Source organism: Salmo trutta, chromosome 4 (assembly GCF_901001165.1).
Source record: "Salmo trutta chromosome 4, fSalTru1.1, whole genome shotgun sequence".
NCBI lineage: Eukaryota > Metazoa > Chordata > Actinopteri > Salmoniformes > Salmonidae > Salmo > Salmo trutta.
The window spans coordinates 17,919,650-17,990,818 of record NC_042960.1 but is presented as its reverse complement, the minus strand read 5'-3'; the positions used below and the strand labels follow the sequence as shown (position 1 = coordinate 17,990,818).

General features: G+C 42.3%; 5 protein-coding genes and 2 long non-coding RNA genes across 9 annotated transcripts in view; 3 read left to right on the top strand and 4 right to left on the bottom strand.

Annotated features, from left to right (window-relative positions):
- LOC115191967 (hepatocyte cell adhesion molecule-like) overlaps positions 1-3,229 on the top strand; it is an 8,279-nt gene extending 5,050 nt beyond the window's left edge. Inside the window, exons 2-5 of the mRNA XM_029750033.1 lie at positions 339-674; positions 2,142-2,441; positions 2,746-2,844; positions 2,974-3,229. Coding sequence (XP_029605893.1) covers positions 339-674; positions 2,142-2,441; positions 2,746-2,844; positions 2,974-3,026 — 788 coding nt within the window. The 3' untranslated portion in view covers positions 3,027-3,229. The remainder of the gene's footprint in view (positions 1-338; positions 675-2,141; positions 2,442-2,745; positions 2,845-2,973) is intronic.
- Positions 3,230-20,019: 16,790 nt separating this feature from the next.
- Positions 20,020-22,662, bottom strand: LOC115191969 (uncharacterized). Its single transcript, XR_003877815.1, has 2 exons — positions 21,706-22,662; positions 20,020-21,530 (listed from the first exon to the last, which is right to left on the bottom strand). It is a non-coding gene; the product is annotated as an uncharacterized LOC115191969 (long non-coding RNA).
- Positions 22,663-24,057: 1,395 nt separating this feature from the next.
- LOC115191965 (SLAM family member 8-like) lies at positions 24,058-35,732 on the top strand. Of its 2 annotated transcripts, none has more exons than XM_029750032.1 (5): positions 24,058-24,113; positions 32,811-33,146; positions 34,617-34,916; positions 35,221-35,319; positions 35,449-35,732. In XM_029750032.1, the coding sequence occupies exons 1-5, from the start codon at positions 24,068-24,070 to the stop codon at positions 35,499-35,501; spliced, it is 834 nt and encodes a 277-aa protein (XP_029605892.1). In that variant the 5' UTR covers positions 24,058-24,067; the 3' UTR covers positions 35,502-35,732. The 2 variants fall into 2 exon arrangements, with proteins under 2 accessions (XP_029605892.1, XP_029605891.1); XM_029750031.1 differs by lacking the exon at positions 24,058-24,113 and adding an exon at positions 28,052-28,711.
- Positions 35,733-52,622: 16,890 nt separating this feature from the next.
- On the bottom strand, positions 52,623-55,055 carry LOC115191968 (SLAM family member 5-like). Its single transcript, XM_029750034.1, has 4 exons — positions 54,870-55,055; positions 54,067-54,390; positions 53,581-53,877; positions 52,623-53,493 (listed from the first exon to the last, which is right to left on the bottom strand). Exons 1-4 carry the CDS (start codon positions 54,913-54,915, stop codon positions 53,366-53,368), a joined length of 795 nt encoding a protein of 264 aa, XP_029605894.1. The 5' UTR covers positions 54,916-55,055; the 3' UTR covers positions 52,623-53,365.
- Positions 55,056-57,668: 2,613 nt separating this feature from the next.
- On the bottom strand, positions 57,669-60,066 carry LOC115191512 (uncharacterized). Its single transcript, XR_003877713.1, has 4 exons — positions 59,802-60,066; positions 58,529-58,885; positions 58,159-58,437; positions 57,669-58,035 (listed from the first exon to the last, which is right to left on the bottom strand). It is a non-coding gene; the product is annotated as an uncharacterized LOC115191512 (long non-coding RNA).
- Positions 60,067-61,050: 984 nt separating this feature from the next.
- LOC115191964 (uncharacterized) lies at positions 61,051-63,791 on the top strand. The gene is made up of 2 exons (XM_029750030.1): positions 61,051-61,217; positions 62,671-63,791. The coding sequence occupies exon 2, from the start codon at positions 62,676-62,678 to the stop codon at positions 63,618-63,620; it is 945 nt and encodes a 314-aa protein (XP_029605890.1). The 5' UTR covers positions 61,051-61,217; positions 62,671-62,675; the 3' UTR covers positions 63,621-63,791.
- An 813-nt stretch (positions 63,792-64,604) lies between these two features.
- LOC115191963 (ribosomal protein S6 kinase beta-2) overlaps positions 64,605-71,169 on the bottom strand; it is a 14,957-nt gene continuing 8,392 nt past the window's right edge. The window contains exons 10-16 of one of the 2 annotated variants that reach the window (XM_029750028.1): positions 71,117-71,169; positions 70,822-70,929; positions 70,545-70,607; positions 70,197-70,274; positions 69,258-69,365; positions 68,629-68,741; positions 64,605-66,910 (exon numbers count right to left, since the gene is read on the bottom strand). The exon at positions 71,117-71,169 is cut by the window's right edge and continues 38 nt beyond it. In XM_029750028.1, the coding sequence (XP_029605888.1) occupies positions 66,727-66,910; positions 68,629-68,741; positions 69,258-69,365; positions 70,197-70,274; positions 70,545-70,607; positions 70,822-70,929; positions 71,117-71,169 (707 nt within the window). In that variant the 3' untranslated portion in view covers positions 64,605-66,726. The remainder of the gene's footprint in view (positions 66,911-68,628; positions 68,742-69,257; positions 69,366-70,196; positions 70,275-70,544; positions 70,608-70,821; positions 70,930-71,116) is intronic. The other variant, XM_029750029.1, reaches the window with a different exon arrangement.

Sequence of the window (71,169 nt, the reverse complement as noted above, 5' to 3'; positions counted from 1 at the left end):
AACAACTACATCACGTCATGATTTTCCCAGTTGTCCTGAACGTACCATTACCGCCACACAGCTGCATGAAAGTGACATTCCCCAAAACACAAACAGATAAGCCTCCTAACCTCCCACAAATAGGCAACGTTCTGTCCCTAACACTTAAACAATTAAAACAAAAAATACATGTTTTTATAAAACTTAAACTAAATACAAACTAGTAAAGTGGATCTGAAAACAAACTTAAGCTAAACTTAAAACAAACCATAATAACCTTGACATAATAACAGTATGATTTGTGCCCTTTGTCTTTGCTACTGAACAACACATTCATATTTAATCTTTTTTTATTCCAGATCTGTTGGGAGCTGTGAATGCTGAAGTGAATATATTGACACAGAGAGAGGGGCAGTCTGTCACTCTACACACTGGACTAACTGGACTACATGTTGATGATAAGATATTTTGGTTCTTTGGTCCAGACATTCCAAACACCTCAATAGTTGAGAGTCAGGTCATCAGAGGAGAGATTATCACAGAATTCAAAGGAAGATTCCCAGACAGACTGCAGCTGGACAGAGAAACTGGATCTCTCACCATCAGAAATCTCACCCTCAACAACTCTGGAGTTTATCAGCTAGACATTTTCAATACACACAAAACATCTCAGAGATTCTATCTAACTGTCTATGGTGAGTGTTGGTTTTATATACAACAGTGTTTTAAGTGGGACCTAATGCCCTTACCTTACAGTCATAGGTGTGACTCAAAACATTACACAGTGCCTATAATATTCACCCTCAGTGGACTTTTTTCACATGTTGTTGTGTTACAAAGTGGGATTGACATGGATTTAGACCAATATAATTGTTTTGTCATTAATCTACACAAAATACTGCATAATGTCAAAGTGAAAAGAAAACTCTATAAAATGTTCACCCCCTTTGTTAGGAGAAGCCTAAAATAGTTCAGGATTAAGATTGGCCTAACAGATCACGTACTCTGTGTGAAATAATATAATAATATGATATTGGAGGTCAAAAGGTCTTTCAATCCTGAGTCATTCATGAAAAATCTTTTTTTCTTCAGAAAATAACATGAACATTTAATTTAGTCACCAATATTGTATATCAGAGAATGATACAGGCTCACCATTTAGTAATTTTAATGTAACATTTAACCTAATTGCACAGAATACATGATACAATTTTCTAAACAGATATTTTTGAAGTGCTGAATAGAATAAAATAGAGGATAAATAACATTTTCATTACAGTTTATCAAACTTTGGAGCATGTTGAGATTTTTTGTTTTAATTTACAGAAACCGTTTCTTTATACAGTTCATACGTAGAAGAAATCGTCAGATATAGGAGTATTGTGGCATGTATTGTAAAACAGAATCCTACAGTAAAAAGTGTTGATGTAGCGTACTGTATGCCGTTTCTGCCCCAAGCAACATTACACAATATCAACTTTTCTGTGACGTGTTACTGTAACTGCTACAGTATCATCAGCTTAAATCATCAGCTTAAATCATCAGCTTAAAGTGTATCAATTCAATTCTGATATTTACAACACCATTGTAGCGATTGTTATTATGTCCTAAGACACCTAATCTAAAGCCGTATTATGAATAGGCCTAACCAGACATTGAGAATGGAAAGTGTTTATGCGAATCACATGTATGTTCTTGTAATAATGTGGGGTTAGTCATGTTATCCGATGTCTTGTTTTTTGATCACCTGTCAAATAAAATAAACCATGTTTAGAGTTTGTGGTTGAACGCAGACAATTGGATTACTGTAAAATCCTTCCACTGTGTCAACGTCACACCAAGTATTGCATTGTGACGCGCAAATACTTTGAATATGAATGCAAATTGAAAGGGTGATTTTGTGCAGTTAACAAGTGACTGTTTGTTGCACTCAGTCAATTGAGAATGTGCTTAGTTTTGAATTGAGCAGTTTTGATCTGTTTAGATTTGTGCTTAAAGTTGTGAAAATGTACCACATACTTGTGAAAATTGCACCAAAGGGATAAAAAAACTGATGTGCTCACCACAATTTTGTTACTAGTGAGAGTTGTCCTCCTACCCAGAGGACCAATATTAATGACATTAATCTGTGTTAAATCATTGTTTGAATTTTAATATCCCAGCTCCAGGACCACGTACTCAAGTCAGAAAAATCCCTCAAGGTGATGTTCTGGACAGTTCATCAGAGAAGGGGAGCTGTTCAGTGGTGTGTTCTGTGGAGAACCAGATAGATAGGACCCTGTCCTGGTACAGAGGAGAGAAGAGACTCAACCAGACCAGTAGCCCTGACCTCTCCACCAACCTGTCTCTCCCTCTGGAGATAAAGCTACAGGACAAAGATATCTACAGCTGTGTGGCTGCCAACCCAGTCAGTAACCAGACAACCAAACTCAACATTGAAACGCTCTGCCTTCAGGTTGTAGGTATGTCATTAATGGTAATGTGCAACATTTTTTTTTTATTGGACTGGTTAATTAGTTTACTTGGATCCCCATTCACTGCTATTCTTCCAGCGCTGGGGGTTAGACACCATATAAAACAATAATATTTATCAACAGGAACAGCCCACAGACAGAATTCAGTTACCTTCTTTTTTTGTTGATTAAATTAAGCCAAAAAGTAGAACAATTTAGCAACACTATCAAATTAGATTATGAGAAGAAACAGGGTAAAGTGTAAATATTGTTTTGGGACTCACCAGTTTGTTTCCTGTTTTTATTTTGACAGAGTCTGGTCCTAATCGAATTACAATCATTACGATAGTCCTTGTAATAGAAGCATTATTTTTCGGAATATGCTGCATCTGGAAAAAGAAAGATATTAAAGGTAAGTGACAAACTTCTTGAGTAGCCTAAAGACAAAGTACTCCTGCCCAAGTTGATACTGTATGGTATGTCTGTATGTGTGGTATGAGCAGTGTTGAAATACGCAATTGTTTTTGTGCTCACTGTACAGAGTGCTGTGTATCCACCTCAGGGAGTCCAGAAGAGGAGGACTCTGTGGTGTAGCCTACTCTGTCAGACCCTGCATTTCACCTTCTTCCCCACTGAAGAAAGATAACTCATTAGACTGCATCCCTGCCACTGTAAAAACAGGATGCACATTTTGACATGAACAAAGGATGTGTTTTATGCAGCAAATAATCACTCCTCTACTCTGTACCAACTTCTGTTTACAATTGTATTACTAAAGGAGTATTTTAATACATAAACAGAGTCTGTGTTTCCTTTCCATTACTAATGTATGTTTGATAATTATATAGACCTGATCATTTGTTGAAGAAATTGACCAACAGTTGAGTAAATTGTTACATTTGTTTGTAAGATAGCCTTAAAGGGCAATTCCGCCACTTTTCAACCTCATATTCATTATTTCCAGTACCAAACCAGTGTCTACAGCGCGTTTCTATGATCTGTGGTTAAAAAATGCTTCTGTGACATCACGGTGCTCCTCACTTCACTGCGATTCTCATGTTTGAAAATCACAGATTTCTAAATGTTTTAACTTTAAAAAAATATATATATATACGTATGTAATTTTTTTTACCCCATTTTTCTCCCCAATTTTGTGGTATCCAATTGGTAGTTAGTCTTGTCTCATGGCTTCAACTCCCTTACAGACTCGAGAGAGGCGAAGGTCGAGAAGCCGTGAGTCCTCAGAAACACAACCCAACCAAGCTGCACTGCTTGTTGAAACAATGCCCACTAAACCCAGAAGCCAGCCACACTACTGTGTCAGAGGAAACACCATGCACCTGGTGATGGTGTCAGTGTGCACTGCACCTGTCCCGCTACAGGAGTGATTCGCTAGAGCGCGATGGGACAAGGACATCCCTGCTGGCCAAACACTCCCCTAACCCGAACAACGCTGGGCCAATTGTTCACCGCCCCATGGGATTCCTTGTCGTGGCCGGCTGCGATAGAGCCTGGACTCAAACCCAGAATCTTTAGTGCCACAGCTGGTACTGCGATGCAGTGCCTTAGACCACCGCCCCACTCAGGAGGCCCTAAATGTTTTAACCTTTGATGATGCCATCACATTAATAAATGTATAAATTCTTTCAACAAAACGTATAGATGCACCATTTTCACATATGTAGAGACTGGAATTGTGATGGAGAAAAGGAGGTTGAAAAGTGGTGGAATTGCCCTTAAGCTTTGGACTATTTACTGTATTACAAAAGTCATATTGAACTGTGTTTGGTTGACAACACATCAAATATCAACATTTAAAAGATACTGTATGTATCTAATGATTGGATAGTTTCATCTGAGCCACTGGCTCAATCCTATTATTTAACTTCCATTTTTGGTTTAGTTGGAGACGTAAATCCAACATATCACTTGTTAACTTGTCGACAAGTTAAAATACTATTTTCTGTATTACAAAAGTGATATTGAGTTGTGTTTGGTTGCCAATGCAACCAAATATCGACATTTCAAGGAGATGCATTTTTTGTGCCACTGATTTACTCTGGCTTTAATTCCATTTCGTCTTCAAATTAATAATTGATATTATCCCAAGTGGTGCAGTGGTCAAAGACAGTGCAAGAGGGGTCACTGCAGTACCTGGTTAAAATCCAGGCTGCCTCACATCTGGCAGTGATTGGGAGTCCCATAGTGCGGCACACAGTTGGCTCAGCGTCGTCGGGGTAGGCCGTCATTGTAAATAAGAATTTGTTCTTAACTGACTTCCCTAGTTAAATAAAGGTCATGTTTAAAAAATATGTCAGATTCACATCTCCATCTCAACCAAAAATCGAAGTTAAAGAATAGCATTAAATTAAACTTTAATTGAAGTGCATTTCATTTTTGATTGGTTTTGAGTAGTCCTATTCCTTAATTTATGTGAATCCAACAAATACATGATTAATTTGAAGACAAACTGGAATTAAAGCCAGACTAAGTCAGTGGCACAGATGAAACTATCCAAGCAGAAGATACATCTCCTTCAAATAATATTTGGTTGCGTTGACAACCAAACGTAATTCAATATTCAGTTTGTTTACAAAATATACAAATGATATGTTGGATTCATGTCTCCATGTCAACCACAAAATGTATTTCAAGTTTGATTTGATTTGGTCCTATTCTTTCTAGAAATCAACCAAAGCTAAAAACCGTAGGCCTATATGTATTGTCTATATTTAGTTGAACACTTGGTTGAACTTCAAACAATAGCTGTTGGTGACTTTGCAAATGCTATAACGGCCTAAATAGTATAATTGATGACATATGACCTAAAGTATGGTTACGTTTCATTTGCTTTGTTAAACATGTCCATTGGAATGACTTTGATAGCAACAGTGAATCTATTTAGTTTTAAGAGATCTCTCAGTAATCATTCTCACGATAGCACATTGGTAATCGTCAGTGACAAATATCAAAGCTGGGCTTGGTTAAGACCCTAGATGGGAGACCAAATGGGTAGCTGTAGAAAGATTAACTCTCCAGTAGGAGTTGCTGCCCAGCCTATTGTTTTTCTTCTGATAGTGGATATAACATTGAAGATCTGATGTTGTTTCAAATGCACAAAATCAAGATATGTTACATAAGGTTTGTCTATGTTGAAAATTGGTTACCATGATGACACACTGTACACTGAGTGTACAAAATATTAGGAACACCTGCTCTTTCCATGACAGACTGACCAGGTGAATCCAGGTGGAAGCTATGATTCCTTATTGACGTCACCTGTTAAATCCACTTCAATCAGTGTAGATGAAGGGGAGGAGACAGGTAAAATAAGGATTTTTTGAAGCCTTGAGACATGGATTGTGTATGTGTGCCATTCAGAAGGTGAATTGGTGAGACAAAAGATTTAAGTGCCTTTGAACGGGGTATTGTAGGTGCCAGGCGCACCAGATTGAGTGTCTCAAAAACTGCAACGGTGCTGTGTTTTTCACTCTCAACAGCTTCCCATGTGTATGAAGAATGGTCCACCACCCAAAGGACATTCAGTCAACTTGACACAACTGTGGGAAGCATTGGAGTCAACATGGGCCAGCATCGCTGTGGATTGCTTTCGACATCTTGTTGTGTCCATGTCCTGACAAATTGAGGCTGGTCTGAGGGCAGAGGGGGGTGAAAATCAATAATAGGAAGGTGTCCCTAATGTTTTGTAAACTCAGTGTACTCCGGTGGTTGAAATGTTCCCCTCAAAACAACGTTGATGACTTTTTCCAAATCCAATGTAATTTTCACGTCACAATACGTTGACAAATTACGTTGAAACAATGTTGATTCAAGTAGTTTGTGTCCGATGGGATTTTATGGTTATTGTGACACCAACTGTGGGTTTGCTAGTATAGTAGCATAAAGGGTTATAGGTAACATAGCATAAGTTGAACTCTAATTAGGACAGTGTATTCATTAGTCGGACACTGTTGCAAAACGTTTAGCAATGGAAACCGTTTCCTCGAAACTGAACTTTTTGCAACAAAAATGAGAGTTTCTATTAGACAAATTCAGGTGGGTCCCTTGCTGTTTCATTCCATTTGCTTCCGTAGAAGGTGCCATGTGGAGCAACAGTTTTCAACCATTTTATATCAAATGTTGTCACGACTTCCGCCAAAGTTGGTGCCTGTCTTTGTTCGGGCGGCGTTTGGCGGTCAACGTCACCTGCTTTCTAGCTGCCACCGATCTACGTTTCTTTCTCCACTTGTTTTGTCTTGATTGTACACACTTGGTTCCCATTACGTTATAATTTATTCCCTATTTAACGCTCTGGTTCCCACATGGTTTTGTGCGTGTTTGTTCTTTGTTTAGTGTTCAAGACTTCTGTGAGCTGGTGTGTTTTTCCCTGAGTGGAAACTAGTGTTGTTTCTTTTCGAGTAAAGTACGTCTTTTACTCAGTTCTGTGTTCTGCGCCTGACTCCGTCCTACTGCTGCACACTGACACCTGACAGAAACACGCACCCGTTTATGGAGTCAGCAGGTGCACCCAGTCCTCTGTTACCAGTGGAGGAGAGCGTCCAGCAGCACTCGACGATGCTCCAAAATCTTGGTACAGCCATGGATAACGTGCTGCACACCATGGAGCGATGGGAGAGAGGGGGTTTTCCCACACCCCCATCAACTTCACCCCAACCCACACTGCTGTCCACCCCTCCTTCACCTGGACCCAGTGGGATTCGGCTCTCGCTCCCGAGGGCATATGATGGGACGGCTGCCGGGTGCCAGGGGTTCCTGCTCCAGTTGGAGCTCTACCAGGCGACCATCCACACGGCTCCCTCGGGACACGAGAGTGTGTCCGCCCTCATCTCCTATTTGTCGGGGAAAGTGCTTGAGTGGGCCAACGCCGATAAGGAGGAATAAACGCAGCGTTGGTCCGCTCACCCGCCGCCTCCGGGCGGTCTTCGATCATCCACCTGAGGGGAGTGCGGCGGGGGAACACTAGTTCCATCTCAGACAGGGGATGAGGAGCGCACAGGACTTTGCACTGGACTTCAGGACCCTGGCTGCCAGCGCGGGATGGAATGAGAGGGCCCTGATTCGACCATTACCGGTGTAGTCTACGTGAGGACGTTCGTCGGGAGCTGGCACGCAGGGACACCACCCTTACCCTCGACCAGCTGGTGGATTTATCCATCTGGCTGGATAACCTGTTGGCCACCCGCGTATGTCCGGATCGGGGTCCGTCCATTCCATCCCCCAGCACCTTCGATCCTACACCTATGGAGCTCGGAGGTGCTACTCGAAGGGTGACCGGCGGGGGGGCCGTTTCCTGCACCCCCTGTGGTCGCAGAGTGCACACTGCTGGTCGGTGCTGGGGAGGTTCCCAGGTGAGTAGGCACCAGACTCACCCAGAGCTCCCAGTTGCGCACATGTGTGTGTGTATGTATAGAATTTCCTGAGTTTTCCCCGCATTCCCAGCATAAGGCGCTAGTAGATTCAGGCGCAGCTGGGAACTTTATTGACCGTTCATTTGCACTTAGATTAGGGATCCTTATTGTTCCTGTTGATGTGCCCTTCCCTGTACATGCCTTAGATGGTCGGGCCTGATTAGGGAGGTCACAGCTCCACTATGTATGATAACGCAGGAGGGTCATGAGGAGAGAATTAGTCTATTCCTGATCGATTCTCCTGCGTTTCCTGTGGTGCTGGGGCTTCCCTGCTTGGCCTATCATGACCCCACTATTTCGTGGCAACAGAGGGCTCTCAAGGGATGGTCACGTCAGTGCTCAGGGAGGTGTGTAGGTGTTTCCATAGGTGCAACTAAGGTGTAGAGTCCAAACCATGTCTCCACCATGCACATTCCCCCTGAATATGCCGATTTGGCTCTCGCCTTCTGTAAAAAGAAGGCGACTCAACTACCACCCCATCGACGGGGGGATTGTGCGATAAATCTCCTGGTAGACGCAGCACTTCCCAGGAGCCACGTGTATCCTCTGTCACAGGAGGAGACGGCGGCTATGGAAACATATGTCTCCGAATCTCTGGGACAGGGATACATTCGGCCTTCCACTTCACCTGCCTCGTCGAGTTTCTTTTTTTGTGAAGAAGAAGGATGGAGGTTTACGCCCGTGCATTGACTATCGAGGCATAAATCAGATCACGGTGAAGTACAGTTACCCGATGCCTCTCATAGCCAGTGTGACAGAGACATTGCATGGGGCGCGCTTCTTCACCAAATTGGATCTCAGGAGCGCTTACAACCTGGTGCGTATCCGGGAGGGGGATGAGTGGAAGACGGCATTTAGTACCACCTCTGGGCACTATGAGTACCTCGTCATGCCGTACGGGTTGATGAATGCTCAATCAGTCTTCCAATCCTTTGTAGATGAGATTTTCAGGGACCTGCACGGGCAGGGTGTAGTGGTGTATATAGATGACATTCTAATATACTCCGCTACATGTGCCGAGCATGTGTCCCTGGTGCGCAAGGTGCTTGGTCTACTGTTGGAGCATGACCTGTACTTACTGGCTGAGAAATGTCTGTTCTTCCAAAAGTCTGTCTCCTTCCTAGGGTACCGCCTGTCCACATCAGGGGTGGAGAAGGTGAATGACTGCATTTCAGTCGTGCGTAACTGGCCGACTCCAACCACAGTAAAGGATGAGCAGTGGTTCTTTGGGTTTGCCAACTACTACCGGAGGTTTATCTGGGGCTTTGGTCAGGTAGAGGCTCCCATTACCTCCTTGCTGAAGGGGGGACTGGTGCGACTGCAGTGGTCAGCTGGGGCGGACAGGGCTTTTGGTCACCTGAAGGCTCTGTTTACTTCAGCTCCCGTGCTGGCTCATCCTGATCCCTCCTTGGCATTCATAGTAGAGGTGGACGCGCCCGAGGCTGGGATAGGAGGTGTGCTGTCTCAGCGCTCGGGTACGCCACCAAAGCTCTGCCCCTGTGCTTTCTTTTCGAAGAAGCTCAGCCAGGCGGAGCGAAACTATGACGTGGGGGACCGGGAGCTGTTGGCTGTTGTCAAGGCTCTGAAGGCGTGGAGGCATTGGCTTGAGGCGGCGAGGAGACTGAACCCTCGCCAGGCAAGGTGGGCCATGTTTTTCACCCGTTTTGTTTTCACCCTATCCTACAGACCAGGTTCCCAGAACGCTAAGGCAGACGCACTGTCCCGGATGTATGACACAGAGGAGCGGTCCACGGATCCCACTCCCATACTTCCGGCTTCTTGCCTGGTGGCACCGGTGGTATGGGAGGTTGACGCGGACATCGAGCGGGCGTTACGTACGGAGCCCACTCCCACCCCTTGTCCAGTTGGGCGTCTGTACATTCCGTCTGTCCGCGATCAATTGATCTGTTGGGCCCACACGTCACCCTCCTCTGGTCATCCTGGCATCGGTCGGACAGTGCGCTGTCTTAGTGGGAAGTACTTGTGGCCCACTTTAGCTCAGGACTTGAGGGTTTATGTTTCCTCCTGCTCGGTGTGCGCCCAGTGCAAGGCACCTAGACACCTGCCCAGAGGGAAATTACAACCCCTACCCGTTCCACAACGGCCGTGGTCACACCTATCTGTGGATTTCGTGACGGACCTTCCTCCGTCACAAGGAAACACCACGATCCTGGTTGTTGTGGATCGGTTTTCTAAGTCCTGCCGTCGCCTTCCTTTGCCCGGTCTCCCTACGGCCCTACAGACTGCGGAGGCCCTGTTTACACACGTCTTCCGGCACTACGGGGTGCCTGAGGATATCGTATCTGATCGGGGTCCCCAGTTCACATCGAGGGTCTGGAGGGTGTTCATGGAACGTCTGGGGGTCTCGGTCAGCCTGACCTCAGGGTTTCACCCCAAGAGTAATGGGCAGGTGGAGAGAGTTAACCAGGATGTGGGTAGGTTTCTGCGGTTCTACTGCCAGGACCGGCCGGTGGAGTGGGCGGCTTTCATCCCCTGGGCAGAGATGGCCCAAAACTCCCTCCACCACTCCTCCACTAACCTGTCTCCGTTTCAGTGTATACTAGGTTATTAGCCGGTCCTGGCACCGTGGCATCAGAGCCAGATCGAGGCACCTGCGGTGGATGAATGGTTTCGGTGCTCAGAGGAGACATGGGACGCTGCCCATGTGCGCCTGCAACGGGCCATCAGGTGACAGAAGGCGAGCGCCGACCGCCACCGCAGTGAGGCCCCGGTGCATACCGGGTCTGGCTCTCGACCCGAAACCTGACCTGCCGGAAGCTGGGTCCGCGGTTTGTGGGGCCATTTAAAGTCCTGAGGAGACAGAACGAGGTATGTTATAGGTTACGGCTCCCCCTGATTACCGTATTAACCCCTCGTTCCATGTGTCTCTCCTCAGGCCGGTGGTGGCTGGTCCGCTCCAGCAGTCTGAGGTGCGGGAGGTTCCTCCGCCCCCTCTGGACATAGAGGGGCCCCCGGCGTATGATGTGCGAGCCATCATGGACTCAAGGCGGGGGGGGGGTACTGTCACGACTTCTGCCGAAGTTGGTGCCTCTCCTTGTTCGGGTGGCGTTCGGCGGTCGACGTCACCGGCTTTCTAGCTGCCGCCAATCTACGTTTCTTTTTCCACTTGTTTTGTCTAGATTGTACACACCTGGTTCCCATTACGTTATAATTTATTCCCTGTTTAACTCTCTGGTTCCCACATGGTTTTTTGCGTGTTTGTTCTTTGTTTAGTGTTCAAGACTTCTGTGAGCTGGTGTGTTTTCCCTGCGTGGAAACTAGTGTTTCTTTTCGAGTAAAGTATGTCTTTTACTCAGTTGTGTCCTGCGCCTGACTCCGTCCTTCCGCTGCACACTGACACCTGACAAACGTTTATATATTGCTTTATTTGGATTGAATTTACCTTCCACTTGTATCATTGTTTGGCATCAATATCGCTTGGATATTGAGGCCTCTTGCATTCTCACACCGCTGAGGTGTGGGGTTATTCCCTTACAAGGCACAGTCTGTTGCGTGTTAATGTTCACTTAACTTCAACAGCAACCTCTCATCTCATCTATGGAAATACATGTGGAACCAAAACCTGTAGGCAACTTAGCATCTATAAAAGTGTTTTTGTTAGTTTTATCTGTGCTGAGGAGCAGGGAAACTTTAATCAGCCCAACTGGGTGCTAGGGGTGAGGGGCCAGATAGAAAATAGCCTTTTGGGTTCCAGTTAGAACCCTTTTGGGTTTCATGTAGAACTCTCTGTGGAAAGGGTTCTACATGGAACCCAAAAGGGTTCTACCTGGATGGAATGGAAACAAAAAGGGTTCTTCAAAGTGTTTGCTTACGAGGCCAGTCGAATAACCCTTTTAGATTCTAGATAGCATTTTTCTCTTCTAAGAGTGTAGGCATTAAACAGTATTTTACACTCATACCAATCTCCAGATTGCACAACAAAAAGATCCTGGTTGTCATCGCAACAACAGAAAAGCACTATTGCTGCACAGCTCCAGGAGCTCTGCTCAGTGAGCTAACATTGTGCCAAAATACAAATGCTGAGAGAATGTTTTTATTTTAATAATTTATATGTAATAGTATTTTTAACATTTGAATATACAACAAACTGTTGATTCAATGTCCTTGTTAGTACCTGACAAGATGAATTCCTGCTGAAAAAATATAGTTATTCTAAGTGTTAACAGGCCCCTGTTAAAGTGCTGTTATGTGTCTGACGTGATCTCCATGAGTGAAAGCACCAATGACGCTGTGATAGCATTATGACAAGGAGAGCAAGGTCCACTTTCTTAAAACAAAACAAAAAAGTCCAACAAACACTGACACTTTTCATGGTTATGACAAAATTATGTAGTCTTGACAAGTATCCTTATGCTTTTGCTATAGCAATTGACATTCGTGGGCAAGTGGAAACAACTTGTTAAGTTATAAAACTGTTTCCAATGCATAGTTACTTTTCCATATACGTTTGAGTAATTTCGCAGACGCTCTTATCCAGAATGACTTACAGTTGGTGCGTTTATCTTAAGGTAGCTAAGAGAAACATATATCACAGTCATATAAATAAATAAAAAATCCTCATGTAGCTATCAGTAAAGTCAGTACTAGTAAGACAAGTACAAGTGTTAGTTCAAGAAAGGGAAGGGTGTTTGTTTTTTCTTCTCATTATGTCATGACATTTGTTATGTCATGTAAATGACAATATTATGACACTGTTCAAGTCCATGCAAAACCATGGACAGTTTTTTAAATAGTGATACCCCAGAGAGTCAGGTCTGAGTCTAAGGGTTTCTTCTGTGCCAGAAGTGATGAACCAGCAGAGCGATCGTAGCCACAGCCACCAGGGCAGACAGGACTGATCGCACCACCAACTCAGTCATGGTGATGCACCGGACACAGTCACTGGAGTCTGAGTGAGAGAGACACACAGACAATGAGAGTCACATTACGCATATCAACTGATACAATATCAGTATGCTGTGGATTGTTGACATACCTGCATGTTGCAGACAGTGCTCCTCAATGCTGAGTTTGGTTGTCTGGTTACTGACAGGGTTGGTTGCTACACAGCTGTAGGTGTCACTGTTTTTTCCTTTAATTTCCAGAGGGAGAGACAGGTCGGCCTGATGGGGACTACTTGTATTGTTTAGTTTCTCCTCTCCTCTGTACCAGGACAAGGTTACCTCTTTCCCGTTCGCCACAGAACACAACAGGGAATTTGTGGATTTACCATGAACAACTTAACTCTAAATACAGATATTGTTCGATGTTGATTGAAAACTGGTCTCTTGCTTTGATATAAAACACACTCACCGTAGACTGTGAAAATGAAATTGTGGTAGGTGACCTGTTGACGGATGACTTGAAGCTGATAAAGTCCAGCGTCGTTGATGGTGAGGTTTCTGATGGTGAGAGATCCAGTCTCTCTGTCCAGCTGTAGTCTGCCTTGGAATCTCCCTTTGTACTCAGTTATAATTAGTTTGGCAAGTCCAGTGTGTAGAGTGACAGTCTGCCCTTCTCTCCCTCTCAGTGGCTTCACTTCCGCCTTCAGATCTGAAACACACATTCGATAAGTCACCCACCTAGTCTAAGAAGAGTTCACATCAGGGACCTGAGTCCAGACCACACAGGAAGAGCCAAGCTTACTCTTTGTGAACAAACAGGAAATTCTAACAGCTTTTGACTACTACAATCGCCATTGCTCTGTCTAAAAAAGAAAAATGAATGTGAACATTTTCTTGATTCATCAATATAACACCATATTTTAAGTACACAATAAGAAAATCAATCAAAAAAAATTTTTCAATCACAAAAGCTCTGACAAAGGCCGCGAGGCCGATACGTAAAGCTTATTAAAAAGCAGTGATACTATCAAAAGCAGTGCGCGGTTTCCCTTTTCCTTCATCAAGTACACAATAGGAGAAATGCCACATCAATTAAAGTTGTATTCAGGTATTATTGTAGAAAAAGCCCATGGAGTTGGTGGAATAATCCTTTAATTCATTGCCACTTACTCAGCTGGGCCAGGGGCGCTTTAATTAGGTCAGGTGGAAATGTCCGACAGATCTCCACTCCATAAAAGGAGGAAATCACCATCGCCTGATTGCGCTGCTTTCTCTTCCTTCACTCTGTCAAATCCAGAAGTTCTGTGCGTCCATGAATCCACGTAAGTCCACCGACTCTGTTAACCTTTCATCTGAACTATCTGTTGTGATCGGGAGTGTGGGCCATCAGTTGTTGTTGGAGTTATTATTGTGGAGCGTGGCTTGGAGCGCACGCTTCAAACATTTTGTGTAATGTGAATGGTCAATGATAGGCCAATTATGTAATTGGTATGGTTAATATGTAATGAAATTCCGTGTACACATGAAGACACTTGAAAGGGTGAAATAAGAAAGTAATTGTTTGTTGAACTGATCGGCTCTGTTATCCAACTAATGGTGTTTATAGATTGAATAACCGATCACTGTTTGTATTATTCTTTCATGATTTATGATAAATAGTTACGAGCCTAAATTACTCACCGATGATTCCTATTGACTTATTAATTAACTGGATTGTTGAATTCCCTAAATGATGTTAACAATGAATGATTGTTATGATTAGATCTTTGTGATGATGGATTTGATTGGATACACGTTATTCTGTTTCCTTTGTTATGCAGCACAGACTACTCAGTAAATATACCACTTTATGGTTAAAGGAATTCCTGCCTCAGTCTCATCCATTTCTCTGTCACCTGACCCGTGACCACCTGTTCACCCTCACTGTCAGTCATCCTACCTGTCCAGCTACCCACACAGATTTCACTAATCTTTCAATTATATTATGTGCATCAGTAAAATAGGAACACAAAGGACATATTAGATGATACAGGCTTATTCCCTCTTATTGCTACCTTTAGTATTGTATTTAACTGATATCTTTCAACCACTAATAAGCATAGTTTAAATACTTTGATTTAAATCAAATATCCACATGAGAACAAAATAACAGAACATAGCTGTAAAAACCTGTTTAAAAATGGTTTATTCTACCTGCCACAACGAAAAGCAAGAGAGTAGGTATTAAATAGCGTACCATCTTCTTAGTCAGTCCAACATCTATCTGGTCGTAACTAAACTGATAAGACTTATTTCCAGTGGTCTTTGACTTCCTGTCTGTCCCCACAGGGGAGGTGGAGTCACCTCATCTACAACCTTAATCTCTCAGTTCATATATGACTACTATATTAGTTTCCACTGGGTGGCATAGATGATATACAATAGGGGTGGCAGGTAGCCTAGTGGTTTGAGCGTTGGACTAGTAACCGAAAGGTTGCAAAATCGAATCCCCGAGCTGACGAGCTACAAATCTGTCATTCTGCCCCTGAGCAAGGCAGTTACCCCACTGTTCCTAGGCTGTCATTGAAAATAACAATTTGTTCTTAACTGACTTGCCTAGTTAAATAAAGGTAAAATATGGTACTCTGGCCTTCATAAGACATTGATGGGTCTGAAATAGGGGTTTGCTTAAATGAATTGGACACTATTACAGAAATGAGAGTTCAGGGACACCTTGGTGGTCTTTGACCATCAGTACCACTGGCCTGTCTGTGCTCCATGAGGATGAGTCGATGCCGTTTCAACTGTGTTTGTTGCCTTTGTGATCTCAACAATAATATCCACTGGGTGGCAGCATTGTACAAAGTAAAGGAGTATTCAAGAGGTACATCTGTGGTGGTTTTTCTGGCTAGCAAAATAAAGGCCAATTTACACACAGTGTAAATATTGTCCATCATTATAATAAATATGTTCCACCCTGATTTAGTTTATGAAGAAAAGTTATTTTGCACCTTTACTACCTGAGGTGAATTCAGAGAATATGTAAAGTGCTGACACATTCCAGATCAATGTTTTATTATAAATGATGTCGTTTACAGTAAGACAATGACAGGTCTGCATTGGATGAGTCTCACACATAAGCAATGATGTTTGTGAATTAAGATCGTTAACAACACAGCAGAATTTTTGAAAAAGATGCGTCAATCTACATACAGTACAGTGGCAAGAAAAAGCATGTGAACCCTTTGGAAATACCTGGATTTCTGCATAAATTGGTCATAAAATTTGATCTCATCTTCATCTAGGACACAACAATAGACAAACACAGTCTGCTTAAACTAATAACACACAAACAATTATATGATTTCATGTATTTATTGAACAAACCGTGTAAATATTCACAGTGCAGTGTGGGAAAAGTATGTGAACACTTGGATTTAATAACTGGTTGACCCTCATTTGGCAGCAATAACCTAAACCAAACGTTTTCTGTAGTTGCGGATTAGACCTGCACAACGGTCAGGAGGAATTTTGGACCATTCCTCTTCACGAAACTGTTTCAGTTCAGCAATATTCTTGGGATGTCTGGTGTGAACTGCTATCTTGAGGTCATGCCACAGCATCTGAATCGGGTTGAGGTCAGGACTCTGACTGGGCCACTCCAGAAGGCGTATTTTCTTCTGTTGTTGATTTACTTCTGTATTTTGGGTCATTGTCCTGTTGCATCACTCAACTTCTGTTGAGCTTCACTTGGCAGACAGATAGCCTAACATTCTCCTGCAAAATGTCTTGATAAACTTGGAAATTCAATTTTCCGTCGATGACAACAAGCTGTCCAGGCCCTGAGGCAGCAAAGCAGCCCCAAACCATGATGCTCCCTCCACCATACTTTACAGTTGGGATGAGGTTTTGATGTTTGTGTGCTGTGCCTTTTATTTCTCCACACATAGTGTTTGTGTGTTCCTTCCAAACAACTCAACTGTAGTTTCATCTGTCCACAGAATATTTTGCTAGTAGCGCTATGGAACATCCAGGTGCACTTTTGCAATTTTCAGACAGCTGTTTTTTTGGACAGCAGTGGCTTCTTCTGTGGTGTCCTCCCATGAACACCATTCTTGTTAAGTGTTTTACATATCGTAGACTCGTCAACAGAGATGTTAGCATCTCCGATCCATGGTTGTTTCCCGATGGATGTACGTTGCCCATAATCCTACATCCTACTGCCCAATGGCTATCACTGCCACATTTGTAGCAACGCTGGCAAGTCTGTTGACCAGTCTCATAACAACCTTTTCATTTCTCTCTGTTGGTTGGACTTGGTTTTCTGTTGGAGCGATTCCTAACTTAACTGTCACCCTGGCCCTGCACTGACTGTACTAAAAAGTTAATCACTGGTGTTAATATTCTGGAGATGCACTCTCATCTCTACCCTGACATTAACATTTGTTAATCCAGTAACAACGGCCTGCAGGCATTGGCTCTTGACAAACTCTGTGCCATATTTCAGTCCTGATTGGGCTCGAGCTGAGGTCAAAGACTCTGTCTAGGAAGTCCAAGGCAGACTCTCCCAGCTCTTGTTTCCTTGGTCAACTTGTGATACAGTTCAGCAGCGTCCTTCTCTGCATGTGTCCTCAAGATTTGCCTTAGTGTGTAGTGTTATGTCTGTTTTTCCCTCCAGATAACTCCTCATTTTAAGCCCTGGGCTCACAGCTCTGATTACTGCTTCTATGATTTCTAATTCATTGTACCTTTTTCTCCATCCATTTTCAATTTGATGTTCTAGGCTGCTGAAGCTGAGCTTATCTTAATGATTCTGATCTATCTGCCCATGGATTTTAAAGTCTTTATAACTGGACATACTCACTCCATTCTCTCTCTGTGGCAGGTGCCTTTCTGGAGCTGAGACCACTTCTCTGCTGGGCTGAAGGCCCCCTCCCTCCTCTTTTCGTCCTGCTGCAGCTCCCGTCTCTCCGCTGGGTTCGCTGTCCACTTGCATCGTTGGCGCCGACTGGCTGGGACTTGTAGGCAGACTTTAAGCAGTATCTTCAGAGTCCGATATTCCTTTGATTTCGTCTTTCAGTTGAAGCAGCCAAGACTTTGCCTCATCCTCTGATTCCATTAAATCCTCCTTCTCACAGTAATCTTACATCAATTTGCTCCCCAAAGCGTGATGGCTCTTTCCTTTGACTTCAGAGTCAGCAACGCCTCCTATTCCACAACATACACACAAGTGTCGTAAATTGTCCTCAGTTAAAGTCCATAAACTCTGTTCGATTTCATCCAACAAAGTTTCCCGCTCTCGACTCATATTGTCCTACTCACGTGGCAACAACGACAATGCAGCCAATGGCGAGATAGCTACAATCAGTTAGGTGTTTAGCCCGCTAACGTTAGCAAGCTAGCTACTCTCCCAATGTCGCTCACTCGTTGTCGTTCAAGGAATATGGGCCAGTGCTCACATGAAAATAAATCTCAGCGGAGCCAACAAATGTGTTACCCTTTCTATGAGCTTAAAAAATATAATATACAACGCGAAAGGTACTGTTTACTTGACTTTGAATCATGTCAGCACATGTAACAGCAGTTTACAGCACTTTTTGTTCATTTTTCTTCCTCTCCCCAGTTCACTTAAACTATATTTATTTCCCATGGGCTTCACCATGAGTACCCCCTAGTGACTGGAATACAACTGTATTAAGCCCCTTACATATCGGCTAGCCTATACATTGTTTTCAATCTATTGTAAACCCCATTTCCCACGAATTAAGGAGCACAAAAATTATACAGCTCTGCCAAGACCTTCCATTTTGCCTCACACACAAGATGTGGGTGAGAACAGGGCTGCTGGTCTGGTTGAGTCTGTTTTCTCTCCCCTGTACCAGAATAGGGTAGCATCTCTCCCGTTGTCCACAGAACACACCACTGAACAGCTCTCACTGTCAGGGGAAATGGCCAGTTATGATACCAGATGACATGGAGTACAAGGAGTGTAATGTAATAGCTGAATGCAAATTGTAAGAAGCATTCCAATTTTTTTTTTTATGAAATAATAAATGTCCCGGTGTGTCAAATTTGCATGTAGCCTAAATTAGCCTAGGCCTGTGCCTTATGAGATATGAGTCCAATTTTCTTAAGCCTTACAGAAAATATGACAATGTTCTAATTTACAAGGAACCGTGTCACATGGAGATGCGAAATTTAGACTATATTTTGCTAACTGACAGCTTCGAAAATTATATATTTTTTTATAGGCTACAGGGAGCGCTTTTGCCCATAGTCAGTCTATTGGCATAGGCTTCTCTCTTCCTTGGTGTTTGATGCGCTATTTAGCCTACTTAAATAGGCTACACAATAACATTTTCTGAGTGTACCAGGTAGCAAATATTTTCATGTAGGATATTTATTTATAGGCCTATTTTAGAAATTAACCACGTTTTGCTCCAAACTGTTGGGCGTGCTTGGTAAGGCTAAAGCAACTGAAAGTTGATGGAAGTGAAGTAGGGGGGAGGTGCATCTGCAACGGCCAAAAGTCGGACAATAAGGTAGTTTTCCAACAGCAAGCCTCAAATCAATATGGCAGGTTGCCATTGGCTATAAGTGTCATTGTTTTGGGGGACCGAGTGACGCAGAGTTCTAAGGCGTCACTTTAGACCCGGGTTCGATCCCGGTCTGTATCACAACCGGCCGAGATCGGGAGTCCCATAGGGTGGCGCACAATGTGCCTGTCATGCCAAATAGTTTCCACCCCTACGTCACAATTGGGGGATTCGATAAACTATTAGCGTCCGTTGCTATATCAAAGATGTGACGACCTATAAGCATTTTTGAGATCATTAGTCTAAATGACGTTACTTTCATCATCGCTATGCAAACAAGACTGATTTCCACTACAATTTCATTTTGTGTAGCTAATAAAATGAAAACATGAATTAACTATTTTTTGGTACCTTGTTAACATTACAACATGAAATCCATGTTTTAAACGTTGCTACGTTCCGTTTATGTAATCTGCTTGACACGTTTACTTACCTTACAGATGACTAAATCAGCTAATTTCCACTCCATTCATATACAAATCATTTTGATTCCTACACTGGCTTGTCTGGCTGTCATGTTTTTATTTCAAACTGCCCTTCCCTACACTGAATTAATATGTCAGTATTCCTATTTTGATGTATTTTTTTTAATATCTCGCATAGCTCATTAGTACACCCTTGTGGTTTAATATATATATCTATTGTAGATCCTAGGATACAACAATGAATAATGTGGAACAAATGAATATTATCAAAGGATACCTTACAACTTACAATAATGAACACCATAGGAAACAGCTGAAAACCAACCTGACAATTTTAATACATACACTTTGATAATTGTTGGTACAGTTGTGTAATTTATTTTCAGATTATTTTTGGTACACTCACATGGCAATCAGAATGAAATACATAATTTGGGTGTGTGAAATAAAGAGGTGGGTGCTGTGTGGTTAGGGGGTTCTGCCTGTCACTTCTCAACAGGCAGTCTCAGAAGAGGGACTTGAAGAGGGAGACTAAGTCCAGGCACTGCTGCTCTCTTTGTTCTGAGTGTTTGCAGTGCTAGTGTTTTTAGTTCATCTCTGTATCTCACATATTATATGCCCAGTATGATACGGCTAGCAAACATTTTTAGCAGATAACGACAATAGCAGTAGCTTTAGATTATGTAATGAGATGGAGGGGATGGGATGAGTGGACAGATTGCCTAACAATCAGACTTCACTTGATCAGAATTTCATGTGGAGGGAGAGAAAGAGTTAAAGAATGAGGAAAGACGCAGAATCAAGAGATGCTTGATCAGGTGCTGCGGCTAGTTCTTCCTGTCACTTGTCCTCGACAGGCAGCCAGTCTCAGTCAGGGGTTCAATAACAGGGGCCTGGTTTAGTTGGAAGCCCTTTCATTACGTCAAGGTACAGGTCGAGAGTAGGATTTTGTTTTTAATCAAGGCCTTTAACACCCTACATTTGTAGTGCTTGATCTGATGGGGCTTGGATAGGTGTAGCAATATGGTGATGACTTAACCCTGCTGTTTAATGGAGTCGGACACTTCTGCCATATTACATACACAAATCTAGAACCTCCAGATATGCAAACATTAACTAGAAACCAATGTCCAATTCCATACCAAGCCTCGCCTAAAATTTGATTTGGACACAAAAGATGAATGGCTAGGGAGAAGGGGTTATGGACCAGTAAATCTGTACCTGGGCAACTGAACAGTCAATTTCAGTCAACTGAAAATGTCACTTGCAACGAATACATTTAATATGCAAGTGTCAACATTTACAGCTAATTCGAGCAAGTTTCAAATATTTACCAGCAAACAAATGGAAAAATATACAAATATTTACATGCTTGTAAATGTTACTTGGAATACAAGACAGATACATGTGCTGTATACTTACCAAACAACTTACCAACTTCACAGCCAATGTCTGCAAAAAAACACCTTCATACAAATTTAAAACAATGTTACAACAGGTTAAGGTTATTTACAATAACATACAATATACAACAATGTAGTCAAATACATACCGTCTTGAGGTGGGGAGCCGGCCAAGCAGTGAAAACAGATGACGGACATCATGGACAGACAAATTCACGCACATTGACAATATGAGACAAACAAGACACATGAAAATGCTTGCCGCATATCCTGCACTGGGCCACCTCCTTACCCTTTCTCACATATTTCCGACAGAAGCAGTGAACACTGACCTCTGTTGTGTAGGGTGTGGACACCTTGGGAGGCCTGGACCCAGGACGGGGACTGGAATCGGGACTGGGAAATGCTGCCAGGTGCCCGGCCTGAAAACAAGAGAAAATATGTTTTCTCATGGATTTCTGATGGTATCGTGCCATGAAGGGTTCCTCATCTCTGCAGAGTGTAAGACTGTTTGCAATAGCAAGAAAATCGCACATCAGTAAATAAACTTGGCTATTTATATAGTTGGTGACAGAATATAGCCAGTAATGTTATTACCTTGTTCCAGAGTTCACGACCTCGGTCACTTAAGATGACCTCAGGGAACAAAGATCACCCGCACACAGATTGCCTCTCTTGCTGAGTTGTTGTACCCCATCCGTAAAACATCCTGCAGAGCAGCAGACTTCTCCTCTGGCACACAGCAGCAAGCTACAGAGCCCCTCCTGGTCCTCGTGTCCATCCTCATGAAGTTATGCAGGACACAGGTAGCCTTCACACACTTGAATTCCAACAGGAGGCAGTCCCAGATGGCCCTGGTCACCAAACCAAGCAGTGCCCTAAATGGTAACTGTAGGCAGGAATCTCCAGTTCACAAGAAACAGACTTCACTATACTCAAATTAGACCACACTGAATATTATGTTACCATTATCTCCCTCCTCACTTTTAGGGCCTGGAACTAATGTTACACAAAGGTACCTCTCACGTTGACAGTTGGGGCTGCTATCCTTTCACCCTCCTCCATGGCTGTTAGCTAGCTAACGTTACCTACAAATGCATTTGTATTTTTTTTTTTACAGTGATAAATACATCAAGATAGCTAGCCAATATGAAGTTGGGCAGCTGGTGATATGTAATGTCGGCTAGATAGCTAACTAGTGTTAGCAGCTCATTTGAGTTAGCCTGCACTGTTGCTAGTTAGCATATAAAACATGTTTTATTTTTTTACATTTTAGAAATGTATTTACTTACTAGTACTTGAATAGGTCCTCCCAGTCATGTGGACGATTGGAAACAGGGCAGCAACGTTTGTCACCAGAGCGTTTTAGACCATATTACTATGTAACGTTAACTATTTACCCATTTAATAACCAGACCTTCATACGAACTTGCTATGCTGAATTCTTAACACACAGCCGAAAGTGCTGCTATATGCTGCCAGCACGCCCAAAAGCGAGCCAATCTGGGCGGGCTCAGCGGAGCGCTTCTGAGGTGAACTAGAACTGCAGGTGTTGTGCCGAAAAGCTCGCCCCCAGAATCCCCCCCTCCCTTCGCGTGAATCCCCACGCACTCAATTCTTCATTGCTGCGACTTGCTTGCTAGTTGAGATTTCTGATCACGTTAGGCTGGGGTTAATTTAATTTTTATGTCGGTTTGATCGCGGGGAGGCACTAATAATAATAATTTCTGTTTGAATATAAAATAAAAAATAAAAACATTCCGGTTCATGGGGAAAACGACATAATGAAAAATAAAACACGTAAACAATTTTTTTTTTTTTAAATCATACTTCCCCAATCACCGAAATGATTTCTTGCACGGTCTCGGCTGTGATATCACGAAGACCCCCAAAACGTTGAGCGGCATTGACAATAATTCCAATTTTCTTGGACTTCGTCTCCGCTTGTGCTGTACATTTTATGACCATTGCAATACATAATACAAAGACCACCTTTTTAACATGTGGCATTTCACTATCCATCGGTTGATGAGAAACCGTCACTGGTCGTGGGGGCTCTACTACCATTGCTTCTGTCCCGCCACTCGTTCCTTCCAATTTTCTCACTGCTTACACACTGGACACTCCTTACTCTTTTACATTTATGACACTGAAGAGGCTTGTGCACAAAAGCTCTTACAGGGTATCTCATGAATCCTAACGTTATATGAGAAGGGAGACTCTTCATCAAAGAGTAGTATGGATGAAGTGACATTTTCTCGGTCCACCATACAGGTCAATCGACGTACACCAACCACTCCATCGATGTCTTCAGTTATATTGTTTAGTTTAATTTCTTGCGTGAACCCCAAAATAACCCCCTTGATAGGCGCCCTGCTACGAAAATCCATGCAGAAAACATACCACTCTGATCGTTAAGTCTTTAAAACACGCTTATTCTGCTCCGTAGACACACACAAAAATCTAAATAGGACCAATCTTGTAACTCACCGACTCTACACTTTGCAACACATTCCAGATTTTCCTGGAGACGATTGACGAGTCTAGTGGTTTCCTATTTTCCAACATAGCTTTAAATCTCGTTTACCTTTTTCTTTGCCACTGTAACCAACTCATTCTCACATTATGCGATAGTAGCTTCACTCGACTCACTAGTAGTTTCAAACAAATCCTCGGTTTCCGTTTTTCGCCACTGTAAGCAACTCAAAGTCACTTCCTGTGTGTCAGCGTCACCCCACCTCCGTTCTCTTTTCTGAGAATTTGAGTTGGGGCGAGCGGTTATATAATTAAAATCAATAATGTTGGATGGTAAGTTGAGACTGTCTCGCATTTCCATTGGTGGCATCGGATTGGCTGAAAGTGTCATTCATTGCACGTACTTGAGACAGACGTCCAAGGCGCGACTGTAGAGCAAGCGAACAGAAATGTAAAGTCCCAGCAGTAGAGAACTAACTGGAAAATGACAACGCTTCAATATTTGGGAATATCAGTTATTTTCATCATCGGTGAGTATATAGAAGTTGTACTTCGTGTTGGTGTTTGTTACTGCTGTAATATAAAGGAAGGCAGGTATTCTCATAATGTATAGACCTATGGTTATTCATGTATACCTTTAATTCAAAAATCAAATCAAATTTTATTGGTCACATACACATATTTAGCATATGTTATTGCGTGTGTAGCGAAATGCTGGCGTTCCTAGCTCCGACAGTGCAGTCGTATCTAACAATTCAAATCAATACACAAATCTAAAAGTAAAAGAATGGAATTAATAAATATACATTTTAGGACGAGCAATGTCGGAGTGGCATTGACTAAATACAGTAGAATAGAATACAGTATATACATATGAGATTGTTTAATTTTTTTATTTTACCAGGTAAATTGACTGAGAACACATTCTCATTTACAGCAACGACCTGGGGAATAGTTTCAGGGGAAAGGAGGGGGATGAATGAGCCAATTGTAAGCTGGGGATGATTAGATGGCCGTGATGGTATGAGGGCCAGATTGGGAATTTAGCCAGGACACAGGGGTTAACACCCCTACTCTTACGATAAGTGCAATGGGATCTTTAATGACCTCAGAGAGTCAGGATACCCGTTTAACGTCCCATCCGAAAGACGGCACCCTACACAGGGCAGTGTCCCCAATCACTGCCCTGGGGCATTGGGATATTTTTTAGACCAGAGGACAGAGTGCCTCCTACTGGCCCTCCAGGGACTGACCAGGACCAACCATGCTTAGCTTCAGAAGCAAGCCAGCAGTGGGATGCAGGGTGGTATGCTGATGAGTAAAGCAGTATGTAAACATTATTAAAGTGACTAGTGTTCCATTATTTAAAGTGGCCAGTGATTCTAGAATTCTAACATGTCTATAATATATGGGGCAGCAGCCTCTATGGTGCAGGGTTGAGTAGCCGGGTGGTACCCTGCTAGTGATGGCTATTTAACAGTCTGATGGCCTTGAGACAGAAGCTGTATTTCAGTCTCTCGTCCCAGTTTTGATGAACCTGTACTGACTTCGCCTTCGAGATGACAGCGGGGTGAACCGGCGGGGTGAACTGTCTCGTCATTGTTGGTAATCAGGCCTACTACTGTTGAGTCGTCTGCTAACTTGATGATTGGAGGCGTGCATGGCCATGCAGTCATGGGTGAACAGGGAGTACAGGAGGGGGCTGAGCGCCCACCCGTGTGGGGGCCCTGTGTTGAGGATCAGTGAAGTGGAGTTGTTGTTTCCTACCTTCACCATCTGGGGGCGGCCTGTCAGGATGTCCCGGACCCAGTAGCACAGGGCGGGGTTCAGACCCAGGGCCCCGAGCTTAATGATGAGCTTGGAGGGTACTATGGTGTTAAAGGCTGAGCTATAGTCAATGTACAGCATTCGGAAGTAGGTATTCCTCTTGTCCAGATGGGATAGGGCAGTGTGCAGTGCAATGGCGATTGTATCGTCTGTGGCTCTATTGGGGCGGTAAGCAAATTGAAGTGAGTCTAGGGTGTCTGGTAAGGTAGTGATATGATCCTTAACTAGTCTCTCAAACCACTTCATGATGACAGAAGTGTGTGCTACGGGCGATAGTCATTTAGTTTAGTTACCTTTGCTGTCTTGGGTACAGGAACAATGGTAGACATCTTGAAGCAAGCGGGGACAGCAGACTGGGATAGGGAGAGATTGAATATGTCAGTTTACACTCCAGCCAGCTGGTCCACGCATGCTCTGAGGACGCGGCCAGCCTTGCGAAGGTAACACGCTTAAATGTCTTATTCACTTCGGCCACAGAGAACGAGAGCCCACAGTCCTTGGGAGCGGGCCGCGTCGGTGGCACTGTGTTATCCTCAAAGCGGGCGAAGAAGGTGTTTAGCTTGTCTGGGAGCAAGACATAGGTGTCCGCGACGTGGCTGGTTTTCCCTTTGTAATCCGTGATGATCTGTAGACCCTGCCACATACGTCCCGTGTCTGAGCCCTTGAATTGCACCTCCACTTTGTCTCTGTACTGACGACCATATTCCCAGTCACCTTCCCGTGGCTATTCTCAGAGGCTACTCGAAACCAGCCCAACCCCAGAACATATCCCAGTCCGCGTGATCAAAACTATCTTGAAGCATGGATTTCGATTGGTCAGACCAGTGTTGAATAGACCTTAGCACTAGTACTTCCTGTTTGAGTTTCTGCCTATAGGAAGGGAGGAGCAAAATGGAGTCGTGATCTGGTTTGGCGGGGGAGGGTCTTGTAGACATTGTGAAAAGGCGAGTAGCTAGTGTTTTCCCTAAACGAGTCCTACAAACAAGGTGTTGATAGAACTTCGATAGCATTTTTCTCAAATTTGCTTTGCTAAAATTCACAGCTACAATAAATGTGGCCTCATGTGGTTCTCATTTTGAATGAAGTCCAGTGTAGTTCCTTGAGCCATCTCTTTTCTTTAGTTTTGTTTGCGCTATTTAGCCTACTCAAGAGGCTTAGCCCTATTTAATTACATTTTACAAGTCTATTAGGGAGCAAATGTATTAACATAGTTATATTAATTATTTATTGGCTTATTTTAGAAATGAACCACATGTTTTGTTCTGAACCAATTGTTTGGCCCTATCCCGATTTGGGCAATGACTGCAGAATCAAAACTGTTTCTCTTTAACATTGACTCCTTTCCTTTTGCGTTGATTAATTGTTGTTTATTACGCTAGATCCGAGCATTTAAAACACGTTATTGGTGAAAATGTGTCATAGTGACCTTAAAGAAGCATGCTCGTTTTACAAGCTGTTTTGGCCTAGCCTACTTCATGCAGGGAGCGCTTTTGCCCGTCAGCTGTTCCTCTCTTTTGTAGGCCTATTTTTTTTTACTAGGGGCGTAAAAAATGTCACGTATTCGACCAATAAAACTCATGAAAAACACAACACTATAGAACAATCCTTGAATAGCTTTTAAGGCCTAGAAACAATAAATGACTTGTTAACAGGAAATACATTTATTTCCATGACAGAATCCTTTTTTCAGGACCCTGTGTTTCGAAGATAATTCGTAAAAATCCGAATAACTTCACAGATCTTCATTGTAAAGGGTTTAAACCAGGGGTCACCAACACGGTGCCCGCGGGCACCAGGTCGCCCCCAGGGGCCACATGAGTCGCCCGCAGGCCTGGTCTAAAAATAGCACAACTCACTAGTGAGCTGCGTCTGAAATGTAATTGTAATTTGTTGCTATTCTTTTTAATCACACTTGCATTTATATATATTTAAAAATGACTATCTTAAAAATATTTTCATTATACATGAGTTTAGATAAGTTTAGGTGAACTCTGACCTACTCTAGTTCAAAGGTCAGTATTGTGCGCGGGAAAAACCAGTGCTCGTGGAGAATAAGCTAGCGGGCGCAGCGAAGATGGTAGATGAATGCAGTTTCTTGCCCCAAAAACATGGCAGAAAAAAGGAAGAAAACGTATCACTTTCACAATGATTGGGAGGAGGAATTATTTTTTTACGACTGTGAAAGAAACCTGCGTGTGTCTCATTTGCGGGGCGACTGTGGCGACGGCAAAGCGGCACAATGTGGAGAGACACTTCACTACGTGTCACAAAAGCTACCATGCTAACTACCCACCGGGAAGTGCACTGCGGGCAGAAAAAGCCCGTGAGCTAAACGCAGCTTTGGGTAAGCAACAGTCTTTTTTCACGAGGACGGCGAAAAAGTCACAAAAAGCACCCGAAGCCTCGTTTAGAGCTACACATTTTCTGATCAAGAAGAAGGCATTTTCAGATGGAGAAGTTGTCAAAGAAGCAATGATTATAATTGCTAACACTGTACTTAAAGACGAGAAAAATGGAACTGATCTAATCTCCACTCTCTCCGACGTCCAACTGGGTGCATCTACGATGGTTAGACGAGTGTCAGCTATGTCTGGTAACTTGGCGGATCAGCTGGACCGGGATCTGGCGAAGTGCAGATCCAGTGCGACGAGTCCGTGGACAGCAGCAGTATAGCGCAGCTGTTAGTTTTTATCCGGATGGTGTTTGAAGATTTCTCCACAAGAGAAGAACTCCTGGCACTACTGCCCTTATAGACAACTACGAGGGGAGTTGACATTTACAACACGGTGAAGGAGTTTTTCGTGCAGAAAAAGGTACCATTGGGAAAAGCTGGTAGCGGTGACTACAGACGGGGCTCCTGCTATGATCGGCCGACATACAGGTTTCATCGCTCACTGTAAAAGTGACCCAGACTTCTCAAAATGTCTGCATTAACACTGCATCATTCACCAGCAGGCGTTATGTGCAAAAGTGATCGGCTTTGAGCACGTGATGACTCCCGTTGTAAAAATCATAAACAACATCCGCTCCAAAGCAAAACAGCACAGGATTTTCAAGGTGCTATTGGAGGAGATGTCAGCTGAATATGGTGACCTGCTGCTACACACAGAAATCCGATGGCTCAGCAGAGGACGAGTTTTACTTCGTTTTTTGTCACTTTTGGGTGAAATCAAAGAGTTCAAGCAGTCCAAAGACGAAGACGTCTCACTGCTAGAGGACACAGAGTGGACACTTGACCTTGCATTTTTGACGGACATTACTGGGAAACTTAACGACTTGAACTGCAAGCTGCAAGGCAAAGGTAAGACTGTTGTTGATCTGATAAGTGCTTTAAATGCATTTAAAGCCAAGATGAACATTTTCTCTGTGGATTTACAGAAAAAAGGTGCTGCACTTTCCCTCTGTGCAGTCGGTGCTGAAAGACAGTGCTTCTGCATCTGAGACATTTGACAAAGTTGCAGAAAAGTTCTGTGAAGTCATAAACAGACTTGGGCAAGAGTTTGAGAATAGGTTTTGTGACCTTCATCAGCTTGAGCCATGTGTGTCGTTCATTTCCAATCCTTTCATGAATGTGGACGCAACATTCTTTGCTGAGCAACTAAGTGCAATGTTCAACTTGGATGCTGGACAGGTGGAGATTGAAATCATAACATTGCAAAATGACCTCCACCTCAAAGCCTACCAGGCTGCACCAAACATTTGGTGCCTTGTTGACACAGAGAAGTACAGTGGAGTATGCACAGCAGCTATGAAGGTTGCTAGCCTGTTTGGTTCAACCTATCTCTGTGAATCAGCGTTTTCTGACATGAACTTCATCAAGAACAAACACAGAACACACCTCACTGATGCACATCTGAAAGACTCACTCACAATTGCAGTGTCAAGTTACACACCAGATTACAATACACTGGTGAACAGCATGCAATGCCAGTCTTCCCACGAACAAAGAAACAGATACCAGATGTTGTCAGTGAAAACATGGCAGTGCCATGGCGAAGTTTCATTAAAATATTTTAGAATTGTGTTCAATAAAAGTGTGTTAAAAAATGCAGCAGATTTGGTCATTAGTTCAAAATGTGACAAGATTTATTTAAAAATAAGTTGATTTTTCTAACATTACATAATTGATAACTTTTTGAAACAGTTCATGATTTGTTAAAAGGGTTTGTCAGTGGCTAGTGAAAATGGGACGTTTTTCCTATGAAATGTAGTGATGTAAGTGATCGTCTGAATTTTACAATTACTGAGATTAAAGTGCTGAATATTGATATCCGTTCCCACCTTATTGTCATTGTTGATAATTACTGTGAGAAATATTAACGTGATCAGTGTCTTCACATAGATGAGTATCATTAATCATTATTAATAACGTATAACTAAAGGCAAACTGAGAAAATTTGTTATTTCAGAAGAGCGTATCAAACTGGTAGCCCTTCGTATGACTCAGTACCCATGAAGTAGCTCTCAGTTTCAAAAAGGTTGGTGACCCCTGGTTTAAACACTGTTTCCCATGCTTGTTCAATGAACCATAAACAATTAATGAACATGCACCTGTGGAACGGTCGTTAAGACACTAACAGCTTACAGACGGTAGGCAATTATGGTAAGTTATAAAAACGTCGGACACTAAAGAGGCCTTTCTACTGACTCTGAAAGACACCGAAATAAAGATGCCCAGGGTCCCTGCTCATCTGCGTGAACGTGCCTTAGGCATGTTGCAAGGAGGCATGAGGACTGCAGATGTGGCCAGGGCAATAAATTGCAATGTCCGTACTGTGAGACGCCTAAGACAGCGCTACAGGGAGACAGGACGGACAGCTGATCATCCTCGCATTGGCAGACCACGTGTAACAACACATGCACAGGATCGGTACATCCGAACATCACACCTGCGGGACAGGTACACGATGGAAACAACAACTGCCCGAGTTACACCAGGAACACACAATCCCCCCATCAGTGCTCGGACTGTCCGCAATAGGCTGAGAGAGGCTGGACTGAGGGCTTGTAGGCCTATTGTAAGGCAGGTCCTCACCAGATATCACCGGCAACAACGTAGCCTATGGGCACAAACGGAGGGTAGGGGAGGTGCATCTGCAACAGCCAGACATTAAAGTTGTTTTCCAACAGCAAGGTTCAGATCAACTTCAGTGTTGGCATTGTTTATAAAAGGTTCTTTAAATTGTCAAAATAAACATGTATCTAACCCCCATATCCAGGGGCGGAAATCCCGGGGGGGACACGACCCCCCCCATCCTGGAAAAATATGATTTGTCCCCCCCAATATATCACTGAAACATAACTGTAATTTAAATAATATTTATAATACGCAATGAAAGCAGTTGTGCTGATTTATAGACACTTAATAGCGCGTTTTTAAGTTTCAAAAGATTGCGACCCCCCCCACCCTTTCCCTCACAATGGTTTGATCCACTGCCAGTTCCTTAGCTTGCTAGGTAACAGAGAGGTCGTATCTACTGTCTGAAAGGCACTCAATGCACGTAACTGACGTGAGGTTAATCCAGTCAATCGCGCACACACACTAGCTGAATATGCAGAGCTAGCGCGCAAATATGAACTATTAAGCTAGCTAGTACCTATTCCATTTATGTGGCGTCGTCAAAGATTGAATCTTTGCTATCGTCAATTTATTCCAAGATCAGCATGCAGATGATGTAAGTTAGTGCTTCAAAGTCCCTGTGATAAGGTTAGCGATAAACTGAAATCCAAACTAAACAGAACTACACTCTCTTCTACCATTGTCTTAAATATATTTAATGGTCTCGTTGCAGAAGCTAAATTGTCGCAAAGGAACTTATTTATTTTATTTCACCTTTATTTAACCCGGGTAGCAAAGATTATAGCAAACACCACTGAAACTGAATTGGTGCTCGCTAGCTTTGCAAATTCAGCTATTGTTGGAAGCCAGCCAATATGAAACAAACTATTAAAATTACAAAAGGTTGCAGCATATGTTGTGTAAATGGTGAACTCATACAGCTGTCAACTCTTGTCATTTTAATCCGTTTCACATTTGCTAGCTACCTTTTAGATCGAAGCCCAAATAGAATGATTGAAGATGATAGAAGCCCATCTCCTACTGTAAATAACCTACACACTGTGTGTGTAGCCAGCCAGCCAGGTAGAAAAATGGCAGAAAAATAAAAGACGGACATCAGAGTATTTTTCAATACACCAAAACGCATAGTAAGAACCCTAGTAGCCTAATATCTCAAAGACTAGTTGATAAAATGTTCATAAGAAAGAAAATAAATTCTAATGGAAATGTTTCACAATAATGTCATTAGGCAGAGCAGGCAACAGATGGCACACAGACAGCAGAGTTGGGGACAGATATGCAGGGACAGACTGGCAGAGACAGGGAGTCTCAGGTAAGTTTGTTGAGTCTTTGTTTGGCAACATTATGAAAGGTTCTCAATTTTTTTGACTTGTAAAATAAGAACATAATTGGAAAATGCCATGGATACCCCCACTCTCAACTTAAACTGGTGACTGAACTAAGATTTGTTAAAGGCAATGGTATTGCTGTTGTGATTAGTTGTGTAGTTTTGGGTACCGGTAGTTAGGAGTACGGCAAACACCTTATTTCTTTGGTTCCTCAATATACATTTACCATATTACAATGTAGGCTATGTGTTACAGCACTACTTTTGGTGTCCCCCTCAGGAATTGCTCTTGAGAAAATGTCATGTAATTGTCCCCTCCAAAGTTGATATCAGATTTTCGCCCCTGGTATCTACGTCATCTCGCTGAGTCTACCTTTAAACCTAACCTATGACCTGACCCATCACCTTATGCATTATGCCGATTTCAAAACTACTGGGAACTCAGAACTCTTTGACTTCAGTGCGTTTAACACAACTGGGAACTCGGAGGAAAACGAGCTCTTGCAAGGAAACATCGTCTTGAATTTTGAACTGTCTTCCAACTCGTAATTCCAACTCGGGCCTCTTCCAAGACCTCCGACTTTCCTACCTGAAGTTCATGATTTAAAAAAAATGTATATTTAAAACATACAATATACTTGCAGGGAAGACGCTCAACAACTACATCACGTCATGATTTTCCCAGTTGTCCTGAACGTACCATTACCGCCACACAGCTGCATGAAAGTGACATTCCCCAAAACACAAACAGATAAGCCTCCTAACCTCCCACAAATAGGCAACGTTCTGTCCCTAACACTTAAACAATTAAAACAAAAAATACATGTTTTTATAAAACTTAAACTAAATACAAACTAGTAAAGTGGATCTGAAAACAAACTTAAGCTAAACTTAAAACAAACCATAATAACCTTGACATAATAACAGTATGATTTGTGCCCTTTGTCTTTGCTACTGAACAACACATTCATATTTAATCTTTTTTTATTCCAGATCTGTTGGGAGCTGTGAATGCTGAAGTGAATATATTGACACAGAGAGAGGGGCAGTCTGTCACTCTACACACTGGACTAACTGGACTACATGTTGATGATAAGATATTTTGGTTCTTTGGTCCAGACATTCCAAACACCTCAATAGTTGAGAGTCAGGTCATCAGAGGAGAGATTATCACAGAATTCAAAGGAAGATTCCCAGACAGACTGCAGCTGGACAGAGAAACTGGATCTCTCACCATCAGAAATCTCACCCTCAACAACTCTGGAGTTTATCAGCTAGACATTTTCAATACACACAAAACATCTCAGAGATTCTATCTAACTGTCTATGGTGAGTGTTGGTTTTATATACAACAGTGTTTTAAGTGGGACCTAATGCCCTTACCTTACAGTCATAGGTGTGACTCAAAACATTACACAGTGCCTATAATATTCACCCTCAGTGGACTTTTTTCACATGTTGTTGTTGTGTTACAAAGTGGGATTGACATGGATTTAGACCAATATAATTGTTTTGTCATTAATCTACACAAAATACTGCATAATGTCAAAGTGAAAAGAAAACTCTATAAAATGTTCACCCCCTTTGTTAGGAGAAGCCTAAAATAGTTCAGGATTAAGATTGGCCTAACAGATCACGTACTCTGTGTGAAATAATATAATAATATGATATTGGAGGTCAAAAGGTCTTTCAATCCTGAGTCATTCATGAAAAATCTTTTTTTCTTCAGAAAATAACATGAACATTTAATTTAGTCACCAATATTGTATATCAGAGAATGATACAGGCTCACCATTTAGTAATTTTAATGTAACATTTAACCTAATTGCACAGAATACATGATACAATTTTCTAAACAGATATTTTTGAAGTGCTGAATAGAATAAAATAGAGGATAAATAACATTTTCATTACAGTTTATCAAACTTTGGAGCATGTTGAGATTTTTTGTTTTAATTTACAGAAACCGTTTCTTTATACAGTTCATACGTAGAAGAAATCGTCAGATATAGGAGTATTGTGGCATGTATTGTAAAACAGAATCCTACAGTAAAAAGTGTTGATGTAGCGTACTGTATGCCGTTTCTGCCCCAAGCAACATTACACAATATCAACTTTTCTGTGACGTGTTACTGTAACTGCTACAGTATCATCAGCTTAAATCATCAGCTTAAATCATCAGCTTAAAGTGTATCAATTCAATTCTGATATTTACAACACCATTGTAGCGATTGTTATTATGTCCTAAGACACCTAATCTAAAGCCGTATTATGAATAGGCCTAACCAGACATTGAGAATGGAAAGTGTTTATGCGAATCACATGTATGTTCTTGTAATAATGTGGGGTTAGTCATGTTATCCGATGTCTTGTTTTTTGATCACCTGTCAAATAAAATAAACCATGTTTAGAGTTTGTGGTTGAACGCAGACAATTGGATTACTGTAAAATCCTTCCACTGTGTCAACGTCACACCAAGTATTGCATTGTGACGCGCAAATACTTTGAATATGAATGCAAATTGAAAGGGTGATTTTGTGCAGTTAACAAGTGACTGTTTGTTGCACTCAGTCAATTGAGAATGTGCTTAGTTTTGAATTGAGCAGTTTTGATCTGTTTAGATTTGTGCTTAAAGTTGTGAAAATGTACCACATACTTGTGAAAATTGCACCAAAGGGATAAAAAAACTGATGTGCTCACCACAATTTTGTTACTAGTGAGAGTTGTCCTCCTACCCAGAGGACCAATATTAATGACATTAATCTGTGTTAAATCATTGTTTGAATTTTAATATCCCAGCTCCAGGACCACGTCCTCAAGTCAGAAAAATCCCTCAAGGTGATGTTCTGGACAGTTCATCAGAGAAGGGGAGCTGTTCAGTGGTGTGTTCTGTGGAGAACCAGATAGATAGGACCCTGTCCTGGTACAGAGGAGAGAAGAGACTCAACCAGACCAGTAGCCCTGACCTCTCCACCAACCTGTCTCTCCCTCTGGAGATAAAGCTACAGGACAAAGATATCTACAGCTGTGTGGCTGCCAACCCAGTCAGTAACCAGACAACCAAACTCAACATTGAAACGCTCTGCCTTCAGGTTGTAGGTATGTCATTAATGGTAATGTGCAACATTTTTTTTTTATTGGACTGGTTAATTAGTTTACTTGGATCCCCATTCACTGCTATTCTTCCAGCGCTGGGGGTTAGACACCATATAAAACAATAATATTTATCAACAGGAACAGCCCACAGACAGAATTCAGTTACCTTCTTTTTTTGTTGATTAAATTAAGCCAAAAAGTAGAACAATTTAGCAACACTATCAAATTCGATTATGAGAAGAAACAGGGTAAAGTGTAAATATTGTTTTGGGACTCACCAGTTTGTTTCCTGTTTTTATTTTGACAGAGTCTGGTCCTAATCGAATTACAATCATTACGATAGTCCTTGTAATAGAAGCATTATTTTTCGGAATATGCTGCATCTGGAAAAAGAAAGATATTAAAGGTAAGTGACAAACTTCTTGAGTAGCCTAAAGACAAACTACTCCTGCCCAAGTTGATACTGTATGGTATGTCTGTATGTGTGGTATGAGCAGTGTTGAAATACGCAATTGTTTTTGTGCTCACTGTACAGAGTGCTGTGTATCCACCTCAGGGAGTCCAGAAGAGGAGGACTCTGTGGTGTAGCCTACTCTGTCAGACCCTGCATTTCACCTTCCCCACTGAAGAAAGAGAACTCATTAGACTGCATCCCTGCCACTGTAAAAACAGAATGCACATTTTGACATGAACAAAGGATGTGTTTTATGCAGCAAATAATCACTCATCTCTCAGAACATGTTGTGGTAGAGAAACTTGAGTATCTCAGACTGTATTTACACACAAAGCCCAATTCTGATAGTTTTCCCACTAATTAATATTTTGACCAATCACATCAGATCATTTTCAGAGCTGATCTGATTGGTCAGAAGACCAATTAGTGTGTGTGTGTGTGTGTGTGTGTGTGTGTGGGGGGGGGGGGGGGGGGGTCAGAATTGGAATGCCTGTCTAAATGTTGTCAAATCTCCTGAGGGCTACAGATGCATTGATTTAAAAGTTACTTTTCAAAATGCATGTGCTGCAGCAGTGGTACATCATAAAATTACAAACTCTCTCACAGGGTGACACGTAGTGGCAAGTTCGTTTGCGATCATCTAACACTAACCCATGTAATAGTGAACTTCCTGAAATATGCCCCTGACAGTGCAGTTATATAAAACATCTGCTGCAAAGTGGATAAGAGCCATTTTGTATGTAGAAAATAAAATGTATAGAACTCATTTAGGGTGATTTTATGACTATGTAGAATGTATAGAAAATTAGTACTATTAAATGGAAATAATCCATATTTATTACGGTATTAGAAGCCTCCAACTGGGCTCACCAGATCATTTCAATATAGACATTTGGGCAATAATTAGTTCAGATGTTGATCAGTAGATTTCAAACTTTATTCACTGACTCAAAAAGGACAGACAGAAGTTTTTTGAATTCCCAATATGTTATATGCTTTCAACCATCTGAAAGCACAACCACAATCAAATGGAAAAACAATGTCTGATTTTTGGTTCAGTTGTCATTGAAATGTGTTATCACTGTGCATTCAACCATTTAAAAGCACAACAAAGTTAAAATGGGAATACATTTTGTATTTATGCAAAATATCACTGTTTCATCTAATAGCACAAGTTACCTTACAATTACCGTATATTGCAGTTGAGATTACATTAAAAGTATATAGTGCAAGTGATCAACGTTGTTCTAGATTCTGCACAGATCATCTAAGCAATTGTGAAGATTTCCTCAGACCTGCAACCTTTGTATGCTATGTGGAACATGCAGACTTGACATTTAGTTACAGCAACCTCAATGTGGCCATGTATGTTACTCATTTTAAGGTTAAATAAATACATGTTATATTAGTTTGTAAGATAGCCTTAAAAGGGCAATTCCACCACTTTTCAACCTCATATTCATTATTTACAGTAACAAACCAGTGTCTACAGCGCATTTCTATGATCTGAAGTTTAACAAAATGCTTCTGTGACATCACAGTGCTGCTCATTTCAATGTGATTCTCATGTTTGAAAATCACTTTTGATGATGCCATCACATAGCTTTTTAAAATGTATATATTATTTCTAGAAAACACATAAATGCATCATTTTCACATATGTAGAGACTGGTATTGTGATGGAGATAATGAAAATGAGGTTGAAAAGTGGTGGAATTGCCCTTAAGCTTTTGGCTATTTACAAAAGTCATATTGAACTGTGTTTGGTTGACAACACAGCAAATATCAACATTTAAAAGATACTGTATGTATCTAATGATTGGATAGTTTCAACTGAGCCACTGGCTCAATCCTATTATTTAACTTCCATTTTTGGTTTAGTTGGAGACAAGTTTATAGGCTATTTACTGTATTACAAAAGTGATAGAGTTGTGTTTGGTTGCCAATGCAACCAAATATCAACATTTGAAGGAGATGTATCTTCTGTGTCACTGACTTAGTCTGGCTTTATTTCCAGTTCGTCTACAAATGAATAATTGACACGTCAGATTCACATCTCCATCTCAACCAAAAATCAAAGTTAAAGAATAGCATCAAATCAAACTTTAATTAAGGTGCATTTCATGTTTGATTGGTTTGATTTAGTCCTATTCTTCATTTTTGGTTGAGATGGAGACGTGAATACCACATATCAATTATGTTAAAATTAGAAACCCACTAAAGCTTGAAACCCTGGGCCGATATGTATTATCTATTTTTACTTGGACCCTTTGTTGAATTTTAAACAATAGCTGTTGGTGGCTTTGCAAATGCTATAAAAGAGCTAAATAGTATCATTGATATGATTTATAAAGTATGGTTACGTTTCATTTGCTCTGTTAAACCTGTCCTTTGGAGTGACTTCGATAGCAACAGTGAATCTATTTAGTTATTAAGAGATCTCTCAATCATTCTCACGATAGCACATTGGTAATAGTCAGTGACAAATATCAAAACTGGGCTTGGTTAAGACCCTGGATGGGAGACCAAATGAGTATATAGATTAACTGTATATAGATTAACTGTCCAGTAGGAGGTGTTGTCCAGCCTATTGTTTTTCTTCTGATTGTGGATGTAATGTTGAAGATCTGATGTTGTTTCAAAAGTACAAAATAAACATAGACAAACCTTGTATAACATATGTTGAAAATTGGTTACCATGATGACATACACTGAGTATACAACACATGCACTTTCCATGACATACTGTAGACTGACCAGGGGATTCCAGGTGAAAGCTAGGATCCCTTTTTTTTAAAATATATATATTTTTTTTAACCTTTATTTAACGAGGCAATTGATGTCACCTATTAAATCAGTGTAGATGAAGGTGAGGAGACAGGTTAAATAAGGATTTTTTTTAAAGCCTTGAGACATTAATTGTGTATGTGTGCCATTCAGAAGGTGAATGGGTTTCCGTTCTTCTCTCTGTAGCAGGACAAGGTTACCTCTTTCCCGTTCGCCACAGAACACACCACAGAACAGCTCCTACTGACCAACCGACTGTCTACTGAGGGATTATGTGGGGTGTTTCTGATGTTAGGAGTAGGCACTGAAGCTGGGACACCAGGAGAGACCAACAGTTACTACAGTGATTACAGGACATAACATTAACTAAAAGTCACATTTATCATGAACAATAGGAAAGGGAATTTGTGGATTTACCATGAACAATTTAACTGTAAATACAGATCTTATTCGATGTTGATTGAAAACTGGTCTCTTGATTTAAAACATACTCATGTAGACTGTGAAAATGAATTTGTGGTAGGTGACCTGTTCACTGATGACCTGAAGCTGATAAAGTCCATTGTCGGTGATGGTGAGGTTTCTGATTGTGAGAGATCCAGTCTGAGCATCCATCTGTAGTCGGTTTTTGAACAGCGCTGAAGTAAAGTTTGGTAAGAGAATTACAACTTGTATCAATTGCAAAGAGTGGCAACTTTATCTGTAGTCGACTTTGAAGTTATCAGCGTTAGATTACGAGCTTTTTCAAGTGCAACAATAATAAAGATTGCTTTGGGAAACAGCTCGGAGATTTAAAGATGTTCCTATGAAGGTTCTACTGATTAACTTTTTTGGGGCTTTTGGGTAACCGGGACCAGTTGTGGCAATTGACCAAGTTTACTTCGTGTATCTACGTCATCTCGCTGTCTACACAGACAACTAAGACAAACCCTCAACTGTCTACACAGACAACTAAGACAAACCCTCAGCGCCGCAATACCGCTCGACCAAACCGAGTATCACCCAGGTTGGCACACTGTCACAAGTAATAAAAACAAGGACGAAACACAAACGAGATGGCACAAGCCAAACCGAGTTGGGGTACAGCAGAGCACCCTGATGGAGAGGCTAGCTAGCTGCTCCAAACTATTGAATAGCTGCGTGTAGACTATACTTCTGCGCTCATACACTAACATAGAGCTCTTACCAAGCGAGCCCTTTCTGGAATCCGCCGATAAAAGGAAGAGGTGAAAGTAGCGAAGCGGAAAACTTTACCCTGTACACTGGAACAACCTAGAAGAAAAAAAACGGGGAGGGGCCTACAGTATCTGAATTTGCCGCAACTTAAACTATTAACGGTGCGTCCGCCTGAAAGCGTAGTGCAAATAAAGCGGCTGTGAAGAGACCTAATGAAGTCCCAGTAATAGAGAACTATAAAATGACAACGCTTCAATATTTGGGAATAGCAGTACTTTTCATCATCGGTAAGTAGGCTATTCCAATATAAATTGTACTTCGTGTTGGTGTTTGTTTTTCCCCGCCAAACCATAAGACTCCTGAACAAGTAATCAAATGGCTACCCGGACTATTTGCATTGTGTGCCCCCCAACCACTCTTTTACACTACTGCTACTCTCTGTTTATCATATATGCATAGTCACTTTAACCATATCTACATGTACATACATACTACCTCAATCAGCCCGACTAACCGGTGTCTGTATATTGCCTTGCTACTGTAAATAGCCTCGCTACTGTTCTTTTTCACTGTCTTTTTTACTGTTGTTTTTATTTCTTTACATACCTATTGTTCACCTAATACCTTTTTGCACTGTTGGTTACAGCCTGTAAGTAAGCATTTCACTGTAAGGTTGTATTCGGCGCACGTGACAAATCCACTGATTTGATTTGTTACTGCTGTAATTTACAGGCAGGTCTCATAATGTATAGACTCGCCTATTAGATATTGCTTTGGAAAACAGCTCGGAGATTTAAAGATGTTCCTATGAAGGTTCTACTGATTCACTTTTTACTGCTTTTGGGAAACCGGGCCCAGGTTGTGGCAATAGTTTAGTTTGTGGTATCTACGTCATCTCGCTGAGTCTACCTTTAAACCTAACTTATGACCTGACCCATCAACTTATGCATTATGCAGATTTCAAAACTACTGGGAACTCAGAACTCTTCGACTTCAGGGCGTTTAACACAACTGGGAACTCGGAAGAAAACGAGCTCTTGCAAGGATAAAAATCGTTTTGAATTTTGAACTGTCTTCCAACACGTAATTCCAACTCGGGCCTCTTCCAAGAGCTCCGACTTTCCTACCTGAAGTTCATGATTTAAAAAAAAATGTATATTTAAAACATACAATATACTTGTGTAACCGATGTGAAATGGCTAGTTAGTTAGCGGTGATGCGCGCTAAAGCGTTTGTGACGTCACTTGCTCTGAGACTTGAAGTAGGGTTTCCCCTTGCGTTACATGACTGGATGACTGACTAGCTGACTGACTGGATGACTGACTGACTGACTAACTAACAACACATTCATATTTAATTATTTTGATTCCAGATCTGTTGGGAGCTGTGAATGCTGAAGTGAATATATTGACACAGAGAGAGGGGCAGTCTGTCACTCTACACACTGGACTAACTGGACTACATGTTGATAAGATATTTTGGTTCTTTGGTCCAGTCATTCCAAACACCTCAATAGTTGAGAGTCAGGTCATCAGAGGAGAGATTATCACAGAATTCAAAGGAAGATTCCCAGACAGACTGCAGCTGGACAGAGAAACTGGATCTCTCACCATCAGAGATCTCACCCTCAACAACTCTGGCGTTTATCAGCTAGACATTTTCAATACACACAAAACATCTCAGAGATTCAATCTAACTGTCTATGGTGAGTGTTGGTTTTATATATAACAGTGTTTTAAGTGGGACCCAATGCCCATACCTTACAGTCATAGGTGTGACACAAAACATTACACAGTGCCTATAATATTCACTCCCAGTGGACGTTTTCACGTGTTGTTGTGTTACAAAGTGGGATTGACATGGATTTAGACCAATAGGATTGTTTTGTCATTAATCTACACAAAATACTCCATAATGTCAAAGTGAAAAGAAAACTCTATAAAATGTTCACCCCCTTTGTTAGGAGAAGCCTAAAATAGTTCAGGATTAAGATTGGCCTAACAGATCACGTACTCTGTGTGAAATAATAATATGATATTGGATGTCAAAAGGTCTTTCAACCCTGAGTCATTCATGAAAAATCTTTTTTTCTTCAGAAAATAACATGAACATTTAATTTAGTCACCAATACTGTAAATCAGACAATGCTACAGGCTCACCATTTAGTCATTTTAATGTAACATTTAACCTAATAGCACAAAATACATGATACAATTTTGAAAATGGATATTTTTGAAGTGCTGAATAGAATAAAATATAGAGGATAAATAACATTTTCATTACAGTTTATCAAACTTTGGAACATGTTGAGATTTTTTTTTAACTTACAGAAACACTTTCTTTATACAGTTCATACGTATAAGAAATCGTCAGATATAGGAGTATTGTGGCATGTATTGTAAAACAGAATCCTACAGTAAAAAGTGTTGATGTAGCGTACTGTATGCCGTTTCTGCCCCAAGCAACATTACACAATATCAACTTTTATGTGACGTGTTACTGTAACTGCTACAGTATCATCAGCTTAAATCATCAGCTTAAAGTGTATCAATTCAATTCTGATATTTACAACACCATTGTAGCGATTGTTATTATGTCCTCAGACACCTAATCTAAAGCCGTATTATGAATAGACCTAACCAGACACTGAGAATGGAAACCGTTTATGCGAATGACATGAATGTTCTTGTAATAATGTGGGGTTAGTCATGTTATCCGATGTCTTGTTTTTTGATCACCTGTCAAATAAAATAAACCATGTTTAGAGTTTGTGGTCGAACGCAGACAATTGGATTGTGCGCGCAAAACCTATTGTTGTGCGTTGCTCGGTAGCCTAGAAGCCACTGTCTAATCATGTATTTAGCCTACTTATCGAAGCTTACAACTACAATGTGATCATATAAACAATTAAAACGTGAAGGTATATCAAAACAAAAATTAAACGATTACCTTGTTTATTGTCCATTTCCTGGTACGAGTTTTGACTGTCAAACAGTGGGTGCGGTGCGTTCGAGCTCATAGTTTATTCAGTGTAGCCCACAGGTATAATGGAAATAGCTTATGCCAGAGGAGGCAGGAGCTATACGACCATTTTTGGGGATCATCATGTTTGTTATTTTTGTTTGTATGTAGTGTTCAGTGACCGGCATAATTCGTCACTTTCTAAATATAAAGCCTCACTGGCAAGAAAAACTAGACCCGCATTGTTGCCTCCTCACTTTAAAATCCTTCCACTGTGTCAATGTCACACCAAGTATTGCATTGTGACGAGCAAATACTTTGAATATGAATGCAAATTGAAAGGGTGATTTTATGCAGTGAACTGTTTGTTGCACTCAGTCAATTGAGAATGTGCTTAGTTTTGAATTGAGCAGTTTTGATCTGTTTAGATTTGTGCTTAAAGTTGTGAAAATGTACCACATACTTGTGAAAATTGCACCAAAGTGATAAAAAAAACTGATGTGCTCACCACAATTTTGTTACTAGTGAGAGTTGTCCTCCTACCCAGAGGACCAATATTAATGACATGAATCTGTATTAAATCATTGTTTGAATTTTAATATCCCAGCTCCAGTACCACTTCCTCAAGTCAAAAAAATCCCTGAAAGTCATTTTCTGGACAGTTCATCAGAGAAGGGGAGCTGTTCAGTGGTGTGTTCTGTGGAGAACCAGATAGATAGGACCCTGTCCTGGTACAGAGGAGAGAAGAGACTCAACCAGACCAGCAACCCTGACCTCTCCACCAACCTGTCTCTCCCTCTGGAGATAAAGCTACAGGACAAAGATATCTACAGCTGTGTGGCTGCCAACCCAGTCAGCAACCAGACAACCAAACTCAACATTGAAAGGCTCTGCCTTCAGTTTGTAGGTATGTCATTAATGGTAATGTGCAACATTTTCTTTGTTATTGGACTGGTTAATTAGTTTACTTGGATCCCCATGCATTGCTATTCTTCCAGCGCTGGGTGGTTAGACACCTTGTAAAACAATAACATTTATTGACAGGAACAGCCCACACAGACAGCATTCAGTTACCTTATTTTCTTGATTTAAATTAATCCAAAAAGTAGAATGATTTACCAACACTATCAAATTAGATTATGAGAAGAAACAGGGTAAAGTGTAAATATTGTTTTGGGACTCACCAGTTTGTTTCCTGTTTTTATTTTGACAGAGTCTGGTCCTAATCGAATTACAATCATTACAATAGTCCTTGTAATAGAAGCATTATTTATCGGAATATGCTGCATCTGGAAAAAGAAAGATATTAAAGGTAAGTGACAAACTTCTTGAGTAGCCTAAAGACAAAGTACTCCTGCCCAAGTTGATACTGTATGGTATGTCTGTATGTGTGGTATGAGCAGTGTTGAAATACGCAATTGTTTTTGTGCTCACTGTACAGAGTGCTGTGTATCCACCTCAGGGAGTCCAGAAGAGGATGACTCTGTGGTGTAGCCTACTCTGTCAGACCCTGCATTTCACCTTCTTCCCCACTGAAGAAAGATAACTCATTAGACTGTATAACTGCCACTGTAAAAACAGGATGCACATTTTGACATGAACAAAGGATGTGTTTTATGCAGCAAATAATCACTCCTCTACTCTGTACCAACTTCTGTTTACAATTGTATTACTAAAGGAGTATTTTAATACATAAACAGAGTCTGTGTTTCCTTTCCATTACTAATGTATGTTTGATAATTATATAGACCTGATCATTTGTTGGAGAAATTGACCAACAGTTGAGTAAATTGTTACATTTGTTTGTAAGATAGCCTTAAAGGGCAATTCTGCCACTTTTCAACCTCATATTCATTATTTCCAGTACCAAACCAGTGTCTACAGCGCGTTTCTATGATCTGTGGTTAAAAAATGCTTCTGTGACATCACGGTGCTCCTCACTTCACTGCGATTCTCATGTTTGAAAATCACAGATTTCTAAATGTTTTAACTTAAAAAAAATATATATATATATACGTATGTAATTTTTTTTACCCCATTTTTCTCCCCAATTTTGTGGTATCCAATTGGTAGTTAGTCTTGTCTCATGGCTTCAACTCCCTTACAGACTCGAGAGAGGCGAAGGTCGAGAAGCCGTGAGTCCTCAGAAACACAACCCAACCAAGCTGCACTGCTTGTTGAAACAATGCCCACTAAACCCAGAAGCCAGCCACACTACTGTGTCAGAGGAAACACCATGCACCTGGTGATGGTGTCAGTGTGCACTGCACCTGTCCCGCTACAGGAGTGATTCGCTAGAGCGCGATGGGACAAGGACATCCCTGCTGGCCAAACACTCCCCTAACCCGAACAACGCTGGGCCAATTGTTCACCGCCCCATGGGATTCCTTGTCGTGGCCGGCTGCGATAGAGCCTGGACTCAAACCCAGAATCTTTAGTGCCACAGCTGGTACTGCGATGCAGTGCCTTAGACCACCGCCCCACTCAGGAGGCCCTAAATGTTTTAACCTTTGATGATGCCATCACATTAATAAATGTATAAATTCTTTCAACAAAACGTATAGATGCACCATTTTCACATATGTAGAGACTGGAATTGTGATGGAGAAAAGGAGGTTGAAAAGTGGTGGAATTGCCCTTAAGCTTTGGACTATTTACTGTATTACAAAAGTCATATTGAACTGTGTTTGGTTGACAACACATCAAATATCAACATTTAAAAGATACTGTATGTATCTAATGATTGGATAGTTTCATCTGAGCCACTGGCTCAATCCTATTATTTAACTTCCATTTTTGGTTTAGTTGGAGACGTAAATCCAACATATCACTTGTTAACTTGTCGACAAGTTAAAAGACTATTTACTGTATTACAAAAGTGATATTGAGTTGTGTTTGGTTGCCAATGCAACCAAATATCAACATTTGAAGGAGATGCATTTTTTGTGCCACTAATTTAGTCTGCCATTAATTCCATTTCGTCTTCAAATTAATAATTGATATTATCCCGAGTGGTGCAGTGGTCTAAGACAGTGCAAGAGGGGTCACTGCAGTACCTGGTTAAAATACAGACTGCCTCACATCTGGCAGTGATTGGGAGTCCCATAGTGCGGCACACAGTTGGCTCAGCGTTGTCGGGGTAGGCCGTCATTGTAAATAAGAATTTGTTCTTAACTGACTTCCCTAGTTAAATAAAGGTCATGTTTAAAAAATATATGTCAGATTCACATCTCCATCTCAACCAAAAATCGAAGTTAAAGAATAGCATTAAATTAAACTTTAATTGAAGTGCATTTCATTTTTGATTGGTTTTGAGTAGTCCTATTCCTTAATTTATGTGAATCCAACAAATACATGATTAATTTGAAGACAAACTGGAATTAAAGCCAGACTAAGTCAGTGGCACAGATGAAACTATCCAAGCAGAAGATACATCTCCTTCAAATAATATTTGGTTGCGTTGACAACCAAACGTAATTCAATATTCAGTTTGTTTACAAAATATACAAATGATATGTTGGATTCATGTCTCCATGTCAACCACAAAATGTATTTCAAGTTTGATTTGATTTGGTCCTATTCTTTCTAGAAATCAACCAAAGCTAAAAACCGTAGGCCTATATGTATTGTCTATATTTAGTTGAACACTTGGTTGAACTTCAAACAATAGCTGTTGGTGACTTTGCAAATGCTATAACGGCCTAAATAGTATAATTGATGACATATGACCTAAAGTATGGTTACGTTTCATTTGCTTTGTTAAACATGTCCATTGGAATGACTTTGATAGCAACAGTGAATCTATTTAGTTTTAAGAGATCTCTCAGTAATCATTCTCACGATAGCACATTGGTAATCGTCAGTGACAAATATCAAAGCTGGGCTTGGTTAAGACCCTAGATGGGAGACCAAATGGGTAGCTGTAGAAAGATTAACTCTCCAGTAGGAGTTGCTGCCCAGCCTATTGTTTTTCTTCTGATAGTGGATATAACATTGAAGATCTGATGTTGTTTCAAATGCACAAAATCAAGATATGTTACATAAGGTTTGTCTATGTTGAAAATTGGTTACCATGATGACACACTGTACACTGAGTGTACAAAATATTAGGAACACCTGCTCTTTCCATGACAGACTGACCAGGTGAATCCAGGTGGAAGCTATGATTCCTTATTGACGTCACCTGTTAAATCCACTTCAATCAGTGTAGATGAAGGGGAGGAGACAGGTAAAATAAGGATTTTTTGAAGCCTTGAGACATGGATTGTGTATGTGTGCCATTCAGAAGGTGAATTGGTGAGACAAAAGATTTAAGTGCCTTTGAACGGGGTATTGTAGGTGCCAGGCGCACCAGATTGAGTGTCTCAAAAACTGCAACGGTGCTGTGTTTTTCACTCTCAACAGCTTCCCATGTGTATGAACAATGGTCCACCACCCAAAGGACATTCAGTCGACTTGACACAACTGTGTGAAGCATTGGAGTCAACATGGGCCAGCATCGCTGTGGATTGCTTTCGACATCTTGTTGTGTCCATGTCCTGACAAATTGAGGCTGGTCTGAGGGCAGAGGGGGGTGAAAATCAATAATAGGAAGGTGTCCCTAATGTTTTGTAAACTCAGTGTACTCCGGTGGTTGAAATGTTCCCCTCAAAACAACGTTGATGACTTTTTCCAAATCCAATGTATTTTTCACGTCACAATACGTTGACAAATTACGTTGAAACAATGTTGATTCAAGTAGTTTGTGTCCGATGGGATTTTATGGTTATTGTGACACCAACTGTGGGTTTGCTAGTATAGTAGCATAAAGGGTTATAGGTAACATAGCATAAGTTGAACTCTAATTAGGACAGTGTATTCATTAGTCGGACACTGTTGCAAAACGTTTAGCAATGGAAACCGTTTCCTCGAAACTGAACTTTTTGCAACAAAAAGGAGAGTTTCTATTAGACAAATTCAGGTGGGTCCCTTGCTGTTTCATTCCATTTGCTTCCGTAGAAGGTGCCATGTGGAGCAACAGTTTTCAACCATTTTATATCAAATGTTGTCACGACTTCCGCCAAAGTTGGTGCCTGTCTTTGTTCGGGCGGCGTTTGGCGGTCAACGTCACCGGCTTTCTAGCTGCCACCGATCTACGTTTCTTTCTCCACTTGTTTTGTCTTGATTGTACACACTTGGTTCCCATTACGTTATAATTTATTCCCTATTTAACGCTCTGGTTCCTACATGGTTTTGTGCGTGTTTGTTCTTTGTTTAGTGTTCAAGACTTCTGTGAGCTGGTGTGTTTTTCCCTGAGTGGAAACTAGTGTTGTTTCTTTTCGAGTAAAGTACGTCTTTTACTCAGTTCTGTGTTCTGCGCCTGACTCCGTCCTACTGCTGCACACTGACACCTGACAGAAACACGCACCCGTTTATGGAGTCAGCAGGTGCACCCAGTCCTCTGTTACCAGTGGAGGAGAGCGTCCAGCAGCACTCGACGATGCTCCAAAATCTTGGTACAGCCATGGATAACGTGCTGCACACCATGGAGCGATGGGAGAGAGGGGGTTTTCCCACACCCCCATCAACTTCACCCCAACCCACACTGCTGTCCACCCCTCCTTCACCTGGACCCAGTGGGAATCGGCTCTCGCTCCCGAGGGCATATGATGGGACGGCTGCCGGGTGCCAGGGGTTCCTGCTCCAGTTGGAGCTCTACCAGGCGACCATCCACACGGCTCCCTCGGGACACGAGAGTGTGTCCGCCCTCATCTCCTATTTGTCGGGGAAAGTGCTTGAGTGGGCCAACGCCGATAAGGAGGAATAAACGCAGCGTTGGTCCGCTCACCCGCCGCCTCCGGGCGGTCTTCGATCATCCACCTGAGGGGAGTGCGGCGGGGGAACACTAGTTCCATCTCAGACAGGGGATGAGGAGCGCACAGGACTTTGCACTGGACTTCAGGACCCTGGCTGCCAGCGCAGGATGGAATGAGAGGGCCCTGATTCGACCATTACCGGTGTAGTCTACGTGAGGACGTTCGTCGGGAGCTGGCACGCAGGGACACCACCCTTACCCTCGACCAGCTGGTGGATTTATCCATCTGGCTGGATAACCTGTTGGCCACCCGCGTATGTCCGGATCGGGGTCCGTCCATTCCATCCCCCAGCACCTCCGATCCTACACCTATGGAGCTCGGAGGTGCTACTTGAAGGGTGACCGGCGGGGGGGCCGTTTCCTGCACCCCCTGTGGTCGCAGAGTGCACACTGCTGGTCGGTGCTGGGGAGGTTCCCAGGTGAGTAGGCACCCGACTCACCCAGAGCTCCCAGTTGCGCACGTGTGTGTGTATGTATAGAATTTCCTGAGTTTTCCCCGCATTCCCAGCATAAGGCGCTAGTAGATTCAGGCGCAGCTGGGAACTTTATTGACCGTTCATTTGCACTTAGATTAGGGATCCTTATTGTTCCTGTTGATGTGCCCTTCCCTGTACATGCCTTAGATGGTCGGGCCTGATTAGGGAGGTCACAGCTCCACTATGTATGATAATGCAGGAGGGTCATGAGGAGAGAATTAGTCTATTCCTGATCGATTCTCCTGCGTTTCCTGTGGTGCTGGGGCTTCCCTGCTTGGCCTATCATGACCCCACTATTTCGTGGCAACAGAGGGCTCTCAAGGGATGGTCACGTCAGTGCTCAGGGAGGTGTGTAGGTGTTTCCATAGGTGCAACTAAGGTGTAGAGTCCAAACCATGTCTCCACCATGCACATTACCCCTGAATATGCCGATTTGGCTCTCGCCTTCTGTAAAAAGAAGGCGACTCAACTACCACCCCATCGACGGGGGGATTGTGCGATAAATCTCCTGGTAGACGCAGCACTTCCCAGGAGCCACGTGTATCCTCTGTCACAGGAGGAGACGGCGGCTATGGAAACATATGTCTCCGAATCTCTGGGACAGGGATGCATTCGGCCTTCCACTTCACCTGCCTCGTCGAGTTTCTTTTTTTGTGAAGAAGAAGGATGGAGGTTTACGCCCGTGCATTGACTATCGAGGCATAAATCAGATCACGGTGAAGTAGAATTTCCTGATGCCTCTCATAGCCAGTGTGACAGAGACATTGCATGGGGCGCGCTTCTTCACCAAATTGGATCTCAGGAGCGGAAGACGGCATTTAGTACCACCTCTGGGCACTATGAGTACCTCGTCATGCCGTACGGGTTGATGAATGCTCAATCAGTCTTCCAATCCTTTGTAGATGAGATTTTCAGGGACCTGCACGGGCAGGGTGTAGTGGTGTATATAGATGACATTCTAATATACTCCGCTACATGTGCCGAGCATGTGTCCCTGGTGCGCAAGGTGCTTGGTCTACTGTTGGAGCATGACCTGTACTTACTGGCTGAGAAATGTCTGTTCTTCCAAAAGTCTGTCTCCTTCCTAGGGTACCGCCTGTCCGCATCAGGGGTGGAGAAGGTGAATGACTGCATTTCAGTCGTGCGTAACTGGCCGACTCCAACCACAGTAAAGGATGAGCAGTGGTTCTTTGGGTTTGCCAACTACTACCGGAGGTTTATCTGGGGCTTTGGTCAGGTAGAGGCTCCCATTACCTCCTTGCTGAAGGGGGGACTGGTGCGACTGCAGTGGTCAGCTGGGGCGGACAGGGCTTTTGGTCACCTGAAGGCTCTGTTTACATCAGCTCCCGTGCTGGCTCATCCTGATCCCTCCTTGGCATTCATAGTAGAGGTGGACGCGTCCGAGGCTGGGATAGGAGGTGTGCTGTCTCAGCGCTCGGGTACGCCACCAAAGCTCTGCCCCTGTGCTTTCTTTTCGAAGAAGCTCAGCCAGGCGGAGCGAAACTATGACGTGGGGGACCGGGAGCTGTTGGCTGTTGTCAAGGCTCTGAAGGCGTGGAGGCATTGGCTTGAGGCGGCGAGGAGACTGAACCCTCGCCAGGCAAGGTGGGCCATGTTTTTCACCCGTTTTGTTTTCACCCTATCCTACAGACCAGGTTCCCAGAACGCTAAGGCAGACGCACTGTCCCGGATGTATGACACAGAGGAGCGGTCCACGGATCCCACTCCCATACTTCCGGCTTCTTGCCTGGTGGCACCGGTGGTATGGGAGGTTGACGCGGACATCGAGCGGGCGTTACGTACGGAGCCCACTCCCACCCCTTGTCCAGTTGGGCGTCTGTACATTCCGTCTGTCCGCGATCAATTGATCTGTTGGGCCCACACGTCACCCTCCTCTGGTCATCCTGGCATCGGTCGGACAGTGCGCTGTCTTAGTGGGAAGTACTTGTGGCCCACTTTAGCTCAGGACTTGAGGGTTTATGTTTCCTCCTGCTCGGTGTGCGCCCAGTGCAAGGCACCTAGACACCTGCCCAGAGGGAAATTACAACCCCTACCCGTTCCACAACGGCCGTGGTCACACCTATCTGTGGATTTCGTGACGGACCTTCCTCCGTCACAAGGAAACACCACGATCCTGGTTGTTGTGGATCGGTTTTCTAAGTCCTGCCGTCGCCTTCCTTTGCCCGGTCTCCCTACGGCCCTACAGACTGCGGAGGCCCTGTTTACACACGTCTTCCGGCACTACGGGGTGCCTGAGGATATCGTATCTGATCGGGGTCCCCAGTTCACATCGAGGGTCTGGAGGGTGTTCATGGAACGTCTGGGGGTCTCGGTCAGCCTGACCTCAGGGTTTCACCCCAAGAGTAATGGGCAGGTGGAGAGAGTTAACCAGGATGTGGGTAGGTTTCTGCGGTTCTACTGCCAGGACCGGCCGGTGGAGTGGGCGGCTTTCATCCCCTGGGCAGAGATGGCCCAAAACTCCCTCCACCACTCCTCCACTAACCTGTCTCCGTTTCAGTGTATACTAGGTTATTAGCCGGTCCTGGCACCGTGGCATCAGAGCCAGATCGAGGCACCTGCGGTGGATGAATGGTTTCGGTGCTCAGAGGAGACATGGGACGCTGCCCATGTGCGCCTGCAACGGGCCATCAGGTGACAGAAGGCGAGCGCCGACCGCCACCGCAGTGAGGCCCCGGTGCATACCGGGTCTGGCTCTCGACCCGAAACCTGACCTGCCGGAAGCTGGGTCCGCGGTTTGTGGGGCCATTTAAAGTCCTGAGGAGACAGAACGAGGTATGTTATAGGTTACGGCTCCCCCTGATTACCGTATTAACCCCTCGTTCCATGTGTCTCTCCTCAGGCCGGTGGTGGCTGGTCCGCTCCAGCAGTCTGAGGTGCGGGAGGTTCCTCCGCCCCCTCTGGACATAGAGGGGCCCCCGGCGTATGATGTGCGAGCCATCATGGACTCAAGGCGGGGGGGGGTACTGTCACGACTTCTGCCGAAGTTGGTGCCTCTCCTTGTTCGGGTGGCGTTCGGCGGTCGACGTCACCGGCTTTCTAGCTGCCGCCAATCTACGTTTCTTTTTCCACTTGTTTTGTCTAGATTGTACACACCTTGGTCCCATTACGTTATAATTTATTCCCTGTTTAACTCTCTGGTTCCCACATGGTTTTTTGCGTGTTTGTTCTTTGTTTAGTGTTCAAGACTTCTGTGAGCTGGTGTGTTTTCCCTGCGTGGAAACTAGTGTTTCTTTTCGAGTAAAGTACGTCTTTTACTCAGTTGTGTCCTGCGCCTGACTCCGTCCTTCCGCTGCACACTGACACCTGACAAACGTTTATATATTGCTTTATTTGGATTGAATTTACCTTCCACTTGTATCATTGTTTGGCATCAATATCGCTTGGACATTGAGGCCTCTTGCATTCTCACACCGCTGAGGTGTGGGGTTATTCCCTTACAAGGCACAGTCTGTTGCGTGTTAATGTTCACTTAACTTCAACAGCAACCTCTCATCTCATCTATGGAAATACATGTGGAACCAAAACCTGTAGGCAACTTAGCATCTATAAAAGTGTTTTTGTTAGTTTTATCTGTGCTGAGGAGCAGGGAAACTTTAATCAGCCCAACTGGGTGCTAGGGGTGAGGGGCCAGATAGAAAATAGCCTTTTGGGTTCCAGTTAGAACCCTTTTGGGTTTCATGTAGAACTCTCTGTGGAAAGGGTTCTACATGGAACCCAAAAGGGTTCTACCTGGATGGAATGGAAACAAAAAGGGTTCTTCAAAGTGTTTGCTTACGAGGCCAGTCGAATAACCCTTTTAGATTCTAGATAGCATTTTTCTCTTCTAAGAGTGTAGGCATTAAACAGTATTTTACACTCATACCAATCTCCAGATTGCACAACAAAAAGATCCTGGTTGTCATCGCAACAACAGAAAAGCACTATTGCTGCACAGCTCCAGGAGCTCTGCTCAGTGAGCTAACATTGTGCCAAAATACAAATGCTGAGAGAATGTTTTTATTTTAATAATTTATATGTAATAGTATTTTTAACATTTGAATATACAACAAACTGTTGATTCAATGTCCTTGTTAGTACCTGACAAGATGAATTCCTGCTGAAAAAATGTAGTTATTCTAAGTGTTAACAGGCCCCTGTTAAAGTGCTGTTATGTGTCTGACGTGATCTCCATGAGTGAAAGCACCAATGACGCTGTGATAGCATTATGACAAGGAGAGCAAGGTCCAATTTCCTAAAACAAAACAAAAAAGTCCAACAAACACTGACACTTTTCATGGTTATGACAAAATGATGTAGTCTTGACAAGTATCCTTATGCTTTTGCTATTGCAATTGACATTCGTGGGCAAGTGGAAACAACTTGTTAAGTTATAAAACTGTTTCCAATACATAGTTACTTTTCCATATACATTTGAGTAATTTCGCATACGCTCTTATCCAGAGTGACTTACAGTTGGTGCGTTTATCTTAAGGTAGCAAAGAGAAACGTATATCACAGTCATATAAATCCAAAACATTTTCCTCATGTAGCTATCAGCAACGTCAGTACTAGTAAGACAAGACAAGTACAAGTGTTAGTTCAAGAAAGGTGTTTGTTTTTTCTTCTCATTATGTCATGACATTTGTTATGTCATGTAAATGACAATATCATGACACTGTTCAAGTCCATGCAAAACCATGGACAGTTTTTTAAATAGTGATACCCCAGAGAGTCAGGTCTGAGTCTAAGGGTTTCTTCTGTGCCAGAAGTGATGAACCAGCAGAGCGATCGTAGCCACAGCCACCAGGGCAGACAGGACTGATCGCACCACCAACTCAGTCAGGGTGATGCACCGGGCACAGTCACTGGAGTCTGAGTGAGAGAGACACACAGACAATGAGAGTCACATTACGCATATCAACTGATACAATATCAATATGCTGTGGATTGTTGACATACCTGCATGTTGCAGACAGTGCTCCTCAATGCTGAGTTTGGTTGTCTGGTTACTGACAGGGTTGGTTGCTACACAGCTGTAGGTGTCACTGCTTTTTCCTTTAATTTCCAGAGGGAGAGACAGGTCGGCCTGATGGGGACTACTTGTATTGTTCAGTTTCTCCTCTCCTCTGTACCAGGACAAGGTTACCTCTTTCCCGTTCGCCACAGAACACACCACAGAACAGCTCCCACTGACCAACCGACTGTCTACTGAGGGATTATGTGGGGTGTTTCTGATGTTAGGAGTAGGCACTGAAGCTGGGACACCAGGAGAGACCAACAGTTACTACAGTGATTACAGGACATAACATTGACTAAAAGTCACATTTATCATGAACAATAGGAAAGGGAATTTGTGGATTTACCATGAACAATTAACTCTAAATACAGATATTGTTCGATGTTGATTGAAAACTGGTCTCTTGCTTTGATATAAAACACACTCACCGTAGACTGTGAAAATGAAATTGTGGTAGGTGACCTGTTCACTGATGACTTGAAGCTGATAAAGTCCAGCGTCGTTGATGGTGAGGTTTCTGATGGTGAGAGATCCAGTCTCTCTGTCCAGCTGTAGTCTGCCTTGGAATCTCCCTTTGTACTCAGTTATAATTTCTCCTCTGAAGACCTGACTCTCAACAATGAATATGTCTGGACTGTCTGGTCCAAATATCCATAATATCTTTGCGTCACTCTGTAGTTTGGCAAGTCCAGTGTGTAGAGTGGCAGTCTGCCCTTCTCTCCCTCTCAGTGGCTTCACTTCCGCCTTCAGATCTGAAACACACATTCGATAAGTCACCCACCTAGTCTAAGAAGAGTTCACACATCAGGGGCCTGAGTCCAGACCACACAGGAAGAACCAAGCTTACTCTTTGTGAACAAACAGGAAATTCTAACAGCTTTGACTACTACAATCGCCATTGCTCTGTCTAAAAAAGAAAAATGAATGTGGACATTTTCTTGATTCATCAATATAACACCATATTTTAAGTACACAATAGGAGAAATGCCACATCAATTAAAGTTGTATTCAGGTATTATATTATGTGCATCAGTAAAATAGGAAAACAAAGGACATATTAGATGATACAGGCTTATTCCCTCTTATTGCTACCTTTAGTATTGTATTTAACTGATATCTTTCAACCACTAATAAGCATAGTTTAAATACTTTGATTTAAATCAAATATCCTCGTCATAACAAAATAACAGAACATAGCTGTAAAAACCTGTTAAAAATTTTTTTATGCTACCTGCCACAACGAAAAGCCAGAAAGTAGGTATTAAATAGCGTACCATCTTCTTAGTCAGTCCAACATCTATCTGGTCGTAACTAAACTGATGAGACTTATTTCCAGTGGTCTTTGACTTCCTGTCTGTCCCCACAGGGGAGGTGGAGTCACCTCATCTACAACCTTAATCTCTCAGTTCATATATGACTACTATATTAGTTTCCACTGGGTGGCATAGATGATATGCAACAGGGGTGGCAGGTAGCCTAGTGGTTTGAGTGTTGGACTAGTAACCGAAAGGTAGCAAGATCGAATCCCCGAGCTGACGAGCTACAAATCTGTCATTCTGCGCCTGAGCAAGGCAGTTACCCCACTGTTCCTAGGCTGTCATTGAAAATAACAATTTGTTCTTAACTGACTTGCCTAGTTAAATAAAGGTAAAATATGGTACTCTGGCCTTCATAAGACATTGATGGGTGTGAAATAGGGGTATGCTTAAATGAATTTTTGGACACTATTACAAAAATGGGAGTTCATGGACACCTTGGTGGTCTTTGACCATCAGTACCACTGGCCTGTCTGTGCTCCATGAGGATGAGTCGATGCCGTTTCAACTGTAAGTCTTTGTTGCCTTTGTGATCTCAACAATAATATCCACTGGGTGGTAGCATTGTACAAAGTAAAGGAGTATTCAAGAGGTTATATCTGTGGTGGTTTCTCTGGCTACCAAAATAAAGGCCAATTTACACACACTATGTAAATATTGTCCATCATTATAATAAATATGTTCCACCCTGATTGAGTTTATGAAGAAAAGTTATTTTGCACCTTTACTACCTGAGGTGAATTCAGAGAATTTGTAAAGTGCTGACACATTCCAGATCATTGTTTTATTATAAATGATGTCGTTTACAGTAAGACAATGACAGGTCTGCATTGGATGAGTCTCACGCATAAGCAATGATGTTTGTGAATTAAGATCGTTAACAACACAGCAGAATTTTGGAAAAAGATGCGTCAATCTACATACAGTAGAGTGGCAAGAAAAAGCAAACCCTTTGTGAACCCTTTGGAAATACCTGGATTTCTGCATAAATTGGTCATAAAATTTGATCTGATCTTCATCTAGGTCACAACAATAAACAAACACAGTCTGCTTAAACTAATAACACACAAACAAGTATATGTTTTCATGTATTTATTGAACAAACCGTGTAAATATTCACAGTGCAGGGTGGGAAAAGCATGTGAACACTTGGATTTAATAACTGGTTGACCCTCATTTGGCAGCAATAACCTAAACCAAACTTTTTCTGTAGTTGTGGATTAGACCTGCACAACGGTCAGGAGGAATTTTGGACCATTCCTCTTTACAAAACTGTTTCAGTTCAGCAATATTCTTGGGATGTCTGGTGTGAACTGCTATCTTGAGGTCATGCCACAGCATCTGAATCGGGTTGAGGTCAGGACTCTGACTGGGCCATTCCAGAAGGCGTATTTTCTTCTGTTGTTGATTTACTTCTGTATGTTGGGTCGTTGTCCTGTTGCATCACTCAACTTCTGTTGAGCTTCAATTGGCGGACAGATAGCCTAACATTCTCCTTCAAAATGTCTCGATAAACTTGGAAATTCATTTTTCTGTCGTTGATAAACTGTCCAGGCCCTGAGGCAGCAAAGCAGCCCCAAACCATGATGCTCCCGCCACCATACTTTACAGTTGGGATGAGGTTTTGATGTTTGCGTGCTGTGCCTTTTGTTCTCCACACATAGTGTTGTGTGTTCCTTCCAAACAACTCAACTGTAGTTTCATCTGTCCACAGAATACTTTGCCAGTAGCGCTATGGAACATCCAGGTGCACTTTTGCAACATTCAGACGTGCAGCAATGTTTTTTTGGACAGCAGTGGCTTCTTCCGTGGTGTCCTCCCATGAACACCATTCTTGTTTAGTGTTTTACATATGTAGACTCGTCAACAGATCTTAGCATGTTCCAGAGATTTCTGTAAGTCTTTAGCTGACACTCTAGGATTCTTCTTAACCTCATTGAGCACAGTCATCTTTGCAGTACGGCCACTCCTAGGGAGAGTAGCAACAGTGCTGAACTTTCTCCATTTATAGACAATTTGTCTTACCATGGACTGACGAACATCAAGGCTTTTAGAGACACATTTGTAACCCTTTCCAGCATTATGCAAGCCAACAATTCTTAGGTCTTTTGAGATATCTTTTGTTCAAGACATGGTTCACATCAGGCAATGCTTCTTCTTAATAGTAAACTCAAATTTTGTGTGTTTTTTACATTTTAGTCATTTAGCAGATGCTCTTATCCAGAGCGACTTACAGTAGTGAATGCATACATTTCATGCATTTTTTTTTTTATACTGGCACCCCATGGGAATCGAACCCACAACCCTGGCATTGCACACACCATGCTGGCGTTGCAAACACCATGCTCTACCAACTGAGCCACAGAGTTGCTCAGTTTATAGGGCAAGGCAGCTCTAACCAACATCTCCAATCTCATCTCATTGACTGGACTCCAGCGTCGCTGACTCCTGACTCCAATTAGTCTAGGGGTTCACACACTTTTTCCAACCTACACTGTGATTGTTTAAACGATGTATTCAATATAGACAAGAAAAATACAATAATGTGTGTGTTATTAATTTAAGCACACTGTGTTTGTCTGTTGTCGTGACTTAGATGAAGATCAGATCAAAATTGATGACCAATTTATGCAGATATCCAGATAATTCCAAAGGGTTCACATACTTTTTCTTGCCGCTGTACATGTGTTATGTACAATGAAAGCAGTAACATAACATTGCATATTTACTTCAGAAGCAAAGGCTTTTAAAAAAAAAAGTATTCTGCATCCTGACAAAGAAAGCTGTGAGTTACTGAACCAAAAACACTTTGGGTGATCGAGAAGTCGGATAGAACAGAACAGAACAAACCAGAACAGAATGGTAGAATAGAATTGAATAGAATCATCCCAAGTAACATATTGTACAGTACTACACAGAAGTGTATTAGGGCATGTGATGAGGCAGTCAGGGCTGAGCCTGGGAGTGTCTTTTTTTGTCTGAAGTGATGAAACAGCAAAACAGTCATGGCCACACCCACAAGAGCAGACAGAAACAATCGCACCACCAACTCAGTCAGGCTGATGCGCCGGGCACAGGAATCTGAGAGACAGACAGACAGACAGACGGACAGAGAAAGAGAGAGGAGTTACTACAACTAGGGCAGACAAGTGTTCAAATAGCTGCTTCTTAAAATGAATATCCCATCATGGATTATTGTCATACCTACATACTGAGGACAGTGCTCCTCAATGTTGAGTTTGGTTGTCTGGTTGCTGACTGGGTTGGCAGCCACACAGCTGTAGATATCTTTGTCCTGTAGCTTTATCTCCAGAGGGAGAGACAGGTTGGCGGAGAGGTCGGGGAAGCTGGCCTTGGTCAGTCTCTCCTCTCTACCAGGACAGGGTCACCTCTCTCCGGTTGTCCACAGAACACACCACTGAACAGCTCTTACTTCGATGGACTGACTGGTAAACTGAGGTTCCTGATATGAGGACACCGGAACTGGGAAACCAGAATGAATAACATGTTATTTAGGTAAACACATTAAAAATACATTGGCATACAGGGCATACACTGGTAAAGACACACTCACTATAGACATTTAGATTGAAACTCTGGAATGAGATCTCTTCGCTGATGATGTAGCTTATAAAGTCCAGAGTCATTTATGATGAGGTTTCTGATGGTGAGCGATCCAGTCTGAGTATCCATCTGCAGTCTGTCTCTGAACTTCTCACTAAAGCCTGTTCTATTCACACCTATGCTCAGCTGAGCCATTCTTTTTTTCTGGACTGACTGGACCATATGTCCATAGTATGGGATCGCCTCTGTGTAGTTTGGTACGTCCAGTGTGTAGTGACTGTCTCTCGCACTCCTCATCTCACATCCTTCACCTCAGTCTGAGCAGAACTCTTCAGATCTGGGACACAGCGAAACAAGAGTTCCTCACCTAAAATGGGTCAAACCAGAGTTCTTGCATCAGGGGCCAGAGCCCAGACCACACAGGAAGAGCTAAGTCTACATAGAGCAGGGACAGGATGTGTTTTCTAAATGTTCATTCGATTTTGATGGGCTACTAAAAATCACTGCTACTTAAAGGGGAAGTTCATTATTTTTGAACTGCATGTTAGTTGGTTCCTGAAAGTAGTCTTTTCGACCAGGAGAAACTATAATCTATGGTTCAGTTTTCTTTAAACAACCACAGCTAGCTTTAGCCACCACTAGCTAAAAATCAATAATGTAGTAGTAGAGGCATGCAGCACATGTAAAAAAACAACACGTAACCAAATAATTGAGGTGATTTCAGTTTATTTAGGCCGAACATTTTTAACATGTGCTGCATACCCCTCCCATATAGACTTTTAGCTAGCGGTGACTAAAGTTAGCTCAAGTTTGTAGTGGCTGTTCAACATAAACTGAACAATGGATTAGAGTTTCTCTTGGCCTATAGACTACTTTCAGGGTGAGGAACCATCTAACGTTAAAATACTGTACTTACCCTTTAATTTAGTGAAACAATGTGAAAATATTAGCTTAGTGCAGCAATTCAAGGCTAAATGTATTTCAAATCTAAACAGGCATCAGTAATAATGCTCTTCTAAATAACAAGCACTTAACAACAGGTAGATTTTAGTTAAAAAGCTGGTCTATTATGTAGAATAGACCAATAGAAATACAAGGGAACATCCGTATCATGTGGCTTTAAAACTCAAATTCTCTCTTCCTGATTTCTACCGTTAATCTTTTCTTTAATTGATATTTTACAACACATTTTAAAGCATAATCAGAAATCAAATAACCCTAGAAACCAGAAAACAACAGAACATGTCGTGAGACACCTGTTCAAAAATCCCTTTTCAGTTTACCTGCCAGCAAGCAAAGCACGAGAATAAGTATCAAGTATCGTGCCATCTCCTCCGTCAGTCCAAAATCTATCTGGTCGTAACTAGACTTATTTCTGTTTTTGATTTTCGGTCACTTTGTCTGTCCCCACACACATAGCAGAGGCGGAGTCTATTCATCTCCAATCTCTCTGTTCATTAAGATGTAGGTCGAGTTCTTAAAGACGTTGCATTGCATCAACTAATTGTTGCGTGCCACTTTTCCTATTGTCAGAAACGTTGAACATGTAATATCCTATTATAGCCTTTATAATTCACTTAGTTGTGTGCATCACATTTTCCATTGTGTCATAACAAAACAGTGAATGATCTTCACACTCACTCTCCTCTCACCACCACATTACCCGTTACCACAAGGTCAAAGATCCCATTCGGGAATTAAACAGTGGTGGAAAAAGTACCCAATTGTCATACTTGAGTAAAAGTACAGATACCTTTAATAATAGGAAGTTACTCAAGTAAAAGTGAAAGTCACCCAGTAAAATACCACTTGAGTAAAAGTCTAAAAGTATTTGGTTCTAAATATACTAAACTATCAAAAGTAAATGTAATTCCTAAAATATACTTTATTGTCAAAATCATTCCAAATTCCTTGTATTAAGCAAAGCAGATGGCACCCTTTTCTGTGTTTTTTTTGTTGTAAAGACAGCCAGGGGCACACTCCAACACTAAGACATCAATTACAAACGATGCATTTGTGTTTCGTGAGTCAGCCAGAAGCAGAGGAGGCAGGGATGACCATGTGTTCTCTTGTTCAGTGCGTGAATTGGACTATTTTCCTGTCCTGCTAAGCATTCAACATGTAACGAGTCATTTTGGGTGTCAGGAAAAATGTATAGAGTAAAAAGTACATTATGTTCTTTAGGAATTAAGTAAAAGTAGTCAAAAATATAAATAGTAAAGTAAAGTACAGATACCCAAAAAAACTACTTAAGTAGTACTTTAAAGTATTTGTACTTAAGTACTTTACACCACTGAATTAAACCAATAATCTTTTTTAATCAAACCAATAATCTGCGGTCAGTTCACCCACTTATTTTCCCACCATCTTTTCACCTGGCTGATAAACAAAATTCAAATCATACACATTTTGCCTCTCTCTCTCTCTGATAGTATGTTTTATCACTGAACATTTTTTCTGATTTATCTCAACCATCTCTCACTCTCCTCTGCAGCGTCACACTCACACATGTCTGTCTCACTGTGTTTTACCTCCACCCACCTTCCTTCCTTCCCTCCCTGTTCTGTTCTTTTTTCTCTCTTTAACTGACTTTCGTACACATCTGCAAGAGCCCCCGCTCTTTCAATCTTTTCTCTCCGTCCCATTCATTCAGTTTTATTTCCCTGTCAACTTCGGAACCGATCAATCACATTGATCAGGTGAGTTGAACGCTTTGATTTCATGTCATGTTTATTCGTTTGATAAGTACTTTTCTTTGTCATGTTTGATGCTTTCTGCTCATTTAGACCGTCTTTCTCTGTGCCTTTGCCGTTGATCCTTTCCTCCAATCTCTCCATCCTCTCATTTTCTCTGGTGTCCATCTCTACATCTCCTCCCGATGTCCACCCCTCTCGACCCCACCACTTCAAAAGCATAAATAAAGGTTATATATATAGATTTTTAAACTAGGCAAGTCAGTTAAGAACAAATTCTCATTTACAATGACAGCCTACCGGGAAACAGTGGGTTAACTGCCTTGTTCAGGGGCCGAGCGAATTTTTACCTAACAGCTTGGGGATTTGATCCAGCAACCTTTCCACTAGGCTATCTGAACATGACAGTGTTTGGGGCGGCACATTATGTGACCACACTTGATTTCTTCTTTTCTCATCCTGTATTCCACTTCCTATTTAAGCAGGACTTAATATTTACATTGATGTTCTTGATTTCCGTTTTTTTCACCGTTGAGAATGGACCAAGCAAACTTAGCATCGTTTTGGTTGTGTTCAAGAAGGATTCAGACTCCTGAGGATGGACATAGTCATTCCAATCCAATCCAACTTTATTTGTTTTATCAGTTGGAAACATGCACGGACACAATCAGTTGTCTGTTTAAGAAATTCATGTTGGTTTGAGTGTTGGTGTCTAATAGTTCTCTGTGGGCTGGGCCTGGTTACCACAACTCAGCAATTGAAGCACTACAGCGATTATACTGACAGAACAGATGAGGTGATATAGTCTATAGTTCTGCTTTATTACTTGAATTGAGTGAAAGAGAGTAAATTGGCCATACAGTGGTTATTGACCTCTTCTGTGTGTGCTGTTGTTCAGGGATGTAGAGAAGGTCAAAGGCTTTGCAGTGGTCGAAATCTTAGGTTACTTAGTGTTTCTGCTTTCTTAAGGGAAAATTCAGCCATTTTGAATCTGCGATAGTAATGTGAACGTTTAGACCGGGTGTTCTATTTCTTTTTCCTCTCATGGACCTTCTTCTGCTCGTTGCGTGCATTGTCAAATGGTGGTTCAGTTTGCAAAACGAGGGAGGATGCAGGACAGGTGGCTCAGCCGCAAGCAGTCTTTAGTTCCTGTTAACAGCAGCTTCTGGAGCACACCGCCATTTCCTGTGTGTCGGTGCATGCGTGCGTGTGCATGCTAGCACACCTTTGTGTTTCCGATGCATGAAATAAATCTTAACAGAAATATTCACTTTAAGTCCCTTTTTATTGTACACTTCAAATGGCAAATAAGTTGTAACCTACTTTGGTGTTCGGTTTCTTGATCTCATTCTCCACCTCATATGAGTCATTTAGGCCTGTTACATTTTTCCTATCACCCACCATGTTAGGCTGACATAACCTTATCCTCCATTTCTCTCTGTCTCTCTCTCTCTCTCAGTCACAATGAAGGCCAATATCACCCTGGCTCTGAGCATGCTCTCTCTGGTCCTCTTGATCTTCATCCATGAAGCCACGCATGCCTCTAATGGAACATTCAACGATGACACACAAACTGAAAAGACGAGCGCGAGAGATGGACATTTAAATGATACCGGGAACTCCCCTGACCAATCCACACCTGAGAAGCATGACAGAGGAATGCATGGTAATCATTCTGGCATGACAATAGCCCCCCCGAATGGTACACCCACATCCACAGGGAGTCAGACATCTGCAACATCAGGAAGCACAACCCAGCAGACTGAAAAGACCACATCCCCCCCACTCACTAAACAGACAATCCCTACGTCTCTTCCCAAGACCTCCCCCACCACCTCAACCCCTCCATCCAGTACTAAACCCCAACCTGTTCTGTTAAATAAGGGGTTCATTGTGGTCCTGGTTGTGGTCATTATTCTTCTCGCACTGATTACCGTGCTGTGCTTCTACAAGTGGAACACCCGCCACTCAGGCCAGGACAGCTCCGCCCCTCGGCTGTTATTGGGCGTCAGGGAGCGCATGAGGGGCAGGGTTAGAAGCCTGGAGGATTGGCTGGGGCTCAGCCTCTGGCCCGGGAAGAGAGTGTTGGAGGGGGACGAGGAGGGAGAGGGGGGGGAGGAGGAGGAGGGGAAGAGTGGAGATGGAGAGGCTGCTGCAGGAGTGAGAGGGGGACAGGATGAAGGAGATTCCTCAGACTACTCCAGTTTAGATGGGATTGATCTCAGCAAGAGAGCCAAGAACCTAGAGGATGATGACAAAAAGGAGGAGGCTGTGAAGGGGAAGAGTGGGGGCGAGGGAGGCCAGGATAACATGAAAGGAGAGAGGACTGATGGAAGGAAGGAGGGTGGTGAAGAGCAAACAGGGGAAATCTCCGGTGAGGGAGATACTTGTGACCTCACAGCACTGTAAGGAGTGGGATTAAAATAAGATAATTTTTTAAGAAGTTAATTTTGTGACACAATTCACTCTTCCTATGGAGTATATTTTTCATTTAAGCGTGTTAATGTCAATTTCAGCCAAATATATATTTTTGGTAATCCCTGTTACATGTGTTTTAATAAACTAACGGACCCACTAATAGATTCCTGCTTCTAATTTATATTACACACGTTTGCACAATTCACTATTTCTGCTAAAATAAGTTGACGTTGAAAAAAAAACGGTGTTCACGTGTATTTGTTTGATTTACAACTGCACCTCCATTTATTTAAACGGATATTGAGAATTGTCACTTCAAAGTAAAAGATGTCCCGGACTAAATTATTCTGAATTATAATTCATTTGGTTGGAGGTAGGTGATTGATTGTATGTAATTTCTCTCACCTGTGGTAAGTCGCAGGTGCCTACAAGGTCAAAAAATATCCATTCAATCAGTTCAGTAAAGACAAAACAGAACATTCTGCTGCATTGACCTCCACTGAAAAAGTGCAAGGGCGCCAAAATACAGAGTACACAAAACATTAAGAACACCTGCTCTTTCCACGACAGACTGACCCGGTGAAAGCCATGATCCCATATTGATGTCACTTGTTAAATCCACTTCAAATCAGTGTCGATGAAAGGAGACAGATAAAATAAGCATCTTTTCCCTTGCAACTCAACATTAGGGTGTTCCTAACGTTTAGTATACTCAGTGTATTTGGCCGCAACCGTACGTGTGCAAGAGAAAGTTTTCAGCGATTGTTTAAATCACTAAATGTGTTTGAATTATTCAATTATTAGGTCAACAGCACACAGTTAGGGAACTATATCCTACATTACCTCTGGACTATGGAGGCTGTTGATCAATTCCTGTGACAGACAGATGGACAGACCAATGGACAGACCAGACAGATGGACTGACCAGAGAGAGCCAGACAGACATTGCATTAAACCTAAATTAATACCACAGAGTCCAGACATTCAATGTGTCTTTATTCTTCAGGATTCTGTAACCCTATCTTCCTCACGACCACACTAACCAGAGAAAATCAAATCAAAACATTCCACTTTGATCCAGAACATATCAGTCCATTAAATAATACTATATTTAAATGAAATATACATTTGTCAATATTATTTCCCTCCCCAGACCCAAATATATGACATATAGAGGTCTTGTGTCTTCCAAAACTAGTCCTCACAATAGTAAGACAGGATGGTTGATGAAAGACCCATGGATAAACAGAGTTCACCATGAATGTGAATGGGTGCCACGTTGGCAACAGACCTGGTTTCAAAATCAAATAGTATCCGTTTTCTTTGATCATTTGATTGAGCCTGTCTGGAGTGCCAGGTGGGCAGAGTTCCGACTTTTGGGACTATTTCATTGGTCCGATTTCGCCAGACAAGCTCAATCAAACGGAGCTAAAGCCGTTAGAAAAGAAATACTATTTGAACACAGGTCTGCCCACATATACAACAGTTTGCTAGAACTATGGTTATACGTGACATGAGTAAAGTAATGGTAGGTGTGCATGTTCAAAATAAAAGGCTAATTCAACATCGCTTCAGACACATAGGACTCATACATATGAGCCGGACTGCTTCACAGCTGTAATACGAGCTCATGTATAAATGCGGTCGTTTTCATGAATCAAAAATACTCTTCTTTTTAGTATTTTAAAGATTATCTTTAAGCTGAGTGTCTATTTTATACAGTGTTTTTGGAAATGTGCGCCATTCAATACTTTCATTCCTGCATTATGACAATGATCACTAGCCTAAAATGAACCATTTAGAGGTCGACTTTGGGAACGAAATACGGTCCAACTCTGCCTATTTCTCAACTTCCAAACAGAAAATGGGCTGTGCCTTTGGTGGTTCATTGCTGTGTTTTTCTTGTCATGCGTGCTGCGACCAACGTTGCTAGTTCGTTAGCGACGCTAGCCAATGTAGCTAGCCAGGAACTCTTCCAGTACACGTGGACGGCATTTCACATGATTTGTTTTTGGCCAGAAACTGTAGAGCTCAGGAAGAAATGCCACTTCTGTAGTGAAATGTCTTATTCATCAAATTTTTTTTTTTTTTTAAAGCATTAAATAACCTGGTATGATAGTGCATTGATCAGGTATACAGTTTAAAGCTGTTATTTCCTGCCCAAAGTTGACCTTTAACATTTTGATAACAGCAATGTCAAATGCTTTGGCAGTAGTTGGTGTTCTCTTTGCTTATGTGGCAAGTTGAGAAACATTCAAGTGTAGTGGCTGGATCCCAAACTGATAACTCAACCCGTTCCCTAAACTCTTGTTGACTTCCCTTAGTGGGTCTGTGACAGCTGGACATGTAAAAGCAGTGGCTGGCCCTCGTAGCGTAAGCAAGGTCGGGGTCAATTCCATTTCAAGTCAATTCAGGAACTAACATATATTGACCCCACCCCTGGTAGGTGGTTCTGACTAGAGGGAGTACAGCTACGACCGGAAGTGACTTTTATGCTGCAGGTTAGGATCATTAACGTGGCAGGTTAGGAGACCTAGGTTAAGAAAAGGGTTAGGGTTCACTAAAATGCTCTCGTAACCGGCTACGAAAAGTCACATCCGGTCGTAGTACTCCCTCTAGTCACAACCCTGGTAGGTGGAGGTGGGCACCAGCCCAGCACTAACACATCTGATTCTACTAGACTAATCATCAAGACCTGAATCAGGTGTGTTAGTGCTTGGCTGGAACAAAGAGCGACACACCCTGTAGATCTTCAAAATGACCACTAAGCTCACCCCCATTCAGACCTCAAAGGAATGAGTCAACGAGGGTATAAGGCGAAGGGAGCGAGTGCGCAGTATGGGGTTTGGGACCCAGCCTGTGAGAAACACAGGGCCTCCTGAGGACGGCCGCGTTCCAGACGGACTAGCAGTCGTCTGCCAGATGTCACAACGCCTGGATAGGTGTTAAACATATCAGCTAACCACATCGTATGATATAGCAACCAGCGCCCAACTGTCGATGACGTGGCAATTAGCCACTGGTGGATGCGCGCGGCACGACTGCAAAGTAGTCGGCCTGGAACGCGGCCAAAAGCGCCGACTCCGCCTATTCCAGTTCATCTCCGGTTACCCTTCTGCTTCTTGTTCCGGCCCGGCGTGCGGATTGGCTGCGTGGCGCCGTTGTCGGTGGGCGGGGCGGTTGGCGGGAGATGGAACGAGGTCTGGGAGAGAAGATCCGACTCGCTCTCTCCTCCCCCTGTGGACTTGGCAAATGACCCGGGGAGAGAGAACTTGAGAGGACTGAGGAGAGAGAATAAGAACAATAATAGAAAGAAGTGAGGAGAAACATTAGATAAGGGAAATGCATATCAATCATGAGGTGGGGTTGAGGTGTGTGTATGTATGTATGTATGTATGTATGTATGCATATATTTGGCGTGCATGTTTATGCATATACACTACCCTAAGTATTTATTTGGACAGTGAAGCTAAATCTTTTCATTTGGCTTTATACTGCAGCATTTTGGATTTGAGATCAAATGTTTCATATGAGGCGACAGTACAGAACGCCACCTTTCATTTTAAAGTATTTTCATACATATCTGTTTTACCGTTAAGAAATGAAAGCACTTTATGTTATCTAATCTCCCCCATTTGAAGGTCTCATATGTATTTGGACAAATTCACTTAGTGTATTAAAGTAGTCAAAAGTGTAGTATTTGGTCCCATAATCCTAGCACATTACATGTGTAAATCTAAAAACATGTTGGATGCATTTGTAGTTTGGTTTTGTTTCAGATTATATTGTGCCTTATAGAAATTTAATTTTAAATAACTGTCATTTGAGTCACTTATTGTAAACAAGAATAGAATATGTTTCTGAACACTTCTACATTAATATGTACGCCATCATGATTATGGATAATCACAAATTAAAATCGTGAATAATGATGACTGAGAAAGTTAGGCATAAATATACCCCCCCCCCCAAAAAAGTGTTACCCTCCCATGTTATTGGTAATGGTGAGAGGTTATCATGTTATGGGGGTACAATGCCTTCAGAAAAGTATTCACACACCCCTACAGCCCGAATTGAAAATGTATTGAGATTGTGTCACTGGCCTACAGACAATACCCCATAATGTCAAAGTGGAATTATTTTTTGACATTTTTAAAAATTAATTGAAAATGGAAAAGGCACTCAAGTAAAACTTCAAAAAATGTTGCAAAGAAATTAACTTTAAGTCCTGAATGCAAATGTTTGGGGCAAATCCAACACAACACATGACTGAGTACCACTCTCCATATTTTCAAGCATGGTGGTGGCTGCATCATGTTATGAGTATGTTCGTCATCTGCAAGGACTAGGTTTTTTTGAGGGGGGGGGGATAAAAAATAAAAATCCTAGGAGGAAAACCAGGTTCAGTTTGATTTTCAGACTGGGAGACAAATTCACCTTTCAACAGGACAATAACCTAAAACACAAGGACAAATATACACTGGTGTTGCTTACCAAGATGACATTGAATGTTCCCGAGTGGCTAGTTACAGTTTTGACTTATATCTACTTGAAAATCTATGGCAAGACTGGAAAATGGCTGTCAAGCAATGATCAACAACCAACTTGACAGTGCTTGAAGAATTTAAAGAATAATTGAATTCAGGCTGTAATAACAAAATGTGGAATAAGTTGAAGGGTACGAATACTTTCTGAAGGCACTGTATGATCTTTGTGCTAGAGATATGGGCCAAAACACTAAAATGTTGACTACTTTAACACACTAAGTGAATTTGTCCAAATACTTATGACACATTCAAATGGTGGGACTAAACCGTAAAACAGATGTGAAAATACCCTCAAAAAATAAAAAAGGTGGCGTTCTGTACTGTCGCCTCATATGAAACGTTTGATCTCAAATCCAAAATGCTGGAGTAGAGCCAAATTAAAATATTTAGCTTCAGTCAAAATAAATTTGTAGGTGAGTGTATGTCCGTGCATACGTGTGTGTGTGTGTCACCTGATGGGGGTGCGTGGACTGCTGTTGTGTCTGCGTACAGGACGTGTCCGTGGCTCAAAGGAGAAGCCCTCCTTCAGACTCTCCAACACAGAGGGAGCCACATAGGTAAAACCCTGACAGACAACATCCATTAATTAATTAATTATATAGGATGATTAGTCATTCCAGCAACACTTTCACTACTCTACGTTGGTTTGGGAAAGACCAGAATAAGGGGCATTTCGTTAAAGGTGAGAACAATAATACTCGCAACTGAAACCGTTTTAAAACGAAAAACAACCTTTTATTGGACTAGTCCCCATTTGTCAATTTTGTTCCGTTTAAGTGCCAAATGAACATGACCCATGTGTGAGGTTGAGAAGAAAGCGTGAACCCATGACAGAGAGAGGATGTGAAAGGAGGAGGAAAATGACTGAAGGAAAAGATGAAAGGAGCAAAAGGAGAGAGATGGAACGGTGAAAAAAGGAAGTAATCGTGGTCCCGTGTGGCTCAGTTGGTAGAGCGTGGCGCTTGCAATGCCAGGGTTCAAATCCCATGTGTGACCAGTACTGAAAATGTATGCACTCACTACTGTTAGATGCTCTTATCCAGAGTAACTGTTAAAGGACTAAAATGTAAAAAAGTCTCACAGCGAAGGCGTGTTCGTGCTGGTGGCTGATTGTGGAGTCGTCGGGACTGTCCACCGGAGTCTGCTTGGTGAACCTCGTGTCAAACTGACTCACGTCCTCATCCGACTGCTACAGGGGGTGAAGCGAGAGAGAGGAGAAAAAGAGAAGGGGAAGTGGTTGAAGAGTGAGAGAAATGGTGGGAGAAGATAAATGCGGGGATGAGAGTACGTTTACATGCACGCTAATAATTAGAGCTTCAACTGATTATGGCAGTAGGCCGAGCACGGCAAGAGTCACGTAAACACTTTACTCTGCTTATCTTAATCTGCGTAAGGTCAAAATCAAAGTAAGCATACGCCGATTAAAACACCTGGTTTTCTGAGCAATCGTTTGAATTATTAGGTCGTGTAAAACAGCTCAATTGGCGTTCCAGCAGCGCAAGCCTCCGTCTAATGTGCGAGTGAAGTGAGTTCGAAAAAACAAAAATGTGTGCCTCTTATAAAGTTTACGTGGAAACAATTTCTATGTCCCGAACTCAGAATCAAAAAGGCTTCCCAAAAATAACATGGTCGCTGTGGTAGAACGTTTATTTTGATTGCCGATTTTCTGCATTCATCAAAATGTCCAATCAGTCCCATTTCTGATTTCCATGTAAGCAGGATTATTAGGGAAATCGTTCTTGCAAAGCATGTAAACATTTTAAACCAACTATTATATTCACCTGACCATCCCCAATAATCATATTATTGTGTGCATGTAACCGTACTCAGAGGGATGGAGAAACTGTGCTCGGAGTGGTATGCCACAGTTTCAAACTTTACAGGTACCTCCTCAATTATATATAAAAATTTAAAAAAAAGACCCAGCACTGATTTGACATTTTAGCTATCGATAGCTAAAATCTTTTTCGATTTTAGCTATCGAATAAGAAGGGACTTGACAGTAGTATAGTGGTCGTACCAGGCATGGCTTGTAGGGCGGCTCACACCTCTTATTTAGCAGGTCGTCCCAGTTGATGTGTCTGAAGAAGGGATGCTTCTGTAAAACCAGCAGAAGAAAAACTTTTTTTAAAAACGCTGCACTTAGAATCTATCCCTGTACAACGCAGGTATAGGCTCATGAACTATTGGATTTTGTTCAATTGCTATCAGTATAAGCGCTGATCATAAAGCAGGGTTAGGGTACATTTCATTTCAGTCAATTAAAGGAGGTAGACATTTCTGTTCACTTCCTGAATTGACCCCAAGCCTATTACAAAAGGTTGATGATGTCAATAGAAAACAAAATCGGGAGACGTGTGTCTATCACCTGTATGTCTTTACAGTCTGCCGCACTAGAGCCTAGCCGCTGAAGAGGACTCTTCTTCAGCAGCTACACACAAAGACACAGAGACAAAAGAGATGGAGAGAGCGAGATGATTATATATTTCACTTGCTTTGGCAATGTAAACATATGTTCCCCTGCCAATGAAGCCCTTTGAATTAAATTGAACTGAGAGAGATGAAGAAAAAGAGATGTAGCGAGAGAGGAGAGAGAACAAGAGAGAGTAAAGAAGTGGGTGAGAGAGAAAGTGGTGGGCGTCTACCTTTTTGATCATATCTCGGGCGTCCAGTGTGAGGTAGGGCGGTAGGTGGAGTTTACACTTCAAGATCTTATCAATGGTCTTCTTCCTGTTCTCAGCAGTGAACGGAGGCTACGAGGGAGTGACAGGGACAGGCGGGAAGACCACAGAGGTTTGAGTCAAACGTCTTTCATATGGTATCCGATTGGTTTAGAATAGTGGCTTACTGTACTTCACACTCAGAATCATCAAAAATGTTCCCAATCATTTTTCTTTCATTCATGTAGGCGCTCTCCCTCCCCCTCTGTCTGTCTCTCACCGAGCCCGTCATCATGTCATACATCAGGGCTCCAAGACTCCACCAGTCCACCG

What these genes read in the sequence shown, in the direction of transcription:
- LOC115191965 (XM_029750031.1), top strand. Translation starts at nt 28,402, where the DNA reads ATGACTCCCGTTGTAAAAATCATAAACAACATCCGCTCCAAAGCAAAA. An exon ending in CTGCAAGCTGCAAGGCAAAG is followed by an intron (nt 28,712 to 32,810) that starts GTAAGACTGTTG and finishes TTTTTATTCCAG; the next exon opens with ATCTGTTGGGAGCTGTGAAT. An exon ending in GAAAAAGAAAGATATTAAAG is followed by an intron (nt 35,320 to 35,448) that starts GTAAGTGACAAA and finishes CTCACTGTACAG; the next exon opens with AGTGCTGTGTATCCACCTCA.
- LOC115191968 (XM_029750034.1), bottom strand. Translation starts at nt 54,915, where the DNA reads ATGGTACGCTATTTAATACCTACTTTCTGGCTTTTCGTTGTGGCAG. An exon ending in CTGGCTTTTCGTTGTGGCAG is followed by an intron (nt 54,391 to 54,869) that starts GTAGCATAAAAA and finishes TGTGTGTTTCAG; the next exon opens with ATCTGAAGGCGGAAGTGAAG. An exon ending in TTTCATTTTCACAGTCTACG is followed by an intron (nt 53,878 to 54,066) that starts GTGAGTGTGTTT and finishes CTGGTGTCCCAG; the next exon opens with CTTCAGTGCCTACTCCTAAC.
- LOC115191964 (XM_029750030.1), top strand. Translation starts at nt 62,676, where the DNA reads ATGAAGGCCAATATCACCCTGGCTCTGAGCATGCTCTCTCTGGTCCTC.